The following is a 72,089-nucleotide window of genomic DNA, read 5'->3' as shown; positions in this document are numbered from 1 at the left end:
ACCACTATGAATTTCCCCCAAGGCTTATTTTTGCAAGGTCCAATGAGCACAGAGCCCACTTGGTGAGAAAGCCAGAGTATCTGACATGTTGAGTTTGCATGAGAGGGCTGGATAGTCAATGGGCCTCATAGGAAGAGGGCCTTCCCAGAAATTGACAGCAATGGCAATATAGGAGAGACAGGCAAGGAAGAATATACTATTGCTTCTCCAGCAAATTCAGCAGTGTTGAGATTTCTGGAGTTTTTGTGTTTAGCCAGTGGTATGCATACTGCAAAGGCCTTGGTGGAGCAGTGGGCTAATGCCTCCTTAAGTAACACCAGCTGCCTGCAATTAGTGCAGGTTCGAGTCCCACCAGGCTCAAGGTTGACTCAGCCTTCCATCCTTCCGAGGTAGGTAAAATGAGGACCCAGATTGTTGGGGGCAATAAGCTGACTTTGTAATAATGCCGCTTGGGGGGGGGGGGAGAAAGCCCTAATAAGCAGGCATATACATAGAATGAAGGCTATTGCTAAGCACATTGATTTGTGCTTTAGATCAGACATGTCAAACACAAGGCCCGGGGGCCGGATCCGGCCCGTGAAGTGGTTTCATGTGGCCCGCGAAGCCATCCTGGAAACAGTGAGGGAACGGCCCCCACTGCCTTGGCCCTGGCCCAGAGACCCTCAGATCTGTCCGACTTCTGCCCAGGCCCCCATAGGCACCCTTGATGCGAACTATGTAGAGCTGGTCAAGCCCACCCAGTAGGCCATACACACTCTAGCCACGCCCACCCAGTAGGCTATACGCACTCTAGCCACACCCACCCAGTAGGCCATACGCACTCTAGCCATGCCCACCCAGTAGGTCACGCCCACCCAGTAGGCCACGCCCACCCAGCCCCTTGAGGGCAACTGCAATACTGATGGGCCCTCAATGAAATTGAGTTTGACACCCCTGCTTTAGATTGTAAGCTGCCCTGAGTCTTCGGAGAAGGGCGGGATATAAATGGGATTTTAAAAAAAGGGGGGTCTACTTGCCTCAAATCCACTCCCCAGCATTGCAAGCCGCTCTTACTGCCAAAATCATTACCTATTTCTATACTAGAAGAAAAAGTTCTCTATTCTATTTAAACTAGAACTTCGGCCATGCAAATAAAGCCAGGAATTTTAAAAGGATAGGCAAAGATAGAAGAGGAGGGGCAAACAGCATGAAAATGTTTCCAATATATTCCATTTCATGAACAGAGGTTAAAATTTTTATTTGCTGAGGACTGATTTAAGTGCATATACTAAAATCTTACTCTTTTCAGCCTAGTCAGTAAATTATTTAATCGCTGAGATTCTGAGAGCCCAAGCAACTGACAAAGTCTTCTTCTGGGTAACTGCAGTGTTATGATCTCCTTCCCTGGAATCAGACTTTATCTGTGGCCATTTGTGATGCAAAAAGGTACAAACACTTCACAACTGGGAAATGTCAATTTATTGTTTTACAAGTCAGTTTCAGTTCTCAATTTGATTTTCCTCTGGAGGATCTGCAACTTGATGGTTCAGCATGTCTGCCACGGTCCACTTTGTGTGGCTGGTGGCTTGATGCACGCCACTCTGTTGATAGGCATTGATAAAATGGAGTCAGCATAATTTAACTCAGTCTACACTGGGGGGGACACACCTCATTCAAGCACATTTGGAAGTTGCTATGTCAGTATACGGAGTGCTCAACTTACAACCTTGACTGGGACCAGAATTTCCTTTGCTAAGCAAAGCGGTTGTCAGGGAGTCACGCCAGATTTCATAACGGTTGCCCCAATTGTTAAACAAATCACTGCAGTTCTTAAGTGAATCAGAGGATCGTTAAGTGAATCTAGCTTCCAAAAGCTGGCTTGTCAAAAGGACACAAATGGCAAGGACACAAATAGCAATTGCACGACCCCAATTTGTTGCAACCATTGTAAATATTTGCTGGTTTCCAAGTTGATCATGTGACTACGGTGTTGCTGCAACGGTGCTAAATATGAGGATTGGTCTTATGTCATATTTTTTTCAGTGCCATTGTAACTTTGAACAGTTGCTAAATGAATGGTTGTAAGCTGAGGACTACCTGTATGGAATGTGCCATTCCTCTTGCTGATCGCAATCCTCTTACTTTTCATGGTTTAAGCCAGGGGTCTCCAACCGTGGCAACTTTAAGACATGTGGACTTCAATTCCCAGAATTCCCCAACCAGACATGCTGGCTGTGGAATTCTGAGAGCTGAAGTCCACAAGCCTTAAAGTTGCCAAGGTTGGAGAGTGCTGGTTTAAGCCACTGCATTCACATGACTTCCCTCCAAGGCTTTCATGCACTCTGAGATGGAAAGCTAACAGATGAAAGATGAAAGGCTAGTAGATCTGATATGCAAAAATCCAACCAACCATTTGGGGACTCCAAAAAGTCTGCATATTTATTGCTTTCACCTAATGGACTTCTGGATTTTCCACACTGGATCTGACAGCACTTTGGATAGTGCTGGTATAAATTAGAAAACACTGTTTTTAATAGCCATACAAGTAGGGATGGCTTACATGTCATGGACAAGATGAAGACAGTAGAAAAAATATATATCTTTCCAGGGTATGTTTATGCTGAAAAAAGCTCTTTGTGGTTGTTGGATGCATTGCAGATAGTCCTCAACTTATGACTAGTTGCTTACTGACATTTGAAGTTACAATGGACCTCCCCAAGGGCACTGATGATCTGACTCCAAAGATATGATGGCCATACATCTGCCACTGCCTGTTGAGTGCTCAGCAACCATCCCTCATTTATGGCTACATGTCCACATTTTGCAACACTTTTGCTTCAAAACTGGCATTTATTTATTTATTTAATGCCACCCATCTCTCCTATAAAGTCACCCTGGACATCTTACAGATTATATTTACTTCTGATTTTTGACAAAACCAGCCCATGTCAATTGAATAATTGATTTGCTTAATCACCAGGGCATGTGCTTAACAAAAAAAGGTCATAAATGCAGGTCAGTCACATGAGTAACCCATTTTACAACCATTGTGACTTACAACCAGTGCTGGGATTCAGCCGGTTCGCACCGGTTCGGAAGGAACCGGTAGCTAAATTTTGCTGAGTTCAGAGAGCTGGCTGAATGCTCACTGCTTCCAGAAATCTGTTCTAGACCTCAGAGGCCTGGAGGAGGCCTCCCAGGCATTGAACGGCCTGCCAGAAGTGCATGGATACCACTTCCAGAAGTTTGTTCTAGGCCTCGGAAGCCCAGACCTGCATCCAATAAGAGAACCAGTTGTTCAGGTATTTGAATCCCACCACTGCTCACAACCATAATAGGAGTCTCCATTACAGTCCTAAATTGAGGACTACCTGTATCCCTGTCCACCAGAGGAGCTGGGGAGAAAGCCTGTGGTTTAGGCTAATTGGAGAATGTGATTTATGACAGCTTATTGTGGGTGGGAATTGCACTTTGTTCCTTTGTATCCGGGGGGAAGAGAATTTAGTTTTTGGGTTCAACTATGTAGTGTCAATACTTTGTTTCCTGAATAAACTGTTCTTTAGGGAAGAATTTTTGCCTTCAAGTTCTTTTGATGGGTTTCATCTATCGGAACCATGACAATTTCATTCATGAAGTAGAAGAGAGGAGGGATCACCTTAGTGTCCTATTTTCCATCTCTATTCTGCTACGGTTGTGTACATAAAAGAATTAGGGCTGGGATAACCAAAAGGAATAACCCTCTTGAGATTGTCCATGCTAATAACCCGTTTCCAGTGGCTCTGCAACATTCTGTACATTTTTATATAGTTAAATATAGATCATGTAAATTCTTGCCTGTTTTTCATGTCTCTGCCTGATTTTTCTTGCCTTTGGTCTCACTTTTGCCAGTTAGGTGTTTTTGATCTTGGTTGATGTTTAATAAATAAACATCAAGCTATGTTTTTTATGGCTAGTTGAACTAAGTGGCATATGTCTTGTGCTGATCAGGATACAGGGATTGGCTAGAAATATGCTGGGTACAAATTAATCTGGAAACTACCCACAGTAATTTTCCAGCGATAGTCACAGATTTTGCATTTGGAAAATCACTGAATAAAGTTTTGCCCAAATTTCTAATATTTACTCTCTTATTTTATTACGTTACATTTATGTTATGAATCCTTATGAAATCAAATCAATATAATCAAGCCACAGATCTGCAGTCCATATTTATTTATTTGGCAAATAGGTAGCCAGTTTCCAAACTTGACCATAATGAAGGAAAGCATCATGGACAGGATAGTAATCAATGGACTGAACATTCTCAGAAGCAGTATTCTTTTTCTTTCTTTTTCTTTTTTTCTTTTTTCTTTTTCTTTTTTTTTGGCAGAAGGTAGACCCAGCATAGGACCTACTGGAGATTTACAATTGATTAACTATTATTTCTGATTCACAATTACTTAAACCACAGCAGCACTAAAATGGTTTTCTCTCCCCATCCATAATTATATTTAAGCTTAAGATACTCAAGTGTAGGCTTTTGTGAGTCAAAGAAGTTTAAAATCCTTTCCAATATTCAAAAAATAGTAGTAGTAGTAGTAGTAGTAGTAGTAGTAGTAGTAGTAGTAGTGTTTACCAGGGCAATTACAGGTAGCCCTTGATTTATGACCATAACTGAGCTCAAAATTTCCATCGCTAAGCAAGTCAGTTGTTAAGTGAGTTTTGACCCATTTTATGACCTTTCTTGCGACAGTTGTTGAGGCACTGCCTCTATTTGCATCTGGGTCTCCTTGGTGGATTCCAAGGCTCAAGTAAAAAGCTAACTAGGTCCCATAAGCTTGAAATCTACGAGGAACCATGGGGCTTCATGGCACCAGCAACATTGTTAGATGTGCTCTGTTTGTTTAAATTTTACCAACGTTCCCAGCTATTATGTAAAGACAAAAAGTGGGGGAGGGGGGGGAAGAAGTTTGAAGGTTTAGTGTTTGTACCTTGTACCTATGGCACCCAAGGTAACATCCCTGCATCAGTAACTTTGTACTATATAGTGAGCCATTAATCTACCTGAAATACCTATGGTGAAGTGAGGCATTTTAGAATAGGTAACAGAGACTCCCACCTTTGAAACTTAAACCAGCTACTATGAAGAGCACATTTCTTGCTGACACATATCTCCTTCAGTGCCTGTTTAGTTTGCTTCTCATCACAAAGGACTTGACAGGTAATAAAGTCAGCAGTGTGCAGTGGAGCTGGAAAAGATAACTCACCTGACAATTAAATGCAGTGTTTTTACATTGACTCTCGGGGCTTGTGAAACCAGTGGGAGCTCAGGGAATGTCACAGAAGATATTAATAGAACACTAAACTAGTGGCCCAGGAATGAGACCGGAGGAATGCTTCTACGGTTTATAAAGGCGCTCCCTGCACATCCTGATATACCTGGGACCTCACTGTTGTACTTGCCATGATGCATGAACTCAGCTAAAGATCTCAGTAAACCATGGCTCAAGAAATTATACGAGTTATAAAAAAAATGTATGACCATTTTGAGTGGCTATAAATTTCCTGCAGCATTCGAAGATCCCTGCAGGTCTTAAGTAGCATATATAAATGACACTTTCATTTTGCACATCATGATTTAACACTTTTGGTTCATATGTTTTCGTTTTGTTTCTGAGTAAACCTTTGTATGTGGTCTTCATCTCTTGCTGGAAACTTCTTGTAATCAAAATCACTAGTCTTTGATTACTAGTCTTCCATTCACATTCCTTCATCTACCAAAGTCACCTACAAGCCACAATCACGTTTCTTTCTTTACTTACTTACTTACTTACTTACCTACTTGGCCTACAGGGCAGTCTAATCGTTACATATCTACAAGTAAAAAGTAAGATTAAGCCAAGGTGCAATTATTTTATTTCATTTTGTGTACCTTCAAGCCGATCTTCATTCTTGACATCTGCCTGGCCAAATCCTGCATTTTTTTTATTTATTTATTTATTTATTTATTTATTTATTTATTTATTTATTTATTTATTTATTTATTTATTTTTGAAGAAGTGGCTTGCCCTTGCCTCGTTTTTAGGGCTGAGAGGGAGTGACTGGCCCAAAGTCGCCCAGCTGACTTTGTGCCTAACACAGAAATGGAACTCACAGTCTTCTGGTTTCTAGTCTGTTGCTTTAGCACCTGGCTCTCAATAAACAACAAATCTGTATAAATTTCCCAATATTGAGAAATAACCCAGACATATAAGACATTACTTTCAGTTGTTGCTCACCTAAGACAAATTACACATTTCCCTATTGATTTTTGTGGTGTAACTGGAAAACAATAAGCAATTCACAGAGAATGAGAAAAAGGAAAAACCTTGAGGAACAGGACATACTGTTGCAAGCAAGGCCATGGTCAGATAAACAAAATTCAAATCCAGAAACACCATTTGAGAAAAACATCTCAGATAGGACCGTCCCTAGCTTTTTAAAACATAAAGACACAGGGCAGGAATATTCACACTTGCAAGATTCTGTTACTGGAACCAGTAATAAAAGTAGTATCAGCATTCATAATATTCCACAATAACAGAGATAAAAGGGACTTTGGAAGATTTCTAATCCAACTCACTGCTCAAGGAGGAGACCCTATACCATTCCAGACAAATGGCTGATGGAGAATCCAGAACTTTTGAAGGCAAGCTGTTCCACTGATTAATTGTTCTCACTATTAGGAAATTTATCCTTAATTCTAGGTGGGATCTCCCTTTGATAATCTTCTAATTTTTTTAAAATTATTTCTTGTCCTCCCTCAGCTGCTTTGGAGAATTAGATTGACCCCCTCTTCTCTGTGACAACCCCTTAAATATTGGAAGACCTCTCATCTTCCTCTTTGCTAGACTACAGATTGCCAGTTCTCACTACTGTTCATCGTACAGTGTAGCCTTCAGACCCCTAATCTTGTTTGTGGCTCTTCTGATTTTTCAGATTTTTTCAGACATTTCTTAGTCTGGTCTACTGTGAAGGGTTGACACAAAGCCAATGAAATACCTTAAGCGTCACACTAGACTCTCCCTTTACCCCAGTCATTATTCAGCTCTTATCAAATGTATACCTTATAATATGAAGGCACCTCCAGGGCCTTAAAAATGTGCCTTCTATCTTTCCTTTACTATAGAGCAGTGCTTTTCAACTTTAGCAAGTTTAAGAGGGGTAGACTTCAACTCCCAGAATTCCCCAGCTAGCTGCGTAGGAGCTGCACAACATGACAATTGTGCAGAGGGTTTGCAAGAGCCAGAAAAGGGAGAAGCCTCATCAGCAAGGCAAATCTGGATTTCCCTCCCCAGTTTTCAAACCAGCATTTCTACACTGCCACTCTTAGCTCGCTCTTCCTCTATTAAGCAATCAGAGATTTCCCAGATGTGGCCAAGAGAAAGACTCGGCAAAGCTACCGTCAAATTATTACCTTGAAAGCCACTATTCTTGCATCTTCCTGGGTTACAAAGTGCTCTGCAGCCTCCTTGGCCACCTGGGTTTGATTCAGGAAGACACATATTCCATTGGATAATTATTAGGAAGCGTAAGTATCTAGAATGACTGCAGACTGCAAACCAGCTTAATACCGGTAAAGGTAACCCAACAAGATGTTGCAATGGTGTGAATTTGAGAAGATCTAAAATGACAATGAATGACATAGCAAAACAGAAGCCATTCCTGTAGAGGAAGACAAATTTCAGGAAACTGAAAAACAGATTTCAGCACAAAATTAAGTAGAAGTGAAACCTGTCTCTGATCTACTTCTCTACCTTCCTGAATTGCAGTTTGGAAAGGCTGGGTTTGCAATCTCCTTTTTCACCTCATTAAACTTTTTTTAAAAAAATAAAATAAAATAAAATGAAAAAACCTCGCCATACTTCAACCTTCTACTTCATCTTCTACCGTTAATTATCTGTTCTCCCTACTTTTCATCGTTTGCCGTTCAGATTCTGTTTTCAATAAAGTTTTACATGCAAGGGTTGATTAGATATGTATGGAGTTGCACAAATACACTCACAGCACGACACGTGCTGAGAGGACAATCTTCTCAGTTATATTTTACTAACTTCTGAAGGATGTAAATGTTGTAAAGGCTGGCATTTCTCGCGGAACCTTTTCTTCAGTTTGTCTGTTTCAATCTGTTAAGAATCCTCAGACAGGCAGGGCCCTAAGAGACATTTCAACAAATAGCTTCAATGTCTGTATCAGAATCTGCCTTTGCTTGGAACTCTGAAACAGCAACAAATATGAGAAGCTGCCTTTTTCACGTTCATTATGGAAAAAGTTTCTGACAGTCTGAATGATCCCCGTAACTCAGAAAGAGGGACAAAAACCTTGGCTGAAAGCAATTTCTGAATTTGGGGGAAATGAAGACTTTACAGTATTGCTCTTCACATCCCAGTTATCCTTGATCACCTCTGTTATCCCAATTACCATCACCCATTATATTTTAAATGTGAGGCACCATTTTAATGAGGTTTGGCTAAAAAGATACTTGAAAACATGGAAATATTTGAAATGGCACCTTTTATACTAAAACTACCTGGAATGCATATATGATAAACTTGAAAAATGAATTATGATATTCATCCAACTATGACAATGAGAGAAGATATAAACAGACTAACAGAAATGGAAGGGACCTTGGAGGTCTTCTAGCCCAACCCCCTGTATCATTTCAGACAAGTGGCTGGCCAGTCTCTTCTTAAAACCTTCCAGCACTGAAGCATTCACAATATTCTAGTATACATTATTCAGTGAACTTCAGTGGCCTTATGTTGTGCTATTTTATTTCCCCAGGGGCATTAGCATTAAAAACATAAATATTATGCAGATTTGTAGGTACATCTCTCTGTTTCATGTTTGATTTCTGGCAGATAAAGTTGTACAAATTGAATTCCTTAAAAAAAAATCCCTGGGTTTGATTTTTGGAAGTGCTACCTACAATAACACTTTATTTTATTTACTTATTCAAAAGGCTAATATGCTTGTCTAGTCTGACAGGACTCTGAGTGGTATATATTCCCCTCTTACAATGAGGAGGGATTAAAAAAAATCAAAATAAAATACCTAACAAGATTTAGTTAAAAGAACTTCAGGGTCTGATGAACAATCAAATATCATACAAAATACCATGAAGAGAGCTGACTATTTATAGCAGATCCACTTGCAGGATTCTTTAAAAGGTCAGGTTGTAACAGATTTCCTACAACTTACCAGGATGGGAGCTAATCTAACCTTGGGAAATACAGTTCCCAAAAATGAAGGGCTGCAAATAAGAAGGAACAATTCCCTCAGCTCAGAAGATAACAGTCCCTATAATTATTGTAGGGACCCACAAAGAAGCAGCCCTTCTCAATCTTAGTGGATGGGCAGAAAACACTAGAAAATTATTGTTTATTGTTTATTTATTAAATTTATATGCAGCTCGTCTCACTGTCAAGTGACTCTGAGCAGCTTACAACATTATAAAACATTAAAACGAACAAATTTTTAACAGTTAAAAACCAGAATACCAATAGGGTTACTGGATCTTCATCCACTAACTATGTTGGAAAACAATCATCCCAATCGGAAGGAGGGCTGAAGTGAGTCTGGATTCATTACATAAACACAAGAGGTCAAGATCACACACCCTGCCCCTCCAAGAATGCATTTGAGCCTTATCTAGTCTTCCTCAGGTAAAAGCTGACAGTTTGGGGAGATTCCTGTGAAATAGGCATAGAGCAATAAAGTAGCTAGTTTGAACTCTACGAGTGTGTGTCTGCTTGTTCCAGGGTTCTGTATCACCATGGGTTCCCCAGACTCACTGGCAAAACCATGTCTTCAAGGCCTTTGGAAAGATATCAAGGTGGGGACCAATCTCACCTCAGTGGGTATGCTGTTCCACAAGGTGGGAGCCACAACAGAGAAGGACCTTCTTCTTGCTCTCACTGGATGGACTTCCTTAAGACAGGGAACACATAATATACCCTGCCTCCCCACTCTGGTGGGTCAGATAGATATAACTAGAAAAATAATCTGGTCCCTTATTGATGTTTCACCATTCATATCACTGTGGTATAGATGTCAAGCTGAGTGTTTACCTATGTCAGTATGATTCACCCTTTGTCTTTCACTAACATCCCTCTAAGTATCTCTTCTGCCTCTTCATTTCCTGGAGATTTTCAGTAACCAAAGAGTTTGCTTTGATTGGCAGACAGGGAAAGATCATGCAGACGCAACTACATCCCTGGTTCCCATTGCCCTAACCTTTCAGCTGATGACTGGACCTCAGTAAAACTGTCCAACAGAGTTTTGGGGATCTCCCCAGCACCCTCTGGAAGTAAGTGGTTCCTTAGATGCTTGGGATGGGCCAACTGAGCACCTCTATCTTCTGCAGAGATGGCATCAGCCAATTTACTAGCAGAGAAGATTTGCATTGTTATATAGATAGATTTTGCTAAGCCATTTATTTACTAAGGATTACCAATTCTTAGTAGCATATTTGAGGGAGCATGGGTGACAAACGGAGGGAGGGAGAATCCTATCGAACTCTGATCCTTTTTCATTGGACTGGTATAATTCAAAATCCAACAAAAACATGGTGGTCAGAAATAAAATCTTCTGCTGCCATGGTCCTCCATGCTTGTACTGACAAATATGGATTTTGAATGTCTACATAAAAAAAGAATTAAGGATTTTAGGAAACTCATACTCATGACTAGCTCTTTGAAAAACAGTTGGATCTTGTTAATTTTTCAATGAACTATGAAGACCTGACTGTTTCCCCTCACGTTGGCTATTAGATAAGCCCATTTTGCAAATAAGGGTTTGTCTGTCTGTTTACCTACCTACCTACCTACCTATCTATCTATCTATCTATCTATCTATCTATCTATCTATCTATCTATCTATCTATCTATCATATTTGCCACCCATCTAACAGTTCAAGGCAACTTATCCCCTACCTTGGGTATGTGTTTATTTTGATTTGTTACATTGATCTATTTTATTTATTATTGATTTTTTTATGTATACAATTTTTGAGTTTGGTGCCTTTAATTTATTTGATCTTTAAATCAAATAAATTTAATCATAATCTCTAGGCAGACCTGCCAAGCAGAAGAGTGTGAAAAAAGAAGAGGATCTTAAATCTGAAAAATTTGTTCAGGTTTTAAGTTCAGGAAGTTCATCTGGAATTAGACATCAAAATCAGTTACGAATGGGCAAGTTTAAGTTATCAGTACTGGGGATGTTTCTGTTCAGATTTGTGGAAGCAGTTATTTTTAAGTGTGCTGTGGCTACTGTAGTGATGGCTTGTTTGAGATGAAGTGTGATTATCACATGAATGCTACAAAATTGCTACCACTCTAATAGGGCGTAATTGGCAGGCAGTCTGGAATGTCCCTTAATAGTCCAAAGCACAATAGAGAAATTGTTTTATGTAGAAGCCCAAGTGAACTTTGTCTTTTCCAGATTCAAAAGAATGTTTGAGCCATTTATGGCTATAAATCAGAATTATTTTTAACAGTGATCTTTGTGATTTAGGGAAAATGGCTTCCACCTCAGAAGAAACTAATGGGAACAAGCCTTTGGCATCTGTACTCTAAACAACCTTTATATACTTCAGTGGCAATTAGAGAACAGATTACAGAAATCAAGATTCATGTGTATTTTTCTTGCTTTCTTTCAATGGATTCTCCATTCAATTCATTGTAAAACATTGATAATATGCACTGAAAAGTCCTAGTATCTGGTCTGTAGACAAACCGAGAAAGAAGTTTATTCTTGTTAGTTTGATTTGTGGATGGATTTAACACATTTATGTCCCTTCCTTTCTCCAAAAGCTCAAGACAACATAACTGGTTCTCAGTTCCCCTGTTTTATCTATACATACAATTACATTAGGGCATTAATTAGAAAACTGACTCAAGAAAAACAACATGAACATTACAATGCTTGGAAATGAGTCCAAATTTACATTAAGCTTGTTTTAGGTCTACAGTGAAAGAGTGTATGAATGAAGAATTATATTGCTAATTGTGGTTATACCATGAAATATTCCAATGCAATTCATTATTCATTATTCCTATTCTTATCTTTTTTAATATGGTGGTCACAATCCAACCCCATCATGCTTTTCCACATCAAATCATGTTGAATCCTTTGGCTTTAAACACATCCAACACATTGCATAATTTGCTGTTAGGAGAGGGAAAGTATGCACAAATGTGGTAGCACTGGAGTAACATGGATTTATGGATAAAATTAATTATCTACATTAAGTGTTATTTGTCTTTGGGACTGAGACAGCTCCCTAGGGCAAATTACTCTGCCAAGTGTTGCTTATTTTTTTTTATTCTCAGCAGTTCTTGACATTGGTCTTGATATTCCTCTTGACCATCTGGTCGGGATGAACTTAGAAAATGTTATTTCACAATGGTTTCTTAAGGATCAGATGCTGGAGAACTTTTATTCAACTCCTCGGTCACAGATCTATGGTGTTCCACAGAGTTTGACCTAGGGTCCCAGAATAATTACTAACTATAAAACTATGGCAAGAAATTATCCAGGGATTGTGAAATAGTATGTTGTTGTTGGGTGGCATTCAGCTCTATGACATCTTTTCACCCATTACCAGGAACATTGTTGATGTTCTGAACTGTTCTCTAGAGAGACTAAAAGAACCAGTTGAGAGAGATCTAAGCTAGTCCTGTTTAGATGGGATTGCTACCCTCTCCATTCAAACACACAAACATTGAACAATCAGCTGCATAGTTGGGTGGTGCTTCTAGACTAGGCATTGGACCTGAATGGTCAGATGATAGCTTTGACTAAAGATGTTCAGATTAGGTTGATACGAAAACTGCATATGTTACTGACATACCTAGGCTTGGTCAAGGTGATGCCCTGTCTTATTTATATCCATATTATTATGTTGAACTCTATATAGACCTTCTTTAGAAACTGCAAGTGATTTAGAATGCAGCAGTGAAAATATTCATGTGCAATTGTTTTTTATGTCTGTCCTCTAAGAGCCAGACAGGATACTAGTTCATTTCTGAGTGTAATTCAAAGTTCTAATCATGAATAAAGCTCCAGGATACTACACAATGACTTTTTCTATTCTAACATGACCATGTGCTAAGATCTGGTAATAAGCCCTTCTCTGTTTTCCTATTGTGTGAGAGACATGACTGATGGGAAGAAGGCAAAGGATCTTCTAGGTTACCATAGCCACAACTACCCTCTCTTTCCTTTATGAGATGGCAAAAAGCCCTCTTGTTTTGATTAGTATTTCTTTTATTAGATAGATTTCATTGGATAATTTTGTCTTACCTGCTACATATATTGCCTGTTGCACTCATTTTATTGTGTCCTGTTGTTCTTCCCAGCTTCTGAGTGGCACGTAATACACAATTTGATATCAATATACAAAGTCTACTACTCATGTGGTCTTCCTGACATATGCTAAGAAACATCCAACATCACATCAGTTTCAATGGCACACCTGGCCTTAAGTTTGAGTAATAGTTATTAGATATATAGCAAAGCCACAAGAAATTGTGCAATTATTTTTCTGAAGAACTATTTTGTTATTATTTATAAACACACTATCTGTTGCTGTAAAACAACCCTGAGACATATGCAGGCAGATAAAACACCAAATGTTGAATGTACTCATTATTATTGTAGCAGCCTTTACATTTATGTATTTCCATTTCCTTTTGTGATCCAACCCTGGATTCTCATTTGACCAATATGGTTCCTATCTCACATTAGTTCTTAAATGCTGTCTATAACTTATTGATAGTATCTTTACACTACTGAGGTATTTAACTTAGATTCCCTTGAAACTACACCTAAAGAATCATCACTAAGCTATGATGGCATGGTGATTAGAATGCAGTATTGCAGGCTGACTCTGTTCACTGCCAGGAGTTCGATCCTGACTGGCTCAAGATTGACTCAGCCTTCCCTTCTTCCGAGGTCAGTAATATAAGGACCCAAATTGTTGGGGGCAATGTGCTAACTCTGTAGGGCTGTAAAGGGGTGAGAGGGCTGTAAAGCACAGTGAAGTGATGGTAGTAATAGTAATAGTAACAACAACAACAACAACAACAACAACAATAACAATAACAATAACAATAATAATAATAATAATAATAATAATAATAATAATAATAAAGTTGGAAGGGACCTTGAATGTCTTCTAGTCCAACCCCCTGCTCAGGCAGGAAACCCTATAGCAATTCAGACAAATGGCTGTCCAGTCTCTTCTTAAAAACTTCCAGTGTTGGAGCACCCACAGCTTCTGGAGGCAGGTTGTTCCACTGATTAATTGTTCTAGCTGTCAAGATGTTTCTCCTCTAGGTTGCTTCTCTTCTTGATTAGTTTCCATCCGTTGCTTCTTGTTCTGCCTTCAGGTGCTTTGGAGAATAGCTTGACTCCCTCTTCCTTGTGGCAACCCCTGAGATATTGCTACTATGTCACCCCTAGTCCTTCTCTTCATTAAACTAGACATCCCCAATTTCAACAACCATTCTTTATATGTTTTAGCCTCCAGTCCTCTAATATATAAGTCTAAGTGCTAAATGCTATTGCTATATGGATTAGCCTCACTTACCTCTCCTTCACAGCAAAGAGCCAGGGTGGCACAGTGGTTAGAATGCAGTATTGCAGGATAACTCTGCTCAAGTTGCCAGGAGTTCAATTCCTTCGATCCTGACCAGTTCAAAGTTGACTCAACTTTCTGTCCTTCTGAGGTCATTAAAATGAGTACCTAGATTGTTGGGAGCAATATACTGACACAATAAACCATTTAGAGAGGGCTGTAAAGCACTGTGGATCAGTATATAAGTCTAAGTGCTATTGTTATTGCTATGGCTATCAAAGCATTCTTTCCTCTATATTTGTCAACCAAAAGTTATATTCAGATGAGCCTAGCCTATAGACATTTAAGCTGGTTTAATCAGCCATGCTGTTTTCCCCATTCTTTCATTCCCATGGTTATTTCTAAAATTTGTCTGCGCATGATTTGTGTGTCTTTACATTATAAGAATAATGTATCTGAATTATTTAAAAATGCTGAAGACAATCCCAAATGGTGTGTTCAGGATAAAATTTGTTCCTTTTTTTTTCTTTTGGCCGCTGTGCAGCACATCGAAAAGAAAGAAAATTTATTGTATCAAATTTAATGACATAATAAATTCTCCCCCTACAGACCACATAGAGGCTCCATTCACTTCTGCACTTTGAGCTTTTGCCTTTAGCATCAGATGGGTCATTAGCCTGTAATCCAGAAGTTAGCCTCTTTGGAATCTAAACTAAATCAGCAAGTACCATATCAGTAGTTTCTGAAATATGACTGACAGGTCAAGTGTCCTGAAAAGGACTGCCTGGGGCAATCAGGGTATGACTAGAACAGAAATAGCCATGAATGTGCAAAGCACAGATTCACGAAAGACTTCATTCATTCTAACTCACTAAACAGCAGCTCTTTAAATGATTTGACTTCTATTTTGTGTTGTTTTTAGCCAATAGGTCATGCAGGAAAATTGTCCTGCTTGTGCCAATAAGCTTAATATACAGATCAGTAGTTTGTGGGCTTCAAGCGAACGATGGTGTGAGTGTGCGTAGCAGTGTGTGAATGCAATTGTTCATGTTCCACCCCACCCACTGCTGCTAGCTTTTCTCTGCCAGAGCTTAAACAGAGAAGTTTTATCATTACAAATTTCCATGGAAGACTTCTGCTTATTTTTTGCAGGATGATCAAATGACTCAAGTGCTTCTGAAAAATTACTTTTCTCAGTTTACAGTCCAACTTCGGAATTACATTGCTTTTTGATGTGTTTTGTCTCCAGGGACAAACAGAGCCCTTCCTCACCATTTTAGCTGTCTCACAATCCTACAAGGAGGGACAAGCTATCAGACAGTCACCAACCTAAAGTCATCCGATTGTGTTTTATTGATGAGATACAATTTGAGCCAAGCCTCTATGTACTGTGATTCAAACACCATTTTATTCTTTTCGGGGAACCCACAAACACCAGTCCAATAGAAGATTACAAAGATGCTCTCTATGCACAAGAATTAGCCTTTCTCCTAAATACAGAGTAACGAATGTGTAGAAAACGTTTTCTACCAACAGTTCTATCCGTAGAATGGAATAAAAGACCAGTTCTCAGGCAAAGCACATTGCACTGGGCTCAATTAATATTGATGTATGGGAAACATGAAAAAGGGAATAAATTTAATCAAAACAGATCCAGTTGTGCACAAAGTTGAATTAATGGCCAGGCTTATTGAAGAAACACCTGAACCCAGAACCCAGTCAATTAATCAATTTTGCATATCTATCCTTTCCCCTCAACTAAAAAAAAAAAAGCTTGAGATGTTCTCCAGTATCTAATTTACTGCCAAGGTGGGCAGCAAGAAAGCAAACTTTGCTCTGGGCCCATACCCCATCACTTTTGCGACCTTCCTACCAATAAAGAATTATGAATATTTGATAATGATAAGCATTCTGTGCTCACAGGGTCTTTATAAAGAGAGCAATACAATCTGGTGGATTCTCAGTGAAATATAAATCCTGCAGGGGTCAGTGGTGTGTGTGTGTGTGTGTGTGTGTGTGTGTGCGCACGCACACAGGCAGGCACATGTGTGCATGAACCTGCAAGATGCATACTTGTATATGCAAGAGTTGGTCAATGGTGGCCTTCCAGACAATGGTGAACTACAACTCCCTCAACACTGATGACAGGTTTGCTGGGACATTTGGAGGAATATAAAGTGTCTATAACTGAGCTCAGAGAGGAGATTTCTGTTGGATCATACATTCTGGTAGCTGCTCAAATTGCGATCCTCCGAAAGAACAAAGTTAATAAAGTTCATATATCCAATGGTGATCAGGGACGATGGGAAGGAAATGAACTTTCGTTGCACAATAACCCTTATTCAGATTGCATCAGAAAACCTAAAATAAGTAAAAGTACACAAATCAGCTCTTACTGGAAAAGAAAAACCAAAGCAAACCAAAACCAACTTCCTTCAACAATGGAGCTGTGATTAAGCTAGTCTTTTCAGAAGGAATACTGGATTTTTAAAACACAATAAGGCATTAATTCTTTTGTTCTCTCTGCATTTAGGTTCTCACTCTCTGGCTATCAGTAGGAAGTTGTGGCCATACCAGACTTGCTGGATTAAGAATCCCAGTAGCTCAAGGGTGTCCAACCTTGGCAACTTTAAGATTTGTGGACTTCAACTTCCAGAATTCATGGCTGCTGGGGAATTTTGGGAGTTGAAGTCCAAAGTATTAGAGTTGCCAACGTTGGGTACCCCTGCAGTATCCCCATCCAGAATGACCAGTGTGTTTCAGGGGGGAAAAATAAATAAACAAGGTTGCAATTACACAATAAAGCCCTGCCCCTTTCTCCTTCTGACTAATACTAAGGAATGTACGGTTTCTTCATCTCTGACTTTGTAATTGTTAAACTGTGTATTTGTTATAGCAACAGAACTGCTTTAGAAAGCAAAATCAAAAGGGAGATTTTTTTTTCAAAAAATAATAATAATAATTAATCCCCGGGGAGGGGAAAAAAGAACCACCATCACAGAACCAGCAAATAACAATTGGCTTCTTCAGTAATACCATCCAACAGATTTTCTACTCACCTTCATTTGATAAGAAAGAAGGGATTTTAAAATCCAGCAGATGTTTCAGGAACTTGGCTGTTGAAATATGTTTGCTTTATATAATCAGACAGCCAACTCAGGTGTTCATTTTTCAACCATATTGCTATGTTTTCCCTTTTGTAAGGAAAAAGGAAATCCTATCCATAAGAGTAGATACTTTAGCTGATGTAAATCGGTATTGTCTGGCCATATGCCTTGCAAGATCTATGTATCAACACTCCATCTAAGATACATAAACAAATAGCCTCCCCCCATGTGTATACATACAAATACACAGGTGATAAAAGCTAATTTAAAAATGAAACAGTCAAAATTCTGTTTAAAGTTTTATTAAACTATCATAGGTGCACTGTTGCTGAGGATTTCTCCCTTGGTGTGTTTACTTATTTTCTGAATTTAGAACTGTTAATCTGGGATTTATATTATAAGTGGTGTATACTGAGAGAGGGTTATTTAAAAAAAACAGAAAATAAAACTTTTATTTATGTAGTAAATTAAAATATACCTTTTTTGCCTTTTTCTATTTCAGTAAATACATTCAGATAAATTTAAAAGATTAGCTTTAAGAGCTAAGAAAACTAGCATATTTACAGAAAAAAATACGTTATTTGAACTTTTTAAGACAAATCTCTTCCTTTTTTATGAATAATATTTTTGACCTTTTCATTACATTATATAACACAAGACTGATACTAATAAGATGAGAACCTAACTCTCCATAATAAAATATGTTAGGATTCCTATGATCTGTACTGAACATTCAAGTTTTCTGACAAAAGTACCTATTGGGATCTCCATCGCAGAGCCTAAATTTATTAGATGTTACATACCAAATAGCTAGTTTTCCATTTCTACAATGTTTGAGTATTTCAGTTAGTAATTACTAGGAACACCAAAGACTTGAGCAACCTGTAAAGATTTTTAAAGTTTTTAAGAAGAGACTGGACAGCCATTTGCCTGAAATGGTATAGGGTTTCCTGCCTGAGCAGGGGGTTGGACTAGATGACCTCCCTTCCAAATTATTATTATTATTATTATTATTATTATTATTATTATTATTATTATTATTATTATTATTATTATTGAAATAGGAACATTGTCTTGAGATTGTTTGCATGAAAAAATGTAACAAATAATAAAGTTCAGTAGAAACCTATAAGGTTAGATCATAGCCTTTGCATAAAACATTCATGTTACTTCTACCTTTGCTACCCGCTTTTGATAATGCATCCAAACGCCCCACCTGCGTTTTCTTTGTGAGTCCAAAAAGGGATAGAAAGATAGTACCAGTTTTATGTGTGTTGGGGAAAATGGGGGGGGGGGAGAGATACTCAAATCCCCTCTCACCCATGCCTCATACTAGATCAGGGGCAGGCAACCTTGGCTCTTTTATGACTCGTGGACTTCAACTCCCAGAATTCCTGAGCCAGCATGGCTGGCTCAGGAATTCTGGAAGTTGAAGTCCACGAGTCATAAAAGAGCCAAGGTTGCCTACCCCTGTACTAGATGGTATCTCTCTCAGCCTATTTTAGATTTAGTGTCTCTTTAATTTACCTCACAAAGTTGTTCTCAGGATAAAATAGGAAATGGAGGTGAAAAAGAGTATTTTATTCTGAATTTCTGTGAAAAACAGTGATAAAATATAATTGAAAACTAGTTAAATATAAAATTAATTGTACATTGCAGAGCTGGGGAAAAAAACATTTAAGAAACCAAGTTCAATCCTTCTTGCTTAGAACAGCAGTCTAAATTAAAGTACCCTTCACAGATGATTACTTAGCTTCATCTTGATCATATATTAACTAAGGAAGAGCCAAAAAAAAATAAAATAAACCAGTTTTGCTATTCAAAATGGAAAGATTGCTTCCGGTGATGTAGAAACCATACTTATTACAAATAACATTACCAAAACAACTTTATTTTCACCTCTGTACATAACAATCTTTCACTCTTATTTCCTGAATCTATTCTTTTTATTTCTACCTGCTAGTGTATTATTTATCCCACCCAATTTTCTGAAATCATTCTTCTCATCTAAGTTATTTAAGAGTTTAGGGCCCGAGAATTATGGCACCCTACTTTCCATCTCTCTAAAGTTTGATGAAGATGAGTAGTTTTTGATAGGGTTTTCAGCTATATTTCCATTAGGTTATGCTATCTATAGTGCCTATAGTTACTACCTTGCTAATTAGGACACCACGGGGCATGCTGTTAATGTTTTGCTGAAATCAAACCACACACATAAATAGCATTCTCGTAATCTATTAAGGAAGTTGCCAGATCAGAAAATTAGATTCAGTCAGTGTGACAAGATTTGCTTTTGATAGATCCCTGTTTATTTCGGGGCACGTCACTGGAACCACCATCTAGGACAGAGACATTCATTAATTTCAAATACTGGTGGAGCTCACTCATGGAAAAGGTCTACAAATGAAAAACACAGCACCCTGCCTTCAGAGAGGAACACAACTGGCACATGCTTTTTCTAACATAGGCAGAAAATCAGGGGAATCCATCCATGATCCCAGGGCCAGAATTTTTGATAAAGCTGAAGAATGGACTAAAATCTGGGCAACAATTTATTAAATCACTTCCCTTCCAATCTGGTTCAGTGTAGGAAACAAGCGAATTAAACCTACTGTGTTAGGAATGCTTTTTGCACAGAGGTGGTCAGTGGTGATGCTGGGGAACCCTGAAAGAGAATGACTGGATAAATGAATGTTGTGTCCTCTTAATGTGAGGTTAGTAGATTTTCCAATCAGCTGAGAGAAAGTGCCAAGGTAATGTTATCCTTAGTGATCAAGAAACCTGTAGATTCAAAGGAACATGGTAGCGCTTTGCCCGCAGAATCTACTTGGTCTAGAATGCAGGATTTTATGCAAATTACTTTTCTTTTAGTCTCACCTGATTTTTTTTCCTATGAAATGGGGTTCTGCTGGACTAGCAAAGGAATGTGCTCGGATTTTAGGGTACATATCTGATCTTTTTCTTGCATTTAGTTACTTCCCAGTCACCTTCATTGGTAGGCTATTTTGAGAAGTCAACATTTTATGACTGATTTTGCTTATCCTGAAATAAGAAGATAAGAAGAGACTGGACAGCCATTTGTCTGAAATTTGTCTGGTATAGGGCATGGGTAGGCAACCTTGGCTCTTTTATGACTCGTGGACTTCAACTCCCAGAATTCCTGGCTCAGGAATTCTGGGAGTTGAAGTCCATAAGTCATAAAAGAGCCAAGGTTGGCTACCCCTGGTATAGGGTTTGCTGCCTGAGCAGGGGGTTGGACTAGATAACCTCCAAGGTCCCTTCTAACTCTATTATTATTATTATTATTATTATTATTATTATTATTATTATTATTATTATTATTATTATTATTATTATTTGTTATTTTATGAAAAGGGTTTCCTCACAAGCACCATTTTTAATGATTCCCATAACACTCCAAAAATGTCCAGACCCCACTAGCAAACAACCCCAACTGGCTATGATAGTCAAGAAGATGTAAGGTACTAGTAATGGTGTTTAAAGCCCTACATGGCAGGGGTCTGGAGTACCTTAGGGAACACCTGCTGTCGGCATCAACTTCCCTCCGCCCTGTGCGTTCCCACAGAGAGGGCCTCCTCAGGGTGCCACCGATCAGAGAATGTCGATTGGTGGCCCCCAGGGGGAGATCCTTCTCTGTGGGTGCCCCGGAGCTATGGAATCAGCTGCCGGTTGAGCTCCGGATGGCACCCGATCTTCGCTCCTTTCACCGCGATCTAAAAACATACTTGTTCGAACAAGCCGGCCTGGCCTGATGGGGGATTGGTGGGGTTTTTATTTTTTATTTTTTTTATTGAAAAGTTTTAAAATACAGTTTTCCTTTAAAAAGCTCCCCTTCCCCCTCCCTCCTCCCCCCTACCTCCCCCCTACCTCCCCCCCTCCCCCCCTCCCTCCTCCCCCCCTCCCTCCCCCCCTCCCCCCCTCCCCCCCGACTTCCCAGAGCTAAATACAAGGTATATATATATAAAAAAGCAATCATAAACAACCATATACTAACAACTATAAATTCTAAAATCCATCACTCTCTAGCTTATATAGGATAAAACATACCTTAGCAATATTAAATATATATAAAAAACTAAGATAGAAAAAGAAAAAAACGAAATAAGACTTATTCGAATGCTACATAAAACTTCTTAACCCTATACTTGTTCTGGATAAACTCAATCCATTTTCTCCATTCCATAATATAACGTTCTTGCGAATGATCTTTCAAATAGGCCGAAATCTTCACCATCTCTGCCAGGTCGGAAACCTTTAAAGTCCACTCTTCTATAGTCGGCAGTTCCTCTTTCTTCCAATATTGACCTATCAAAAGTCTTGCTGCCGTAACTAAGTTCAACATCAACTTGGAGTCCACAACTGTAGCGTCGACAATTATTCCCAACAAAAAAAATTGCGGACAAAACTTTATCCTCCGTTTAAAAATCTTCTGCATATTCCACCAGACTTTTATCCAAAAAACCTTAACCTTCTTACATGTCCACCATATGTGAAAATATGTTGCATCTTCATCGCCACACCTCCAACATTTAGGCTGGTAATTCGGATACATACTTGCAAGCTTTTTAGGATCTAAATGCCATCTATAAAACATTTTGTAAAAGTTCTCTCTTAGATTTTGAGCTTGAGTAAATTTTACATTCCTCACCCAAATCTTTTCCCACGTGTCCATTGTAATAACTTCCTGAATGTTTTGGGCCCATTTTATCATACAGTCCTTAACAAGCTCTGTTTCTGAATCAATCTCTATCAGTGCAAGATATATCCGTTTGATATGTGCTGGTCCCTGATTTCTAATTTGCTTTATCAAATTTTCATCAGTCATTGCAAATCCATTTTTCTGGTCTTCTTTCCACCTGGCCCGTAACTGAATATATTGAAACCAAGTTTGAACAACCTTCTCTTCTCGCAAGAGGCTATATGATTTCAAACACCAAACATTCCTTTCCAAGCTTAAAATTTCCTTGTACATAGTCACATCATGTTTGAAACCAGCATGTATATTTTCTATTGCGTGTTTTGGAATTGCCCACAATGGTATCTTGCTGCTTAACTTATGTCTATACTTCTTCCAAACTCTCAGCAATGCCTGCCTTAAAATATGCATCCTAAACACAGTATCTACCTTCTTATCATACAACAAATATGCATGCCAGCCAAACAACAAGTCATGGCCCTCAAGATTTAATAACCTCGGTTGTGTCAAGGGGATTGGTGGGGTTTTTATTGTATTTTATTGGGGTTTTACTATGTATTAATTGTTTTTTTAGTGGGCATGTATTTAATCATTTTTTAACTTTTGTAATTCTGTGTTTTTTATTCTTGCCCTATTCACCGCCCTGAGTCCTTCGGGAGAAGGGCGGTATAGAAATATTAATAAATTAAATTAAAATTAAATAAGGACCCAGATTGTTGGGGGCAATAGGCTGACTCTGTAAACCACTTAGAGGGGGCTGTAAAACAATATGAAGTGGTATATAAGTCTAAGTGCTATTGATAAGGGCTACAACAGGGATGCTACTTTAAGGCAGGAAAAGTTAAGGCAATCAGTTGGATTCCCTCAAGTTTGTGTGACCTCACCAACCTAAGGTGAGGGTAGAGTTGGATGAGTGTTGGCACTCATCCAGTTGCCTTTTGTCTCACAGGTGCAAACTCTGTGGCTTTGCCCTGCCTGCCAGGCTATTTCTAAACTAGCTCAGAACTAGGCCAGGAGGATACAGGAGGAAGTACAAGCAAGGTCCATTCCAGACTAGAGCTGCAAGGAACTGGCCATGTTGGCAACCTGCCAGTAGCCCATAGACAGCCATGGAGCTGGAATGTTGTAGGCAAAACAGAAACAGTAAAAAGCACAGCCATGCAAACCCACTTGTGGGTGTATGCAGTGGAAACCCGTAAGCTGCTCACCAGTGAAAGAATGAGAAGCCAGTTTTCTTCAGCAGTTTAAATCGGCTTTCTGTGCAATAATGGGACTAGTGTTCTCTCAAGAGACCTTCCATCATCACCAAAGTGTGCTTATTGTCTGGGGAGAAGAGGGTGGGGGGAACTACTTTAAAACTGGAACAGCTGAAACAAATTGAAATTGTCTCAGCTGTGGAATGAGCAATGAGAAGAAGGTAATGGCATGAGGACATAAAGTTAAAAAGAAAAATGTCATTAAAGAATGTTTTTGCTACAATTAGTGGGAGGTGCCCTGAGCCCTCTATGTCATGGGAGACAAGTTATCTTTATGTTCCAAGCCAGGTGTCTCCAAATTTGGCAACTTTAGGCTGCTGGCTGGGGAATTCTGGGAGTTGAAGTCTCCAAGTGTTAAAGTCGGAAAGTTTGGAGATCCCTGTTCTCAGCCGTGCTAAAACTACTTATGGCTGGAGCATCTTGGTGTACGGGAGTATTCCACAGAGGATCACCAAACTGAGATTACCAATCTCAGTTGGGACAGACTGGTTCTGGTGACAAAGTGTCAAACATTTAAATTTTCTTCTAGTGCTAAAAATAACAGGTAGCAATAAAACCTCAGTCCTTTTTCCAAAGCAAATGTTTAGTCTTGTTGACTAAAATAATGGTTCTCCATCTCCACTTTGGGCCTAACCTTTACCATTAAAAAGAGGCTTTATTTATGTGATGCTCTAAAAATGTCACATTTGCACCTAAGCATTGGGTTAAGCCTTTATTTTTATTTTGTTATGATGGCTTTTCATTTTTAACATGCCTTGAATAACAGGTACATTTGCTTAGGTTGATGTTCTTATCTGGAGGTATCTAAATTACCAATATCTTGGTTGTTTTGAAACTGACGGATTTATCCACCTGTTATCTTCAAGTGTTTAAACTTATTTCAGTAATAGTTTGGAATTTTGGAATGCCTTCATCTCACCATTTATCTTTTACTAAATTTCTTGTAATTCGATTGTTATGAGCTGCCCAGAGTGTTGAAAGTTTGGTGGCATACAAGTGTACTTGTTGTTGTTTTGTGTTTTCACTTCCCAAACAAGTGGAATTGGTCTGTGGGTAATCTGTAATTATTGTCCCTTCTGCCACTTTGAAATGCTGAGAACAAGGAGCAAAAATCTCTGTCACTGCCTGAAGTGGTGCAGGTCCTACACTAATAAAAGCTTCTTTCTGCTAGCTTCCTACAAAAAGAAGAAAAGAGGAGACAGAAGACAAATTAGTTACCTGACATCTTGTGCCAAAAGGGAAACTGAGAAAAATAATTATCAGTTTCATATCTGCTCCTTTTTATGGGCTGTGAAGGACACTTCTATTTCCCGTACAAGAGCTGAAGCTCAGCCACCAGGAGAAGGTGAGACAATGGTTCCATCCAAGAAGGATACAGAGGTCCATCACCTTATCTTCCACTCTCTGTGAAACCAATTTGCAGCAGTTACAGCATAAATACACTGTAGCTCAAGCCACATCCGTTCTCCAGTACTGCTTGTGTGATGAGGACCTGGACGCCCAGTACAGAGAATTTTTTGGACCAGTACAGATTCCTTGTGTGGAAGAACGCTTAGACCAGCTTTTACCAATGTTTTGTGCTTTGCTTGTGTTACACTACGCATCCTTTGCTACCGAAAGCCAATGGAAGAAGTGATTCCAGTAGACTCTCAGATTGGACAGGGTGAGGTTGATAATTCTGTATCAGGCTGACCAGTTATCTGATTTAGTATAAAACAGTCTTCTGTTCTCCTCCTTCTCTTCACACTTCTAGACTATGATAAGGCCAAAATCCATCTCTATTTACATAGCTCATAATCTGACACTCTACACATCTGTTCCCTTTTCCACCAATGTAAAGCCACCATGAGTATCTCGCCTTTTGGAAGAGCTGGTGTGTGGGGGTCTTTTCTTTTCTTTTCTTTTTCTTTCTTTCTTTCTTTCTTTCTTTCTTTCTTTCTTTCTTTCTTTCTTTCTTTCTTTTTGCAGTTTTGAACTAATTGTGAGAGAGAAAGGCAGGGGAAAAAAGAGAGAGAGAAAACACAGTAAAATCCTGGATGATGACACTCATATTGCAAGTGCCGGTAATAACACCGACAATCCCCTGCCTCAGCACTGAGGAAGAAATAGGGAAGGAAGCAGTCCATTCTACAAAATGCTTACTGAGTAACTTAAATATTTTTCCCCCTTGATTGGATCTTGTGGTGCTCCAGCTACAGCCTGCAAGCCATACCCTGCACCAGTCCCTTCCTCATTTATCTTGCTGCTTCTAGTCTTGCCTTTGAGATCATGATACAAACAACAGAGGAAAAACTTTCTTCCTTTTTTTTCCCCCTAGCTAATGAGAATTTTAGCTCAGCCATATTTTCTCACAGATCATCTGCAGCTTCAGTCTTTGCAGAGGAGGGACTCTACAATCTGTTATACTTTTCTTTCCTTTTCCTCCATCCTTCTCCGGCTAATTTGAACACTTTTTTTTTTCTAAAACCACACAGTTTCTCGGGCATTTCATAATCTCCTGTCTGCTATCATTTGATTTATTTACCATTTAAAACTGCCTCTGATCATACAGTCGCATACTACATCGCTGTAATTTGTAAAGGCCGAGGAACTGCCCAAACGATATTTGCCCAAACAAAACAGGGCACAAATCTCTCTTTTCCACCGAGACGGATGTCATTGGGACAACCACTTCTTGCTTCAGTCCCTTTTGCAAGTGGAAATATTATGGTGGGTCAGTTCTCCAAAGACTTTTCTTCTGTTCTCTAGTTCTAACTGATGCCAGTCACATAAAAGCTGGTCTTAAAGCCTGATCCACAGAAAAAGTTCAGAGGCTGGGACTTCCATTTCAAGTGATGGCAAAATTGTAAATGAGGCAAAGAGAGCATCTTTGAAAGTAGTTCTTGGATCTGCCCAAGCACCCATACCGGATCCTTTGAAAAAGGGTGGAAAACCTTTTCCATCAAGCAGTGGTTTGTTGTCTCCCTGAGAGACGCTTAGCTGATCTCTGATCTCTACAGCCCCAACTGAAAAAGTGATGATTTCCCCAGAGCCTTTACATCTGCTTTAACTTGTTCTAAGCCTGGCTTAGCTAATAGGTTTATTCTCAGCTTCTGGGGTTCTCTTTGTCAACAATTACTTTTTATTTTGGCCGTCACCGAAATGAAGACGCAACATAATTTGCCTCCAGAATTTTAGCAGTGGGAAAAAGCTTCTACACAGGGAGACAAATAAATCTCTTCTAGCTGTTGGATCTGTGAAGGAAGTAGCTAGAGAAGACAAAATGAAGCAACCCTCACTTTTAAAAGCTGAGAGGGAGAGAGGGAGAGAGAGACAGAGAGACAGACAGAGAGAGACAGACAGAAACAGAGACAGACACAGAGAGAGAGAGAGAGAGAGACAGAAACAGAGAGAGAAAGAGACTGACAGAGAGACAGAGACAGAAGCAGAGACAGAGAGAGAGAGTCAGAGAGTCAGAGAGAGACAGACAGAGGCTGAGGCAGAGAGAGACAGCAAGACAGAGACAGAGAGACAGTGACAGAGAGAGACAGAGAGAGACAGACAGACAGACACAGAGAGAAAGAGGGAGAAATAGATATAGATGATAGATAGATAGATAGATAGATAGATAGATAGATAGATAGATAGATAGATAGATAGATAGATAGATAGATAGATAGATATGGAAATGTAGATGGGAAAATTGCTACACGTATCCAGAGCAAATTTACCTGGATTACAGAATTATCTGCAAGTCTCCTGAGAAAAATGTTGACTCCTAAAGGTATATAATATACTTTTGTTCCTTTCTAGTATCTTCTGATATTAGACTACAAAGAGGTTTTCTATGAAGTAAACATTTATTTATTTGGAAAACCTATATGACCATCCATCTTTCATACCATAACTTTGGCTGCTCACAGCTACATCAATTTAAAAAAAAAATCCCAAAAGGAACAGTGCCTGGCACTATTAAGTAACATTCTTAAGTAACAATTGTTTTATTCTTGTTTTTAACTTTTTTATTATATTTATATATAACCTTTATGTTTTTATATCTATTTGTACACTGCCCAGATGCGCTCTATGAGGGAGATAGACAGTTTCTAAATATAATATATAAATAAATAAAAATAAACACCCTGGTTGCTATTTCTGTGTGTGATGTTTTTATGTTTTCTTTTAACATTGTTTGCGGCCCAGAATCATGGATTTGAGATGGGTGGTCATTTAAATTGAAATAATGAACAATAAACATTCCCCAATAACAACCAGTGAGCTGAACAGCCTCACCCCATCCCAATGCTTAGGGGAAGTGTCAGTTTTTTAAGGTCTTCTCAAAGGCTATAAAGGGGGAGGCCTGTCAGGTGCCAGTGGTAGGATTTTCCACAAGGCAAGGACTGCTACTGAGAAGGGAGATTTCCTAAATTCTGCTACATGACAGACTTTAAGGGAAGGGACATGGAGCAATCCCATTCTATCTAACCAGGTGGAATGGACAGAAACCCTCGGGAAATCATATTCCTCTTCCCTAACACAGTGTAGCATAAGGAGAGGCAGAGCATGGGGGATGGAGTCAAGGGAGGAATCAGCCTAGAGTCGTTAAGTTCCCACAAGCAACCCAACTTTAATCCTCCTCTCTCAAATTACATTGACCCTTATACTGCCAGTTTAGTGCTGACCATTAGTTGACTAGGTTCATGTTTATACATTTGAATAATAAATCTTTTTTATCTGGAATGTAACGTTTGCTCCTCATTCAGAATTCCACTGTGAAAACTTCCAAAATTCTCTTACTCCTATTTTCTGCTAACAATTAATTTAAAATAAGTTATGATATGATATCACAGGGCAACAGTTTTTGAATCAAGGAACCTTAAATGGATTAACTACAGATCCAAAATTTGAGATCTCCTGTGGGATTGAAATTTCAAGGAGCTCCAGACCACTTGTGGTGGCAAAGTTGTGGTCACTCCAGCAGTGCCATATTGCCCTACAGTGCTGCCACTGCAGTCATGGGGTCACAATTTCCAATGTTCCCAGCCAGCTACTCACAAGCAAAGTCAATGGGGGAAGCTGGTAGGAAGTTGGAAATCGCTCCTACTCCTACTGCTTTTTTGCCTGCCCGTGATTCTGTTTATCTGTGGCAGGTCTTTTTAAAAAATTCCTGTTATCTAGTATATATACAGTATATATATATATATATATATATATATATATATATATATATATATATATATATATATATATATATATATATATATTTAAAAGATTTGCCACAAATTTACTCACAGGCAATAGGAGCAGCAAAATACTATCCTAGAAGATGTTGGAGAAGACTCTCAAGAGTCCCTTGGACTGCAAGGAGATCAAATCAGTCGATCCCAAAGGAAATCAACCCCGACTGTTATTTGGAAGGACAGAAACTGAAGCTGAAGCTCAAATACCTTGCCCAAAATGAGAAGAGAGGACTCCTTGGAAAAGACCCTGATGTTGGGAAAGATTGAAGGCAGAAGGAGCCATTGGTTAGACAGTTTCACTGATGCAATGAACACAAATTCGGGGAGACTCAGAATACAATGGAGGACGGGGGTCCTGGTGTGCTATGGTCCATAGGATCACAAAGAGTCAGACATGACTTACTGACTGAACAACAACCAAAAAAAAACCACAATCCTAGAAGAAGAAAACAATATTTTGTGGCTTGGTATTCATATCTCATGGGAATCCTTTGATTTTGCATGGTTATCCCCACTGCACATCCAAGTGTTTTTGCTTTTTTAACCATCATGGCCCTACAAGGTTTCAAAAACATCTTTGACAGTTATATAGTGTGGTTTCCCAACACTCCTGGATCAGTGATCATGACTTCTGTTTTCTTTTCTACCAAGAAACCCACCACCCAACTCTGACTGCACCTTGCTGTCAAGCCCTCAAACCGTCTAGTTTTTCATGTGGTCAAATGTCAGTCATTATTTATTATTATTATTATTATTATTATTATTATTATTATTATTATTATTATTGTTGTTGTTGTTGTTGTTGTTGTTGTTGTTGTTGTTGTTGTTATTATTATTATTATTATTATTATTTATGAGGCTTTAATTCTTTCACTGCATGTTGCCTTATCAAAACCAGATATTTAGCTTTCAATGGAATATAGTTGTTAGGACACAGCTCTTCTTGAAATGCTGTCAACACCTGAGCCCATTCACATGCTTTGCCCCAATAAAGCTTTATGCATAGTAGTTTTGTCTCATAGACCAGCCTGCATTTATTTATTTTATCGAAAGTAGAGTGTCCAGGGCTTTTTTTCTCATAGAACGCTCAGAACGGAGTTCCAGCACCTTTTTTGGATGGAACCTTGTAGGGTAGGCAAGGCGGGTTGTATGACACGTGTGAGTTCCGGCACCTTTTTCTTTTACAAAAAAAAGCACTGAGAGTGTCTAAGCAGAATTTTCTTTCTCTCGTGCAGAATTCAAGGCACTACGCACGTTCCTTGTTGATCAACTAAGAACAATGTAAGATTTTGATGTCATGCCTTAGAAATTCTTATCCTGCTGAAGCCCCTAACATAAACTCATGAAGCATTTCTTTTTAAATAAGGAAAGAACCCTGGTGCCTACTTTATTACAGGAAATTCATGTTGGACAAAAATAAACGAAACTTCTTCCAGTATACTACCCCTCAGCTAAGGAAAAAGTCAGTAGCTTCCCCCTGTCATGAATTATCCTTTGTTCTTGTGCTGAATAGCTTTGCATCAGATATTTACCCATTTTAAATTGGGAGGTGAAAGTAAATTTTAGAAGGCAAATGATGTCTGGGATCACCCCCTCCCCCAATGATTAAAACTACTAACTTCCTTTTTTCCCCAGCCTGCTCCTGTTGCCATTCAGTGCCATTCTTTTCATTTGCTAAGGTGTTATTTCCCAACTTGAATTTATCCCAGCCAATCAGAGATCAGATAGAACCGTGTTTCTCAACCTTGGTATCTTTAAGAGGTCTGAACTTCAACTCCCAGAATTGCGGGAGTTGGCTGGAGAATTTTGGGAGTTGACATATTAAAGTTGCTAAAGTTGAGAAATACTAAGGTAGAGTATGCAAGACGCACATAAATGATTGATATGTACTGATATCACTATAGGAAATTAATTTCAGTTACAATAAGAACAGTGTGACTTACACTGATCAGATTGCTGAGGCAATAAAAAAAAAAGTGTTGATGTCCCTGGAGGAAAATCAAAGCCTAATCAGGACAATATTTGGAGAACAGATGAAGATGTTAATACCTTCCTTCAGAGATGTTTGAAAAAAGTATCAAATTGGAAGAAACATGATGCCAATTAAAAATCCTATTTGCTATCCCATCCCAGGTTTTTTAAATTTTATTATATTTTAATAGATTAGCCTCAGGAACAATTTCTCTAAGTAATACTATTTCAGGTTGATTTTCACACATTGTCCCACACTCTGCTCATCAAAGCAATGAGGATCTGTTTGGCTCAGGACTATATTGACAGGCTTGGATCCTAATTTAAATTATCTCAATGAAGTTTATGGAAGAAAAATTCCCTGTCCTTTCACCTTCCACCTGTTCCCCTACTACTCCTAAATTATTATCCCCAGCATCAATTAGTCCTGAGCTAATGTAAGATAGAGTATAAAGGACTGAGATGGGGAAAAATTTTCCTTCACATAAATTGCTTTAAAATCCTTAAACTTTTTGCCTCTCTCCTCATTTCACCCATAGGAATCCAAGGAAATACACTGCTACTTCAGGGTATTTCTCCATCTCATTTATACTGCTTGATATATAAATTGTTGACAGGGCATCCTTTGGTGTTATAGGTCAGACACCTCTGCTGGAGCTAGCAGAATTATCTACAATTTTTCCATCTCTGATTCTATAACGTATTGTATTCATTCATTGTCCTATCAACTAACTTTAGTCCTGTGGAAAGCAAGTCAGAATAGCACTATAAGACACATGCACTTAAAAAAGACCAGTTTTCAAGGAGGAGGAGGAGGAGTGGGGGGAGGAGGAAGGAGAGAGGGGGAGGAGGAGGAGGAGGAGGAGGAGGAGGAGGAGGAGGAGGAGGAGAAGAAGAAGAAGAAGAAGAAGAAGAAGAAGAAGAAGAAGAAGAAGAAGAAGAAGAAGAAGAAGAAGAAGAAGAAGAAGAAAAAGAAGCTGTTCATGGCTTTTTTCTCTTCACCTCTCGGTATAGGTAGGAGAAATCTTATCTACAGACTGGCCAACAATCTGGATCCATTGAACATGCTTGTGTATTTTTTTATTGTCTTTGTTTTGCTCTTTCATTCTCCATCATTCCTTAGACCCCCCCCTTCAGGCTTACGTAGTACTGGTCTCCTGGTCTATCACTATTTCCTTCCCCAGTTTGTTCCTCATGACTTTTGCAAGCATTCATATTTTCTTTTGCCCAGAAGCAAACAGTCCTGCACATATATCTCACATAACAAGTAGGCAACCATCCAAACTAAATAAATAAATGATTGGTTGGTGATTAATAATTTCCTATACTTTTCATGCTTTAATCTCATCAACCCATTTGGAAAATCAACAAATAACACAACTCAAAAAAAAAAAATCAGTCACCTTAGGCTAGGAAAAGGTTAGCAGTTTTATCTTAACATGCTGTCTAGGTACCTTCTGATATAGTCTTAGTGTCAACCAGTTTATTTATTTCCTTGCTAAAGTTCAACGTTTAATATCTGATACAGGTTACTTGCGGCCATAAAAGAGTGTAACATTTAAAATGACAAGTTGAAAGATACAATTTCTAGAGCCATGAATTAGTAGCCACATATATCATGGATTTAGAAAAGTGACAACTTTTTGGATATTTATAGATGCATTACTGAACTGTTAAAAAATGAACTGACAAAAGAGAAGTTAGAACTACGTATAATTAATCAAATATACTTAAGAAGTCACATTCAGACACCTTAGTGCACATTTCTTTTACTAGCTGGCAGATTTGGCTTTAGAAAAAAAAATGTGTTACTGTCAGGATATGCTACAAATTACCTTCCCCCCTCCCTCCCCCCTTCCTTGTGAGGAGGGGGGAAAATGCCTGGTCAGCTGTATTGTTTTAAGTGATTGTCAGCCCTATATTACTCAGAAAGTAAGAGGAAGTCCATGAAATACCTCACAAGATTCTTCAAACCATTTTTCTCAACTATGAATTCAATAGAAAATGCTTGCTCCTTGACCAAGCATGAAGTGGGGTTTTTCCATTTTATTATCCCTTAATATGCAATATTTAATGAGACATGTACACTTTTGAATCACTTCTCCCTTTTTTGTCTGCTTTCCAATGGCAATTCCTTTCACAAATACACTGATCATGGATATACTGTATATGTATGTGTGTGTGTGTGTGTGTGTGTGTATTCCTATAGTTGAATATTTGCTGCATCTCCACAAACCAAGATGAAACAGTACTTTATTTATTTATTTATTTATTTTGTCAAGGTGTTATATGGTAATCAGTTATTGCAATCTGGCAATGTATCTTTCACGCGAGGGTGGGACTGCCTTTTCTTGAAAAAGAATATGGTGTTAGGGTTCAAATTTACATGTGTACAGCTGTAATTCAGGCTAAATTTGTACCCTCCCTTCCTTTCAGATTGCCGGGGTCTGCTTTTCCATTTCAGAAAATTGTGATTTATCACAGTACTTTTTGTTCTTCTCTGATGAATTGACCTACAGCTGGAGGGAGAAGGTGCCCTACTATGCACATACATATTGAAAGTTAATGTGGTGTTGTTTTTTTTTCAAAATAAAATAAAATAAATGTAGAATGTTAAGTTATGCCATTGCTTTGAAGTGAAAAAACTACTGGAATGCTCATTAAAAGGAAAATTGTTATAAGGTCTGCTAAAAGAAGTATGAAGCTTTTAGAAAGCTCAAGAGAGAGTGATGCTATATACATTTCTATCAGCCTTCAAAATGACGCTGAAAATGAACACAGTTATCCATCTGCATTGCAGCCCAGAGCCCTCTACTTCTCTAAAGCTAGCTACTGTTATGGAGTAAGCTAAGCTTTAGCTGCCATTAGGATGTCCTAAAGCAGGGGTGTCAAACTTGCAACGTCACGGGACGTGTCGCAACGTATTGCGACTTTTTCCCCATTGCCGGCAATGGGGTGGGTGTGGTTTCACCATGACACATCTGGCCTGTGGGCCAGAACACCCCTGTCCTAAAGTAACTCAAAATGAATTAAACTTCCATAAAAGCCTTGGAAACTCATTAGGTAGAGAAGTACAGCCTAGAAGTTTGTCTCGTAAAAATTATGACCTCTTCTTTCAAAGCTCTTCATAACAGCAGGAGGAGAAGAGGGGAAGAGGGCAACATTGTGGCCCAAAGCTGTAGCTTTTCATCAGGGAATAATTACCAGGACTCTTTATTTCAGAAATCTCTGGAGAAGGAATTGATCAGCAATGATCAACTGAGCAGAAAATTAAAACAAAGTGTCAAGACTGATTTTAATTCAACCAAATGCTCTAACCCTTGCACCCACTCCCCTCAAACTGTATAGGCTACTTGCTTTGGGCATATTTACATTACTGGCTATTCTTGTTGAAACTAGTATCTCCAAAATATGGGAGAGAAAGAGAGAGAGAGAGAGGGAAGGAGAGGGAGGGAGAGAGAGAGAGAGAGAGACAGACAGAGAGAGAGAGAGATTCTTCCCAACAGACCCTTTAAAACCTTTGCACAATTTCTCACAAAATAATAGAGAGAGAAGCAATATTTATTTTCAAAATTCCGTTCATTGAAAATAATGTACTAATAGGCAGCAGCTGTACATGAAAAATTCCTCTGAATCTACCTGTCCCCCACAAAAAAAAATCCAAAAAAGACAAAAAAAGGTGACGGCATCTTTTTTTTTAAAGACAGTTTTTAAGGTGCCAATTACAAAAACTCCTGCACCTGTTTAGCTGAAGTGGTTGGGTTTCATCTGTTCAAAAAAGACTTCTATGCCTTGCAGAATAGTTGGAAAGGATCTTGGAGGTCTTCTAGTCCAACCCTCAGCTAAAGAAGGAGACCCTATACCATTTCAGACAAATGGTTATCCAATCTCTTCTTAAAAACTTCCAGTGTTGGAGTATTCACAACTTCTGGAGGCAGATTAATTGTTAATTAATTGTTCTGTCAGGAAATTTCTTCTTAATTCCATGTTGTTTCTCTCCTTGCTTAGTTTCCATCCATTGCTTCTTGTCCTACCTTCAGGTGCCTACAAATTTCATCCAGTTCTAGCAAAAAAACACTTTGAACTTGACACAAAATGGATTGTGTTTGAGGTAGCTGAGGAAATTTCAGGCCGTTTCCTAATACGTATAAGCAAAATCTGAATGGAGTTTTTTTACTTGTTGCGCATCTCTGATTTATAACAGGACTTAACTGCAACTTGCTCTGTGTTACTTTAGCTTTTTTTAGAGATGAAGCTATAGAAACAGTATGCTAGAGATTGCCACCATCTTTAGCAGACCAATAAAAGAAAGAATGTGTAAAGAGAAAGGTGGCTCAAAATAATCCCTAACATGTTTTGAAATTGTATCCACACCATCCAGAAATGTTTTACAGTGGCACATACCTTGTCAGAGCTGGAAGTTAGCAAAGCATCACAAATTATGAATTTTGCACATGAAGTAATGTCTGTGTGATAGCGTGTACTTCCCCAGAGGCTCTTTTTATTATTATTATTTGTTCAATTTCTTGTCAGCCTAGATGTCTTGGCAAGCCCTCCCATCACCATCACCACACTGTGATATTGGAAGAGAAATTTGATTAACAACCATTATTTTTACATGATTCAACACATCGCTTTTTTTTTGTTTCTGATGTTTCATGTGTGATAATATGAGCTTCCTCAGAGGTATGTTTTCATTTAATCAGAAGTCCCTACACATCAAGAGACTGTATCCCATGTGGTCTAACAACCCAAAAGAGAGAAAACATGGTGCTTCATTAAAAACTGTGGAATTAACCTACTGCATGTTAAATCTTAGGTTACAACAAAAGCCCTCGAAAAGGTGAAAATTAAAAGATGCCACCTCAAGAGCTCAGCAAAACCTGAAATAATTTAAATTTTTCTCAAAGGCTTTTTACAACAGGATGAAGATCAGTTAGAAGACAGCGGTGTCTGTCCAAAATTATCAGACCAAAGAAGAAAAACAAAACCTGCTAAGCTTCATTCGTGAATTGCATTTCCTCCCTGTCACTTAGGTTTTTAACTACATGAAACAGGGAATGTGGTGACTCGGCACAATATATAATTTCTTTGATATTTCAATATATGTTTGCTTTAAAAGGAAAAAAAACTTGAAAGAAGGGAGGTCTGGGATATAGCTACACTGTAAATTTATTTTTGTCTTATATCATGGTAACTGTAATTGCTTCCAGCCAAAAATCCAGTGAACTGGAGTTTGGTCAAACATAGGAAGCAGTCTCATTTTGAGTTAAAACATTGGTTCATTTAGCTCAATGTTCCTTACAGAGTGGTAGGGTTTGGGGTAGAACTTGAGTAATTTCTAGAAGTACTTAGAGATAGATCAACTTGAGATTTTATTATTATTATTATTATTTACTTGCAGCACATAGCTCTTTTCTATCCAGAGATGACAATTTCTGCTCTCTAAAATTCTAATACATCATAGTTAGCTCACCATAGGTTTCCAGTGAATTGCCCTACTATCAAAGTATCTACCATTGGTTATTATCATTTTTCCCCCAAATTATTGGGCCACAATTTTCTATTAATACAGGATACTGTATTACTCAAGCCGATGTTCCATCATCTGGCTTTTTTTTTCCTACCAATTTGTAATGATTTCTTGATTATTATTATTTTTACCTTTTACCAAACTACTTAGTTTGGCTCTAATAAAAAGTTCCTCAGTTTGTTCCTGCAAGGTATTTATGAAATTATTGTACTATGTTCCTATTTTCCCAAATGAAGACTGAGTTCTATGCCTTCTCAAAGGTAGTATTTTTGATTGTATTCTAACATAAAGCCTATTCACCTTTTATTTTATCTGAAAGAATTGACCAAGCAGAAAGCCTTCTTAAATAGTTTTATCAGCCAAAATGGCTGGCGTGATAGTGGTGTAGAATGCCAACTAGGATGTTAAGGATGTTGCCATAATATAATTAGAATACATATATTGGGAAAGTCAAAGTACAGGTAGTCCTCGCCTTATGACCACAACTGAGCCTAAAATTTCTGTTGCTAAGTGAAATATTTATTAAGTGGTTTTTGCCCCATTCTACAACCTTTCTGGCCACGATTGTTAAATGGATCTGGCTCCCCCACTAACTTTGCTTGTACGAATTTTGATCACATGACCATGGGGATGCTGCAAACATCATCAGAGTGAAAAACAGTCATAAGTAAATTTTCTCAGCGCCCCTGTATCTTTGAGCGGTCACTAAATGAACTGTTGTACGTCAAGGACTACCCGTATGTACATTATACAAGAAGAAATATCATCTAGTCAATGTGTGCAGTGGGATGTCTGCAAAATTGTTTGTCTCAAACTATTGCCAAAATATAGTTTGGTTGACCCATTCTGGAAAAGCCACAATCTAACTGAACTGAAACCTGGAACTATCAGCCCACCTGTTTTCTCATTACAGGTGTACAGGGATCCACCAGCTTATTGATTCTACCAGGCTTTTCCAAAGGAAAGGTGAAATATCTCAACCACTGGTGCAACGGGATCACTCCTCCCTACTATCCATCCAGGGCCCTTCCATACTGCAATTGCCTTTGACCTTCTCCATCAGCTTCACAATGTCGTGTGGCTCCTCTCATTCTGAACAATGCCCTTCCCTATTGCCAACCTGTTTACCACCAACTAGCCAAAAGGGACGCGGTGGCTCAGTGGGTTAGGATGCTGAGCCTGTCGATCAGAAGGTCGGCAGTTTGGCGGGTCGAATCCCGAGTGCTGCGTAAAAGAGTGAGCGCCTATTACTTGTCCCAGCTTCTGCCAACCTAGCAGTTCGAAAGCACATAAGTTATTACCCCCCGTAGATAGGGCCCACAACTTGGGAGTCCTCCTAGACTCACAGCTTTCTTTTGAAGATCATTTAGCAACTGTGACTAGGGGGGCTTTTGCCCAGGTTCGCCTGGTGTGCCAGTTGTGGCCCTATCTAGACCGGGATGCCTTGCGTACGGTCACTCATGCACTTGTGACCTCTCGGTTAGACTACTGCAACGCTCTCTACATGGGGCTGCCCTTGAGGACCACTCGGAGGCTCCAACTGGTGCAGAATGCAGCCACGAGAGTTGTGTTGGGAGTCTCCCGATACTCCCATGTTACACCTTTGCTCCGTGAGCTGCATTGGCTTCCAGTTGTCTTCTGGGTGAGATTCAAGGTGCTGGTAATGACCTTTAAAGCCCTACATGGCATGGGTCCGGAGTACCTTAGGGAGCACCTGCGGCCGGCATCAACTTCCCTCCGACCAGTGTGCTCCCACAGAGAGGGCCTCCTCAGGGTGCCACTGGTCAGAGAATGCCATCTGGTGGCCCCCAGGGGGAGGGCCTTCTCTGTGGGTGCGACGGATTTGTGGAACCGTTTACCGGTTGAGCTCCGGATGGCGTCCGACCTTCACTCCTTCCAGCGTGATCTAAAGACCTACTTGTTTGAACAAGCCGGCCTGGTCTGATGGGTTTGGGTTTTATTATTGCTTTTAATGTATTGTATTTATTGTTGTATTGTATTGGGCATTCTGTTTAATCTTTTCTTAATTTTTGTTTCTTTGTATTTTAGTATTTATTGCCCTGTTCACCGCCCTGAGTCCTTCGGGAGAAGGGCAGTATACAAATAAAATTATTATTATTATTATTATTATTATTATTATTATTATTATTATTATTATTATTATTATTATTATTATTATTATTATTATAAAAATGCAAGTAGAAAAATAGGGACCACTACGGTGGGAAGGTAACAGCGTTCCGTGCGCCTTTGGTGTCTAGTCATGCCGGCCACATGACCACGGAGACGTCCTCGGACAAGCGCTGGCTCTTCAGCTTTGAAATGGAGATGAGCACCGGCCCCTAGAGTTGGAAATGACTAGCACGCATGTGCAGGGGAACCTTTACCTTTACCTTTAGCCAATGGGAAGGCCTTAAAAGAAAACCCCACCAACCATCCTCAATCTTTCCTCGATGAAATTCCCACACTGAGCAAATGGCCATGTAAAATACTGAGTAGACACAATCCAGAGCCGTAATGGAAAGGAAGATGGGATGATGCAAGGCACAGGAGCAACTTGCCACCAACTGAGAAGAGGGACAAGCTGCGATGCAGAATGAGACTGGAGGTTCTGCTAGTAGGAAATATTCAATGGAAACATTGTCTGTACATCATTTTTGTGGGGTGGGTCAAGCTTTAATCAAGTCCCATGACCATGTGCAGATGCAATAGAGATGTGCTATCAACACAATCACCCTATACTGAATAGGCTTTGTTTGCCTCAGCTCTGTTACAAATATATAGCACTAGATTTTGCCACAGAGCCAGATTAGGGTGCCATAAAAGACCCTGTCATTTTTGGATTTTGGTATAGGGACTCTAAGGTATGTGCAAAACCTTAAGGACAAAGTCTTTCTCTTGTCTTATTTCTCATGTGTATAAGAATCTTATTGACTCAAATGTCATGGGTGGAGTAGCCCCTTTTCTAAAAGAAAGCCGGCTTTTAGCATAGTCTCTCAGAAAACAATCAGAGGGATGGGTAGATTTCAGTAGGAAGCCACTTCCAAAAATGTTTGGGAAATTCTACATTCACATCTAGAATAGGTTGCCTCGTAGGGGAGGGTTGTTAGGCGAGTTATTTTTCTCTATGAACAGAGTTCTAATTAAATGAAGTTACCTTAAATTGTGCAATATCCAGCGGTTCATAATGAAACTTGACTTTCCTCTGTCCTAATCTGCCTCATGAGACTCAAAATGGCAGCCTTCTGTCAAATTATTACATTTTAAAAATCACATATAGCAAATTCCCCCTGTAATTGGATGCAGTGGTTAGAACAGCTTTCATAATTATAGCACAGTTTTCCTTTAAGACACACATATGAAAATTCTTTCTGTTCAAGCCCTTGGCACAGTCAAGAGTTACTGTTCCCACTCACAGCTGTCACTACCGTGCAAACTTAATAAATTCCATCTATGCATGACTTACTTAGCTAACCTCCATCCACCAGAGATATTCACATCCTGCTCAGAAGGGGCGGCTGTGGGGGGGGGGAGGGAGGGAGAGAGGGAGGGAAGAAAACAGAAAAAGAAAGGACAATAACAGGAGGCCTTCTAAACAATGGCTCTTGAATTATAGTGTCACATAGGAGAGTCAAAGCTTTGCCAATCCACTTAATGAGCATCAGCCCAGCAAAAAGTAGCTTTTCTTAATAACTCACCTGTTGACACCTTTATCTTATTCAGTTCAAGCAAGACAAGGAATGGAGAGAATCGCCCTTTTAAAAAGTACAGCCTTTCGGAAGAAAGATAAGAAAATGTTTTTGCAAGTGTTGAGTTTAGACTCGAATCTTCAGGGCAAATAGCCAGGTTAACAAATGCTGTTCCCAGCAGGAGAAAGAGAGAGAGGACAGAGATCTCAGGGGCTTCGTGGAAATGGATTCTCCAGCTTGCCTTCAGCTCAACAGGTGGCCTTGGGCACCTCACTCAGTTCTCCCACCTGCGGGAGGTTAAAACAAACATACCATTGTAGCTGGAAACGTGGTAACTAAATACTGTATACCGAAGAGTTTGAAAAACTATCTCTGATCATCCCTATTGCCATCATCATTCTTTCTTCTTCCTCACATTAAAAATTTGTAACAATGCCCTAGCTGGCAGGGATTTTTTCCATGATTAGGTATGGTTCTGTCTTTGAGCTAAGAGACCCAGTTTGGTCTAGTGGTGAAGTCAACAGGCTAACAACTGGGAGACTGTGAGTTCTTGTCCTGCCTAAGATACAAAACCAGCTGAGCGACTTTGGGCCGGTCACTCTCTCAGTACTAGGAAGTAGGCAAGTGCAAAGTATTTCAGAAGTCTTGCCAAGAACCCTGCAGGGACTGCTCCAGAAAGCAAGATAGCAGGCAAACAATTTAATCAATCAATAAATAACTTAGTGGAAAAACAGATTTGAAGGGACAGAGAGAGAGAGAGAGAGAGAGAGAGAGAGAGAGATGAAAGAAAGAAAGAAAGAAAGAAAGAAAGAAAGAAAGAAAGAAAGAAAGAAAGAAAGAAAGAAAGAAAGGAAGGAAGGAAGGAAGGAAGGAAGGAAGGAAGGAAGGAAGGAAGGAAGGAAGGAAGGAAGGAAGGAAGATAGATAGTAATAAAAGAGAGAAAGAACCCGTGGCTCAGGGAGTTAAAACACTGCCTGATATATAATCAGCCCAGGTTCGAATCTCAGATAAAGGGTATGACTAACTGATGAGAACATAAAAGAGTTCGAAATGATCATCTTAGCCTCCCAAATTCTTTATTAGCAATTTGAATAATTTGCATAGATAGATAGATAGATAGATAGATAGATAGATAGATAGATAGATAGATAGATAGATAGATTAGATAGATAGATAGATAGATAGATAGATAGATAGATAGATAGATAGATAGATAGATAGATAGATAGATGATAGATAGATAGATAGATAGATAGATAGATAGATAGATGATAGATAGATAGATAGATAGATAGATACCTTTAAATTAAGAATACAACATTTGAAGCTCCAGCTACGTATACAGCTCTCTAAAGTTGAGCAAGGTATGGCAAGAAGTCAGGGACAAGTACCACCACCAACACTGTTGCAATTTGGAAGTGTAATAAAAACTTTGCACTATTTATTGCCTGAGCATCATATTTTGATTCCTGGGGCAAAAATCAAGATAGGACTTCTGATCTTCACAGTTGGCTACAGCTGGCTACATTGAGTGCCACTGGCCTTTTTTGCAGTGAAATCTCCTCTTTGGCATTTAGGAATATAGGTGGCTAACAAAATTATACTATCTCTCTGAGGACTATTAAGATGTGGCAACATCTGCCATTTTAGAAGCATACCTTGTTGAGTCCAATGGCAGGGCCAGCTCAGCCCTATTTTAGGTAATCAAAACTCCTCAGAATCTCAGTGTGATTGCGTGGCTTTCCTATTAGGACATACAGCATGCTGTAAAACCAACAGAATATCATCATCATCTTCACGTTGACTAGCAAAATGCACTGAGGGCTCTTCTGTCATATGCAGAAAGTCCATACGTGTCCTAAAGTGTTGTGGTTTTGTCAAATGTAGAGGGCATTTGTAAATATGCTGACCATTCACCTTTGGCATCTTGCAGGATTTGGAAAGCCTGCCCATCCTTGAGTAAACACTCCTGACTGCCAGGTGAAATGTACATCATCTGGCATCAGCTGTCCTCAGAAGGCATCTGGAGGCAGAAAAGCAAAGTAGACTTCACTTTGTATTAGCAAACAGACTGAAGTCCACACTACAAGTCACACTGCAAAATACAGGATGCATCCATTTCCTGGATACTTGCCCGGATCTAGTTCCTGCCCTGTGAAGCTGGTATCGTCAGTCTAAGCTTCTTTGTCTTTACCACCCAGGAGGACAGAAAAATTGGGCTACTGTACAGGAAATGGGGATTTGTTTCCAGGGGAGATATGTTGCAAACTGCCTATCTCTCTCCCAGGGTTTCTGAGCTGCCTGGAGAAGGTGAAGAGGGTTTTGGAGAGATTTATTTGGAGAGGTCAGGAGGTCTCATATGCTCAATTTGACCTCCTGAGCTGGATCTACCCCTGACAGCATTGGAGCTCCATTGATTTACGCTCCCCAAAAGATGGGGCCCATTATGTTTTAATGCCTTGTCATTGCCTGCAGCCGTCTTCTGGCTCTTTCCCTTTCTTTTTCTTTTTCCCTGTGTGGAGAAAAGGGGTAATAATATAAAGCCCTGGTTTTTGACCTCTCCAAAGGGGACCACATTTAAAGTATCAGATGGATGGAGGTCAAAGCAACTTTTGCACTGCTGCTGATTTCGGTATGAACACTGAAAGGAAATCCACCATTAGCAGAGATGCTGATGCTCCTAGACATCATAGGAAAGCTGTATTCATCGACAATAGTCCAAAACCAGAAGTCTGGTAACACTTCCACATGCCCCTATTTCTGAGGGACTGAGCTGTAGCCCACAAAAGCCTATGCCTTTTAATTTAAAAAAAATATATACCAGACTTCTGACTTTTTGATATTCTTAATGCCTCCAAGAGAATTTATCTTTTCTTTCATCTGCCTAAGCCAGAGGCCCCCAACCTTTGGGGCACCAGGGACCAGTTCCATGGAGAGAGGTTTCTTCCGTGAACCAGAAGGGGTGTGGTTTTGTGTGCTGCCTGCATCCCACAGATGGGGCTTTGCTTGTTTATGAGGCCTGGTTGCTGGCATGCTGTGGCCCTGTACCGGTCCACAGACCAGGGATTGGGGACCCCTGGCCTAAGCTCTGCCTAAAGGCAGAAGTAATATTCCAGTGGATCAATGCATATCATTACCTAATAATATATGAAATATAATATAGGGCGTAAGACAAATCTGCATAAAACATCCATCACTTATTTTTCCCCACTTACAAGTTTAGTTATTATTATTATTAGCCAAAAGCAAAAAAAATGGCAAGGAAGAAAGAAAAGTTGCTATGTGGAATTCTTTTCTTATTAGCCAGTCATGCTCTGATTGTGGACCTTTTGTTCCTAGGATCTTCTCTTTTCTCCATTCTTGCTTCCTAAAATCTCCAGGATTCTGCAACCCAAATCAATTCATCCATGGTTCCGTATCAGTGGTGGGATTCAAATATGTGAACAACCAGTTCTCTGTGTGGATGCCACTTCCAGAAGTCCATTTTGGGCCTGGGCAACAAAAAATTAGCTACCGGTTCTGCCCAAAGTGGTGTGAACTGGCTAAATCCCACCACTGTTCTGTATTATAATGTGTGTACTGCAAACCTTAAAAGTTCCTCCAAGTTATAATATATACTCAAATTTACTTGTAAGTGTGCCATTATGACACACAGAGGTGGCTTTTCTTTTCTTTTTATGAATATATATGATGACAGCACACAAAATTAATGTGTAATTTTTTTTCAAAAGGCCCCTTTCATATAAACACCTGGGATTAATAAATGAAACATATTTCCACCGCTTCATAATTCAATTAACTATTTGTACACATCTTCGAGAGCCAACAACAATGTTGTCCTCCATTCCTCAGGTTGGGATGAAAGGCAAAATTCTCAATTTCAAACCATTACACACAATATTTAAAGGCCATGTTACAACTATGTAAGTACATCAAAAGTCACTGTGGTCCAGAGGCCTAATAAATAGTCACTGCTCAAACTACTGACCTATTTAAATAGAATACTTTTAAAAATGTATTCTGTCTTTCTTGGTAAAGAAAAAAATATATAATTGACCAGCAGCAAGTGCAATGAAGGTATATTTTATAACTGATCTCTTCTTAAGTTGCCATTTACGATTGCATATTAATAACATTAAATTCCATTATGTTCTCAATTTCCATTTGGAAAATGGATGTCATATGAACATCTATAAATAATTCACATCTTTATTAAATGAAGGGCCATCAAAAACTTGGCATGTGCAATCTACGACTTTTGACACAATTGACAATGTAACTAATATTTTTAATACTCTAGTAACTTCTTCATTAGGGCTTGTGATGTTTTACAACATTTATTCTAAGTCTGAAATGAAAATTTAGCCTGATGAATAACTCGGGGCCAACCCCTTTTCACTTAGGTGTTTTTTCAATGATTTCACGGCAGTGATAAGATCAAAGACTTGGCACTTTCCAAACCTTAATTCATCCAAATCCTAATTCTAAGAAATGTCAAGTTGCAGTCTCGTAATTTTATATCCAAGATGTGAGCAAAAGGTAAACTGGAATTGATTGTCTTCCTGAGTCTGCTGTTTTAAAACTTTGCCAAAAGAAAAAGAAAAAGAAAGGCTTTTGGCTTCTACTTCTGCTGAGACAAAGGAAGTTTGAGCAAAAACCAGAAGTAGATTTCTTACATCAAAGAATGTGAACATCCTGAACAAAAATAGAGGATGGGATGAGCATGTTCCTACTTTTAAATGGATGTGATTGTGAATCTAAAACAGCCCACTGACTGACTGAAGCTAGCTTTGAAAGGACTCCATATGAATATCCAAGGAGAAGACAATCCTTGACTAAGAATGTATATCCCCACTGGAAGAAGGTTCCATGCTGAGCTGAGTGGTCTCCTTCCTCCAATTGAATCAGAAAATTTTCCCCCTTAGAGATACTTTATTGGATTAGTCCTTGAACCCACAAGGCATCTGTTGCTGCCACAAGTTGAAAACTGATCTGAATGATCCTGGAGCAAATTAAAGGAGCCCACATTCTAATTGGGCAGGGAATTGCTAACCCAATTGGAGGAATATTCAGAGAGGTGTAGCAGCTCAGAAATTTTATGATCGGTCCAACAAAACCAGTCTGCTTACCGCAATTAAAGGAAAGGACTATCCTTCAATTCAATTTCAATTTATTGTAGTCAAAGATCATAAACAAAACATAGCTTAAGACCCAGGTAAAAAAAATACATTTAAAAAAAAACAATTTAACTAGCATCTATAAGTGAGATCCAGAATGCAGCCTATATTAAGTTAGAAAAAAGGCTATATTTTTAGATTGGATTTCTCTCTTTCCCCCCACCCCCACCCCCAGTCTGTCTTATTACTCTAGCCAGAGTTTGGATTAATTTGACATTTCCAGCCACTGGAAAAGTCTCAAATTCATAAAACTTTCCCCTTCTTTTTCCTTTTAATTCAGTCACTCCTCACCACCACCACCACCACCCAGTCAAAGTTGAAGCACTTCTTGGTCTGAAAATATAGCAATTATCCCTCCTGAGGCTTTGACACGGTTACCACAGGGAAGTGGCTGGCCGGAGTGCATCAGCAGTCCAAATATCTAAGCCCATTAACAAGCTCCTTTTACTTTGCACAGAGCAGGAGAAGAAAGGGGACCATATGACCCCAGAGAACTGTTAAAATCAAGGCGCAAGAAAGACTTCTGGTGTTAGTTAAGGAATAATGCCACCATTGCAGGATGATCAAGGTAGATCTGAACCATTGGCAGATGCCCACAGATATTTGACAGGGGCAAGCGAGGAGAGGAGATAGAAAGGGAGTGTGTGAGAATGTGTGTTTGTGTGTGTGTGTGTGTGTGTGTGTGTGTGTGTGTGTGTGTGTGTGTACCCAGGTTTTTCAGTTCAGATCTGCTTTCTCTTCTTTGCTAATGAATGGCTGCAGTCCACCAAGATGCGTACCAAGCTCCACCTAACACAATAGGCTGGACTTGGCAGTCTCAGGATGGTGGCCAGGAGGGGAGAGGGGGAGAATCGTAGTTTGTTTTGTTTGCTTGGAAATTTTCCTCGCTTGCCCCAATTTTTTTCCCCTCAGCTGTGTTTTATTATTATTTTTCCCCAAAGGCCCCCACATGTACCATACAAAAGACATCTAAACTCATTAAGTAAATTCCCAAAGAACCATTAACAAATCATTTTGTGGCAGCCAGAGGTATCAGATTTAATTAGGTGATCGGTGTTGATGAGGTGCAAAACAAAAGCCATCTCCTATCTGAAAATGGCCAGGTCTGATATAGAGGTTTCATTATTCCTCATGCAGCATAGACAATAATTGAACTTTATTAAGGATGTGTGTGTGTGTGTGTGTGTGTGTGTGTGTGTGTGTGTGTGTGTGTGTAAGAGAGAGAGAGAGAGAGAGAGAGAGAGAGAGAGAGAGGGAGAGAGGGAGAGAGGGAGAGAGGGAGAGAGGGAGAGAGGGAGAGAGAGAGAGAGAGAGAGAGAGAGAGAGAGAGAGAGAGAGAGAGAGAGAGAGAGAGAGAGAAGGGATAGCCAGATTTGAGACAAAAGCATTTGACAATTTATTTCTCTTTCTCACCAGGTATCTTTGAAGGACAGTGAAAGAGTTCCTTATTCACCCAAGTTAGAAAGGAGGAAGCTATAACCTACATTGGGAACAGAATATAAAGCAGTTCTAACAAGCATAATTTTTTGCAAGCAATTAATCAAAATGTATTTAGCCAGTCATTTCCAATGATAATCAACAGACCTGCTTAAAACAATAACCATTTGGCAATGACAACACTGTTCGTTCTGATGTAAGTGGGCTTTGAAGCTTGAAATAAAACACAGTGCTTCCAAGTGACTGAAGTTTTTAACATGATGAATTATCTGACCAAGAAAATGCCATTACATGGCTCCAGGATTAAATATATCACCTTCAGTTCTTATATACCAGAATACATTCAAGAATCACAGGACTGCAGAGCGTTCTTAGCTTCCTCTTCTCTAGAAAATATTCTATATACCTTATCTTCAACCACTGTGCCTTTCAACATGATTTCTCCAGAGTAGAAATCATTAACTAGACACTCAGGAGCTGATTACTATGAGATGTGATGTTTTGTTGTTGTTGTTTTTACTCTCTCCGAAGAAATTCCACACACAAATGTATGATTGCCATACTCAGTGGGGAAAAATAAGTTATAACATCTCTAAACTGGGAAGCTAATGATGGCTTCACTAGTATGCCTTTAAGTACTGGACAAAGCCTGTGTAAAATTGCATTAACATGGAATTAAAAAAAAAAGATTTAAGCTGAGGAAGAACACCATCATATTCAGCAAGACTCGTTTCTGAGTAAATATGCATCAGACTGATCCCTATGCATTTGTCCTCTTCCTGTTTCTGCATTATAATTAGTTTATTTTTTAAATGTTCCTTTCCTTCTTTATCTCTGATTGCCTTTCTCAGCCCACTAACTGGCACTGAACAGCAATGTATATATTAAAAAGGGCAAAACAAAATGGAATGCCTTGCCTTCTTTTCTGAATGCAATGGCTTTATATCAATTTTTTAACTAAGTCAAGTTTTCCAAAGTAAGATGCGGAAGTATTTTGTACAATAATTGTAGAGAAGAATCACTCTAATTCCGCTATAAATGTTGGAACCAATACAGCATCCTAAAGCTGCCTTTGATGCTATCAGAATTTACACCCAGCAAAACTGATGCAATTGTTATCAATTGTAAATGTACAGCTGGTCCCTGACTTACAACAGTTCATTTAGCGACCATTCAAAATGACAACAGCACTGAAAAATGTAACTTACAACCGTTTTTCATAGTTACAGCCTTTGCAGCATCCCCAAATTCACGTGATCAAAATTCTCTGATGCTTATGACCTTTGCTACGACACGGGGTAACTTGATCCCCTTTTGTGACCTTCTGACAAGCAAAGCCAATGAGGAAAATCAGATTCACTTAACAACCAGGTTACTAACCTATCAATTGCAGTGATTCGTTTAACAATTGTGACAAGAAAAGTCGTAAAATGGGGCAAAAACTCACAACCAAGGTCTCACTTAACAACAGAAATTTTTGGCTCAGTTGTGGTGGTAAGTCGAGGACTACTTGTATTGCCTTGCTTTTTTCTTTGAGGAAAAAGGTGCAGATGTGATATTCTAGCACCAAGCACACTGCTTGGACCTGCAGATATACTACTCTGATACATTAGAACACCTTGGCTCTTGGGAAGGACTTGATGCCTCTGAAGGCCGACACCAGCTAAAGAACTGGCAGCTGTGGCAGCTGTGCACATTGTTATGTAAATAATAATAATAATAATAATAATAATAATAATAATAAGAAGAAGAAGAAGAAGAAGAAGAACAACAACAACAATAATAACAATAACAATAACAATAACAAATAATAATAATAATAATAATAATAATAATAATAATAATAATAATAATAATTAATAATAATAATAATAATATAGTGTGCCTTTTTCCTGGCAGTTAATTTGATATGACAGGTTGCAACAGTAGAAAACAGATGTGTTAAGGGGGCCAGGACAACATACAGTTAAGGTCAAAGCAAACAGAGCGGGGCTGGGATATAGGAGGAAGAAAGATTTGTCCAGCAACAGGTTGCTTCCTAGACCTGATTTTTTTTTTTTTAAATTTTTAATTTTTTATTAAATTTATTATTTAAAAACATTGGACACAGTACCAGCGAGCTGACAAACCTTTTTGTCTACAATGTTTAAATATATATATATACATGTATATATGTACATCAAAAATACACTTAAATACACTTAGATTACAAATCGGTGAAATACCACAATATTTAAAACAGTAAGCTAGTCTGTAAAACCTAATAGAGACCTTTCTTTTTATCCATCCAAAGATACAATTTGTTCCAAATTCTATAATAGTCTGATTATAGGCACATACTTCCATACGTGGTGGTCTTGCAGTAAAACACAAAAATTTTGGAGAATGATTTGGATTTGGCTGAAAGAAATATTGAAACAAGATCTGGAGTTTAGTCCAGAACTTTTCTTGTTGGGAATCACGAAAGAGAAATATCCTAAAGATGTGCTATACTTAACGATCCATATTATCACAGCAGCTAGAATATCATTTGCACAAAAATGGAAAAAGAATGAGATCCCAGGACAAAAAGAGGTTATTAGGAAAATTTGGGATTGCGCTGAAATGGACAAATTAACTTTGGAATTAAAGAATAAAGATCAATCAGACCTGATTTTTTTTTAATAACTCTGCCCCTGTTATCTGCAGGGTTTACAATGGAATACTGTCTGCCATCGTGCAATACCTCTCAGCACTAGTAATTTAAGACTTTCTTCTCTGTAATACACTAAACCATCATAACCTGTCTCTTCCTATTTAGTTTAACCTACAAGCACCACATACTGATTTGGCTGTGTGTGGCTTTCTCTATTGCCATTTATTACTCTGCTCGACTCCTGAAATTCTGTTTGCAATTTAAGGCCACAAATTAGAAGCGCAAGTCATCTGTTTCCTATAATCCTCCTGTCAGGGCTGGAATCACATTTGGAGCTCAGCACCATGGCTAGTCCTGGGCCCTTAAAGCCTCTCTGATTGGTTAAGCTGGCCAGGAGCTGAATGTTGAATAAATAAAATACAGTTCACTGAAGTGAAGAGAAAGAAAGAAAGAAAGAAAGAAAGAAAGAAAGAAAGAAAGAAAGAAAGAAAGAAAGAAAGAAAGAAAGAAAGAAGGAGAGGGAGGGAGGGAGGGAGGGAGGGAGGGAGGGAGGAAGGAAGGAAGGAAGGAAGGAAGGAAGGAAGGAAGGAAGGAAGGAAGGAAGGAAGGAAGGAAGGAAGGGCATCACATACTTAAAAGCTAACCAGCTACGATGGTTGCGTTCTTTATGAAATATTGTAGAAAAGTTCTTGCTCATTCTCTTTCCAATTCAGTATAAAGCACTTTAATATTTCTTTATTTGCTGATCTAATTCACTCTTTCTTTGTCTTAATAACCCTAAAAAACTTACATGATGTACACCTACAAATTTACTTCTAATGAATTTCCACTTTACTTCTTTCTGGGAATAGAGGTTATTTTCCAATAGTCTTTTCTCTCCCTCCCTAATCAAATAACAATGTAGTCCTCTGCGTATCTACTCACAATTAAGACTTAACTGAGTTCACAGAGAGTTCTCCCCATATAAGTATGCTCAGAACTGCAGTCTTAATTCAATAAAGGTATACCTTTCTGGCAAATAGTTGGGATTATTATGGCTGTATAAAATGTTATTTACCTGGTTGCTTAAAACTGTATTAAAAGCACAGGGGACCAACTTTGCTTTCAGACTTTTTCATCTCGTAAAGCTGCACTGCAGAAGAAAATAATCATTACCATATTACTTTATGTGACAAAATGTTACCTCGCAGTGCATAAAGAGCAAGGTTAAACAGCTATTTGAATAGAAACAGAGTCACGACGTGGGAAGGAAATATGTCCTCTCTCAGCAGTCTCAAGAAGTCCTGTTCAACCGAAGCAATTAAATTACATGTGAAGCAAAATAACCAGCATTTTTACCACTAAATCTTAGCCGCTAGCTGGAAATTAAAGAAATTGATGGAGTATCTCTAAATACAATATTTATGCAGATCCAACAATAAACTATTACAGTATGCGAAAGGTACAAAAATTATTGGGAAAAATAAAGAGAAAGAGCATTCTATTATTCTTTATGCTTCTGGAATATCAAACTTGGCTACACTTTTAAAGCAAATCTGGCAGGCTATTGCTTTTAAATGTTCACCAAGATTTCTTGGAAAAGAAAAGAAGAAGAAAAATAGAATTGCCCAAGATGTGATAGTGCAAAGGCATCTGCTTTGTGTGATCCACACTTTGATTTTTCTTAACTGTGCTTTCTACGGTGCAGAGATGAATGAGCATTATGAGCCCTTTCTACATAAATTTAAAAGTTGTGTCGATATTCATCAACAGTGCTCATTCCTGAGCAAAGGTTAGCAAGTGCTCATGCTTATAAATAATCACGCAACAGGAATCATTCATCAAAGACACCAAAAACTTTCCATATGCTCCCAAGTCAGGTTACCAGAGCTGATGCTACTAAAAGGACTTGATGTTGATAATGCAATTGGAGCCTTGCCATATAAATGAGGAATACACTGAAACTCAGAGGCTTCATCCTTGGAAGCAGCGGAATTGCCGACTAAATCCTAGAGGAGTTTCTCGTACAATAAAGGGAATTATCTCTCAGAATATGGATCCATAAAAAATTGCTAAAAGTACAGAGAGCAGCTGAAACTGTAGTCTGTTGGACACTAACAGGATAAATTTAGCTTCTAGTAAGTTCAGAGTACTAAGTTGAAATATACTTTGATTACGCAATCTACTCATTACTCCCTATGTGCAGCAGGTATCCCTTTTGTTGGGGTGGAAAAAGGCCTTTGCAGATAGAAGAAATGGACGGGGGTGAATAGAAGGATTGGTGTGGTTCCATCAACAGCAAAGCAGCATTCATCTAGATTTAGACGTTTCTTATAATTATAGTTCAGAAAAGTGGTCCACATTGCAACAATTAAGCACTGTTCTTAGTAGCATTGGAACCTAGAAGCATTTACTTGAGATTAAATACAGCTTTCTTCCAAATGTTATATATCACTATGTGAGCTAACCCAACAAATTGAAAAAGTATATTAAAAAAATATGTGGCTTTCTCTTTGGATGGTTTAACAACTGGGTCAAACCATGCTTTGCCGGCAGTTAGATTATTCAGTTTACAGCAATGTTATTAATACAAGGAGATGGCTATGTTGACTCTTAAAAGGCCAAAGTCTCCCAAAGAAAATACTCCTAAGTAGATAGCCTCATGATTGCAGCCCAATGTCCTGATTGTACTGAATTTCAGGTCTGTACTTCAGAAGTTTAGGGCTTCTTCAAAGCCTTAGAATCTGGATTCTGTGGGTCTGTACTGAGGAAGAGAAAAAAAAAACAAATATTTTCCTTTCTGATTTTTACACAGGTGTATCATTTATTGTATTAGATTGTTATACTTCATTCACAGTCAGGTAACATTCAATAAATATGAATGACAACTGAATGGAAGCAAGAATTAAATTCCCCATCCCATGGTAGAGGCTAAGAAAATGAGAAGAGGGTTGACTGAAACAAGAAAAATGTCTGAGGGCTTCAAATATTGGCTGCCGGTTGCCCTCCGGGTGAGGTTCAAGGTGCTGGTAATGACCTATAAAGCCCTACATGGCATGGGTCCGGATTACCTATGGCAGCACCTGCGGCCGGCGTCAACTTCCCTCCGTCCAGTGCGCTCCCACAGAGAGGGCCTCCTCAGGGTGCCTCCGATCAGAGAATGTCGACTGGTGGCCCCTAGGGGGAGGGCGTTCTTTGTGGGCGTGCCAGACCTGTGGAACCGCTTGCCGGTCGAGCTCCGGATGGCCCCCGACCTTCGCTCCTTCCGGCGGGATCTAAAAACTTATTTATTTGAGCAATCCTGGCCTGGTTTGATGGGTTAAGGGTTGGGGTCTTAACATGGTTTTTTAATTACTGTTTATATTGGGCATAATATTTAATTGTTTTTTTAACTTTTGTACTTCGTTTTTAATATTTATTGCCCTGTACACCGCCCTGAGTCCTTCGGGAGAAGGGCGGTATAAAAATTTAGTAAATATAAATATAAATATCTCCAACCTGGGGACAAACATTCACAAACCATATTCTGCAGTAGAAAAAGCTGTTGCCACTTTCTTATCTGAGATGACTCAAAGCCTTGGAAACTGGCTTCACAGTGCAAGCAGACCATTATGGCAACAGAAAGTGATGGACCTCATTTCACCAGGAGTTTGTCAGGAATTGCTGCTTTGAGTCCTTGCAAACTTAGGCTTGCCTTATCTGTGGTAGCATCTATTCATCTCGTCATCTTGTCTTTGACTGGCCTCTTTTGTAATCACTTCCATATTTACTATCAGTTACAGGTAGTCCTGGACTTACGACCAAAAATTGAGGCCAGAATTTATGTTGCTAAGTGAGAAATTCATTAAGTGAGGTTTGCCCCATTTTACTGTGACTTTTCTTGCCACAGTTGTTAAGTGAATCAATGCAGTTGTTAAGTTAGTAACTCGGTTGTTAAGTGAATCTGGCTTCCCCATTGACATTGCTTGTCAGAAGGTCGCAAAAGGTGATCACGTGACCCCTGGACACTGCAACCGTCATAAATATGAACCAGTTGTCAAGCATCTGAATGTAAATCCCATGACCATGGGGATGTTACAACGGTCATAAGAGTGAAAAATGGTCATAAGTTACTACTTCAGTACTGTTGTAACTTCATACAGTCACTAAATGAACTGTTGTAAGTTGAGGACTACCTGTATTTAGTTTTTCATTGGATTATATCCCACCTTTCATTCAAAAGTTTAAGACAGCATCCTCACAACTACCTCCTCCTATTTCACCCCCCCAACAAAACCCTCTGAAAAAAGTTGGACTGAGAGAAAGAGAAGCTAGCCCCAAATCACCCAGGGAGCTCCTGTGGCTGAGGGTGAACTTGAACCTAGATCTGCCCACTTCTAGGTCAACATCTTGAGAGGTAAAAGTTTTGGAAACAGTAGGACAGCAGTCATAAGATATGGTCAGGGCTCCTAGGTCCATTCTATACTCCCATTCATATCTCCATGGATCATAAAGAGCAGGGGTCTTCAAACTTGACCCATTTATGATTTGTAGACTTTAGCTCCCAGAATTCCTCAGCCAGGCATGCTGGCTGAGGAATTCTGGGAGCTGAAGTCCAGAAGTCATAAAAGGGCTAGGTTTGAAGACCCCTGATATAGAGCAATGCACTATGCTAATCCGCCTTGCACATTATAGGTGAAACATCCTTGTGACCAACCAGGCTTTTTTATCCTGGCTCCTAAAACAAAGTGAGATGAGTTAATCACAGACCAAATACATAAGCAAAGTTACCAGTTAGTCCCCCGATACTTCAAAAACCAGCCGCCATCATCAAGGGTCGGAAAAATGCACGTGCAAATCTGTTACAGGAATCATTTACAAGCTTTCTTAATTCGTTATGATATCAAATATTTCATACGAGGCAATGTAAAACACACACACACCCCAGGAAGTAATCATTTCAATTCATTTTAAAAGGCAGGGTGAAATTTAGAGCATATTGTGCGCTTCCTTTGTTTTGATTTTTTTTTTTACAGGAGGATGCCTGCAATCCCTGCTCTGTTTCTCTACACCGGGTAGATGCCTGACTCATGGCAAATCCTTGTAAAGAGCACTGCTGTTTATCTGAGCTTCTGATTATTCCAATGGTCCTCCGGGCTGTTTGTATAAATGATGCGCTACAGTAATCACTGTACCATCTCTGTGATAGAGGAATGTAGTCATGCTTGGCATTTTAAAGGGTGGAAGAACTGAATCACCGATTCTGGTTCCATTCCTGTGCAGGAGAATCTGCATTCAATGAAAAGAGTATTCAGCAAGGTTAACTGCACCTCAAGGCTAACCCCTAACTCTGTGGTTTTACCAAGAAAAGCAGCCAGTTGTTCCAGCGCCCATTCCAACTTAGCAGGTTACCTTAGGCTAATTGGAATGAGAAATTGGAGCTATATGCCAGAGAGGAAGGAAGAATATCAGAATTAAGTATACCATACTCTGCATCAAGAATCACATTCTAACTGAATTTATTTATTTATTTTTCCTGCTGATTATGCTTCGATTAAATCAAGGCGAATGCAAATCAAGAGAACTGGTGGAAGCTAAAACTTTCTTTGACTCCATTAGAAAATGGGCTTGGCAAACCCAGGCTGTCTGCCAAATAAAATTGGGGGAATTAGTTCATTTTTAACCGAGCACTCCACATTCAGAACCCATAAAGTCTGGAGGATTATTATTAGAAGTCAGATGTCCACAGTCATTCTTCAGAAAACCTCTTTCCCATAGGTCTTAAACCCAACCCATTCCTATTTCCCCAAATGTTCACATCAACAAGTGCAAGCAATCCACAGGTGAAGATCTCACTTGTTGGAAAGGTCACCTTTTATTCTGATACCAGCACATTCCCACTCCATACATGAGGAATGACAGAATAACAGAGTTGGAAGGGACCTTGTCTTCTAGTCCAACCCTCTGCTCAATCAGGAAATGCTATACCATTTCCAACAAATAGTTGTCCAATCTCTTCTTAAAAACCTCCAGTTTTGGAGCACCCACAACTTCTAAAGACAAGCTGTTCCACTGGTTAATTGTCCTTACTGTTAGGAAACTTCTCCTTAATTCCAGGTTGCTTCTCTCCCTGATTAGCTTCCATCCATTACTTCTTGTCCTAACTTCAGATGTTTGGAGAATAGGTTGAACACTGTTATCATGTCACCCCTAGTCCTTCTCTTCATTAAACTAGACATACCCAATTCCTGTAACCATACTTCATATGTTTATCCTTCAGTCCACTTATCATCTTTATTAGTCTTTCAGGACTCTTTCTAGAATCTCAATGACTTTTTTTCATATTAAAGTAAAGGTAAAGGTTCCCCCGCACATGCGTGCTAGTCGTTTCCGACTCTAGGGGCCGGTGCTCATCTCCGTTTCAAAGCCAAAGAGCCAGCGCTTGTCCGAGGACGTCTCCGTGGTCATGTGGCCGGCATGACTAGACGCCAAAGGCGCACGGAACGCTGTTACCTTTCCACCGGAGTGGTCCCTATTTTTCTACTTGCATTTTTACGTGCTTTCGAACTGCTAGGTTGGCAGAAGCTGGGACGAGTAACAGGTGCTCACTCTGTTATGCGGCACTCGGGATTCGACCCGCCAAACTGCCGACCTTCAGATCGACAAGCTCAGCGTCCTAACCCACTGAGCCACCACGTCCCTTTTTTTTTCATATTATGGTAACTAAAACTGGATGCAATTTTCCAAGTGTAGTCTTAGTAAGGCATTATAAAGTGATATTAACACTTTATGTGATCTAGGAAGCCTAGAAATTTCATTTTTCAGAATACCTGCATCTGTGGTATCAATGTCAAGTATCTTGACAACATGCTTTCAGAGCCAATTCATCAAAATTAAACATCTAAGGTATGGGAATCTTTGGGCACATTAGGAAGACCACACATTAGGTTGTGTGGATAGAAGTTTTTTGATGCAACAGACTTCATTTTACATTTTCCACCTCTGCACTCTCCTTCACTTTCCCCACTCCCAAATTTTGAAAGCAGGTTAATCTTTTGGAAGTTGAGGTGTAACCTTGCCTCCATCAGTAACATTAGACAAAAACTGGGCTCCAGATGGTATTCTTTTAACTCCCGGTTTCCTTCGCTAATAGTTTTTCTGAGCCTAATGGGAATTGTAATTTAGCAAAATTTGGAGGGCCAAAGCTTCCCTCCTCCTAAAAGAGAAAAACAACTAGAGGTGGAAGCTGACTGAGGTATAAAACTTTAAGATAAGCAGCATCTGAAAGATTTATTAGATGAATTTCATAATGAGAGTGCATTTTAGTACTTCCTGGACAAAAATGCTCACATGGAAGGCTTAGGCAGTTCATCTATGGCAGCCTTTCTCAAATGAGCATTAAAATTATTATATCTACAGCTCATGGTACATTTGTATGATCAGTAAGCTAAGTTGTGGTGCATAAACATTCTCACCAGTGAGAGTACTAGCATGGCACCGTGCACAAAGTCCACAAAATAATGCTTACTTTTTTCAGTTATGATGTTACAGAATCCCTGGTGATCTCTTGCAGAACTCCAGTTGACAAAGGCTGATCTATGGTCATATACAGATATTGGTTGAAACTGGGATGTCAACATTGCAGGACAGCAGATAAACCAGGGTGATATAAGCACTGCTCTTTTTGTATGTGATCTACAAAGTTAGCATGGCAGTCTTCCATCTGCCATCTTACCAGCTCCATCCCTAAACCCATGATCACTGTTGGTCATACAAACTCATGGTTCATCCAGTCATAACTGATTGAATTAACATAATTGCCAGGGTTTACACCAGACCATGACCCCAGACTAGCCAGCTACCTTATAGCAATGTTATGAGCCAAGACTATGATGTTTAGGAGCCACCTCATTATCTTAGTCTTAAAGTAAGAACTAGGATTGTGCAATTTTAAATTGGATTATTCTGGTAAATTTTATATGGCATATAGATTCATAGATTTATTCATTTGCAGCCTTGGATCAAATTGCACATCCAATATTGGGGGCTTCATAGCATTCCAACAGCTGCTTCGTGAGCTGCACTCGCCATGGCCAACTCACTGTGGCCAATTCACCACAGCCAACTTGCTGTGGGACAACTTGCCATGGCCAGCTCACCATGGGGCAAGAGTTACACTAATATTGAAAAGATAGTGGAATAGCATCATTTAAGAAAGGATGCCAAAGGAGGGACAGTGTCATTTGGTGGGTCCTAAGAAGCATGTTTTTTTTTCTGTCACAGTGCCTGCCATATGGAACAGCCACCTCCTGAGATATGAAAGCCCTGATCCTGAGAACATACATCCTTCAAATGCACCCATCCATACAAACAATGAGACATTACACCACCACCCCCAATGCCGAATGCAATATGTGGTTTATTCTTCTGCACTTTCACTGCTGATTTAATAACTTATAATAGCTGTTGTTTTTTTCATATTTTACCATCTGCCAGGTAGGAGAGCCTCTGAAAAGGATTAAATCCTTATTTTGTATCCAGATGAACTTCATCCATGTATCTTGTTCTATTTGTCAAGTTGGCCCAAAATTCCAGCCATACCTCTAATTTTTTCCCCCTTTTTACTATCCCCAGTGAAGGATTAGCAAATATCAGTGGATAAGATCCATGGCTATCCCCAGTGAAGGATTAGCAAATATCAGTGGATAAGATCCATGGCTCTGAACAGTTGACGTCACTCAAGGCTGCCCTGGTATGCATTGTCCCACAAGGCCACCCGCCCACATACCTAGCCTTTCTCCCTTCCCATATTACACACATTCATACAGAGCCTAATTGTTCATTCCCCAGATATATTTATTATGCAGCTGTGTTCTAAGCATGTCATGAATAAAATGTGGTAATCGCACTGAGCCAACATTTCTAGCCTCATTAGAGACAAATTCTAGGTAGCGGAGGATTCATTATCATGTATACTGTTACCATTTCTCCTTCTCTTCTTAAAATACCCAATAGTCTTTTAATTGTTCTTTTTAGGATGGCATGACTGTGTGCACATGTATGGAGAACACATGAAACTTTTGTGAAGAAAACTCTACCTTGGTTGATACATAGCCAATGAAGCAAGGCATTTAGAAGGTGCTGTAACCATATTCCAGTTTAGATATTTGGCTGTGGAATGGATTGTGCTGAGCCAAAAGTTCAGCTATGTGAATGTGAGGTAAAAGGATAGTTATCAAGGAAAAGAAAGTGTCAGTGAGTTTCAGAGAGTGGGACCAATATAAGCTTTGGTCAGGTGGGGTACAGGATCCAGCAGAAAGAGAAAAAGTTGCAAGGGGTAATTTGAAATAATGAACAGAGAGAAGAGCTGCAATCTCTGCCCACAGTCAGGAGTTCGATCCTGGTTGGCTCAAGGTTGACTCAGACTTCCATCATACAAAGATCAGTAAAATGAGGACCCAGAATATTGGGGGCAATATGCTGACAATGTAAACTGCTCAGAGAGTGCTGTAAAGCATTATGGAGCGCCATATAAGTCACTATTGCTATTACCACATACCAGGTCTACCAAGGTGAGGAAAGCTGGAAGCCACATGTATGGTTTTGAAATTATAAACCATCTTCTGGACATGATAATGCTACCTTGGTGAGCTGCAAAAATCTGGATGATGCCTAGATAATAGGAGGGATATCATTCTTCTCTGCATTTCTTTACCACTGCAAAATTTGTCACCTGGACTTTTGCAGCCATATCTAGTAGCCCTAAAATTGGGAGTTGACAGTGTGACTCATATCTCAATAAGAGAACACAGCCTTGGCCATAGATTCAACCTCTTAAAAAAAGAGTTTTAGTATATTTGGCCAGGAAAATCTACCTTCCATATCCACAGCAATTCAGCTCTAGTCATTGTTGGTGCGCAAAGATCCACCTTGTAGTTCTAAACTCACATGTGGCCCACAGACTAAATGAAAACGGCTGTGATCTCGTGGAAGAGAAATCACTCTTTTCCCATGGCCTACAGCCCTGGAAGAGGAGAAAGAATAAGAGAAGAGGATTTCAGAAAGTAAAATGGAACAAAAGGATGTCCAAATGAAAGAGAACAGATCACACTATTACTTCTGACTGTGGCCCTGTGTATCGCTTACTTCAGTCCCTCACGCCAATTGTCATTTGGCTCCCCAAGAGAGAGAATAAAACCCTCCATAGGAAAAAAAAAGATTCATCTGAGATAGTGTCTGACTTACCATACAGAAGTAAATGGCCATTTTTTTCTTTGCTTTCTCTCTGATATATATAGGTAGTCCTCAATGTATGACCACAATTAAGCCCAAAATTTCTGTTGCTAAACAAGAAAGTTGTTAAGTGACTTTTGCCTCATTCTACGACCTTTCTTGCCACAGCTGTTAAGTGAATCGCTGCAGTTGTTAGTAAAATGGTTGCCAAGTGGATCTGGCTTCCCCCATTGACTTTGCTTGTCAGAAGGTCGCAAAAGGGGATCACACGAAACCCGCCCCCCCAGGATACTGCAACTGTCATAAATAAGAGTCAGTTGCCAAGCATTTGAATTCCGATCATGTGACTATGGGGATGATGCAATGGTCGTAAGTGTGAAAAAGGTCATAAGGCACTTTTTTCAGTGCCATTGTAACTTCAAACAGTCACTAAGTGAACTGTTGTAAGTCAAGGTCTACCTGTATAACTGATGATCTGGTCACCATACCTGGTTCATTTCCCCCAATCTACACAGAACACCAAAAGACAAAACAGGTGCTCATGATTATTTAACTGGTTTGAAAGCAAGCTGCAGGAAGGAAAACAAAAGACTCATTAATAGGAAGGGGACCTAAGCACTTATGAAGAGTGTAAATGCCATTCATCTAAATGGCAAGCCAAACGTTTACCAGATTTTCTATATATATACTGCTCAAAAAAATAAAGGGAACACTTAAACAACACAATGTACTGTATTTAATAGTAGGATGTCTTATTTTGTGTTCCCTTTATTTTTTTGAGCAGTATAAAGGTAAAGGTAAAGGTTCCCCCGCACATGCGTGCTAGTCGTTTCCAACTCTAGGGGCCGGTGCCGTTTCATCTCCGTTTCAAAGCCGAAGAGCCAGCGCTTGTCCGAGGACGTCTCCGTGGTCATGTGGCCGGCATGACTAGACACCAAAGGCGCACAGAACGCTGTTACCTTCCCACCGTAGTGGTCCCTATTTTTCTACTTGCATTTTTACGTGCTTTCGAACTGCTAGGTTGGCAGAAGCTGGGACGAGTAACAGGCGCTCACTCTGTTACGCGGCACTCAGGATTCGACCTGCCAAACTGCCGACCTTCTGATCGACAAGCTCAGCATCCTAATCCACTGAGCCACTGCGTCCTTTTTTTTTTTTGAGCAGTGTGTGCGTGTGTGTGTGTGTGTGTGTGTGTATGTATATATATATATATATATATATATATATATATATATATATATATATATATATATATATATATACATACATACATACATACATACATATATATATATATATATATATATATATATATATATATATATTATATATATATATATATATAACATAAAATGGGGAAACCTGGGGAAACCTCTGCATTTTTTAAATGCCCATGTTGTTTGAAGATTACAAATAGACAAACAATATAGCAGGATTCTTCTATTTTAAATGCAGTATCCTGCTCAGGTAAGTTTTGACGCTTTGTAAATTGCTAACAATATAATTCTAGTTTTATATTTATAGAATTCTTGGCATGACAGCCTATACCTTACTCTCATGAACAGCAACAAAAAAACAGAGCTAAGGAATATATTCCTTGCAGTACCTTGAAACCTCCTTTTGTCACGGTTGCTGGGGGGAAAAACCTGAAGTCACTTTTGAAAGGTTTGCAATATTTACACTGCAATTATTGCTTCTTCCAGAACCAACTAATGTAATCTGTAATGGAACTGAGCAAGAAACAAATCTGGTTTAATTACAGAGTCTGTTTGCAACAGACATCTTTCACTTGTAAAGTAAATTCTACTCGAAACTGGCCTTGTAAACAATCCTCCATGAGACTAACAGCAAACGGGATAACAAAGGTTGGCCATAATAAAAAGCAACATAGCCAAAATAGTTTTCATGACAGCCAGCCAAATGCCTTCAGCTTTTTAATGCTGCTGAGTGATTCTGATAAATAAGAAGATGGGTGACTGACTGCGCAAAGCCACTTAGCTGCAGTTTTGCCACCAGCAAAAAAGACAAAAGGACTAAATTGGACTTTAGGGTACCATGAAATCATGAGCGCTCCTTTAGCTGGTTATAGGACTCTCCATGTCTTTTGGGAGGGAAGAACTTGGAGAAATCCCATCGTATCAGTTGACAGTCCAGTATTTGAATTGTTACTATTGTTTATTTAATAACCCAAGTTCAAGTTACACTTTCTGTCAGTGGTTCTATCTATAAAACATATACAAAGAATTATGAAATACTAGACAACCCCTGCCCCATTGGATCATCATTTCAGAGATATTTCTTTACAGAGAAACAGAATGACCACTAGTAGGCAAAAGAGCAGTAGGAGTGGGAGTGACTTCTGACTTCCTGATGGCTTCCCCATTGAGTTTGCTTGTGGGAAGCTGACAGAAACCGTCAGAAATCTTTCTTTCTTTCTTTCTTTCTTTCTTTCTTTCTTTCTTTCTTTCTTTCTTTCTTTCTTTCTTTCTTTCTTCCTTCCTTCCTTCATTCATTCATTCCTTCCTTTCTTCCCTTTTTTCTTTTTTCTCTTTCCTTCTTCCTTCTTTCCTTCCCACCCTCTTCCCACTTCCTACCTACCTACCTATCTTCCTTCCCTCTCCCTCCTCCTTCCTTCCCTCTCTCCCCCCTTCCTTCCTCCCTCCCTCCTACCCTTCTGTTCTTCCCTCTCTCCCTCTTCCTTCCTTTCATTCTTTCTTTCTTTCTTTCTTTCTTTCTCCCTCTCTCTTCTTTCTTTTCTTCCTCCCTCCCTCCATCTCTTTCTTCCCTCACTTCCCCTTCCTTCCCTCCCTCTCATTCTGTCATTAACTTTTTTTTCTTTCCTTCCCTCCTTAGAATTCCTGCCAGCTTCCCCATTTACTGTGCTTGTGGGAAGCTTGCAGGGACAGAGCCAGTGAAGAAACCAGTAGGAAGTTGGGTTGAGTAGAGCATGTGGGGGACAGTGCATGTCAAGAAGGGTGTGAGGACCATGGGGGTGCACAAGCAGTTCTATGTGGAGGAGAGAAGGTGCAGAGCAGGTGGCCTGGGCCAGGAAGGAGTGTGTAAAAAGTGCTGTGTGGATTAGGGAAGGCATATGTGGAAGATTCCTTCCTCCTTCTCTTCCCCTTTCTCTTCCCTTCCTTTCCAGCAGGCAGGTAAGTGGCTGCTGCTGTGTGGGAGAGGAAGTAAGGAATTGTGAGACTGGCTGGGAAATTGTCACAGAACATTGAAAATGAAGATTATGTGATTGCTGCAGCAGCTCAGCAACTCAGCAGCCAGTAGCACTGAAGCAGCCACAACTTTCCTAAATTTCATTCCCTCAGGAGTCATAGGTTCTGGATTTTGACACATCCTACAAATTATCCCATTTGAGATACCTGGGTTCAAAAATTGTTGCCCTATGATACATTGTTTAGCTCATTAAAGGTCATTAACAACAAGAGTTTTAGTAGTTCTGAGGTCTATTTGCTTGGGCTTTAGGAGTGAAAATGAAATTATCAAATAGGAAATCCTGTTTAGGGAGGAGCAAACTTTCTTCAATTGCTTCATAATTATTTTCTGAGCTCAAAAACTTTCCAAGAAAATTTGGAAACACTGAGATTGAGGGTCCTTCCCTATCTTCCCTTTCTTAAAACCAACAAATCTTATTGTAAAGACAGACAGTAGCAGGATGGGATTGTATGAAGGGATAAAACAGGGAAGATTTTTATTGAAGGACAGAATCTCCATTTAAAGAGACTGGCAAATTTTCCAGTGCCTCCCAGTTCAGGAAATGGCATAATGATGGGGCTTTGATGGCAATAGGAGCTGCTAGAACATACTGTAAGTAGGCTTAGCCAAGAGGAAGACTAAAATTTAGTGCCATTATGTGCTATGAAGGAACTTCACAAAAATTTGAGCTGAACTCAGTATGAATGATTAGGCAAACAGGAAAGACATGGTAAAGGCATTTTTGATTTGTTTTATACCAGTGGTACCTTTTAATATAAAATTAAAACATCAGACCACTTATCATGAACATGACACAAACAAGATTTTTTAAAAATCTGCCATCAGGTCTGATTTATGTGTATATGTGTATATGTATCTATATATATCTATATCTATCTATCTATCTATCTATCTATCTATCTATCTATCTATCTATCTATCTATCTATCTATATATCCCCTAAATTTGGACTTTGATTTGAATATTTGAAGAAGGCAGTCCATAGTCTGATCCAGAATAAGTCTTCATTATGTAGAAACATGAATTAAAAGAGAATAAAAATGGAGATATTAATATATTAATGAAACATTTTATTCTGCTTTATGGCATGTTGTTTGCAAATATTTTTGGTTTTCATACTTTTTTTAAGCTCATCACATTTTTCAGATTTATTAAATAAATATCTACAAGACCAGGTGTTCTAAACTATAACTTTATTTGTCTCATATACCAGCGAAAGAATTGTTTATTTGACCACAAGTCAGCCCCTTTGTAGACTACTTTTTGGGCATTTCACTTACAAATAACAAAGACTGCATTAAACATAAAACTTCCTGGTCTTCGTTATCAAACAACAACGGGGATAAAATTCTAAAGTACAATTCAAGTCATTCAGTTCAACCTGGGAAGTCAAATGTGGCCCAGTCAGATGACTCCAACTCCAGACAGGCGTTACCTTGTGAGTAATGAGTAATGGATAAAAGAATAGATGTCTCATCTTTGTGTTCCCATAGAAATATGAAGGCTTTGCAGTGAACCTCTCTTGTTATCTTCCCTTCAGGAAGTTTAGGAGAGTGTTAAGAAGGTCAAGTGAGAAGAAGAAAAAGAGATGTCTTTTGGGTGAGGAATAGTGCAAAATTGGCAATGGAACTGGCAGAGCCAGTTGTTATACATTTCCAGCATACCATTTCCTTGTGCGTGATGTGGACTAGCCCATTTTGCATCGTTCTGTCACCCGGAGAGAACGGAAAAAAATAAAATACTGTGTGATTCCAATCAGATGTGCTTCCTTCAAGGAACCGTGATTAAACATATGTATGGACCAAACTGTATTGGAGAATCTCCAGATTACTGCCTACCAAAGGGGCAGCAATTTTGGTGACATAAGAATAGTCTGCCTTTGTATGGATACCTGCCACTTCATTTACGTGCTTCTTTAAATCTGTTTGTAAATCTAGTGTCCTTAGAGAAAGAGCTGCTTCCTCGAAGAGAGTGAATTTTCAGCGAGCACAAGGATATTCACAACCCATCATGAAACTGCAGTAGATCAGAAGAAGAAGAAAAAAATAATTGTAATATCTCTTCTGGTTCCCTTTAGCCATCAATGTGCTGCTCATTCATGCCCTGGACCAAATTAATCTATCAGACCTATATTGTACATATAAGCTGGAGGACAATGTTGTTTTGTTATTGTTGTTGTTGTTGTTTAACATTAGGAGATGGGGAGCTTACAGAAACTTCCCAGCAGTCTAAACCTCAAGGATGGTCCATGGTTTGAACTGCTCTGATAACCATTGCATTTTTGGGATTAGCAGTTTCCCACTAGTCGTACAAATCGACTAGGCCTGAGGCCCTGGACAGGTGAATTGGTGAAGCCTTCATGAAGTCTTACTACAAGACAAGAGAGCAGCTATTTATGGTGGATAATTTCCACTTGGATTACAAACTCTATTTCCCTCTGTCTCTTACTACTACCAACCCCACTGTCTTTTCTTTACTCAATAGATTTCAAAGAGCTTGGCCCGTGGAACCTGTCTCTGTGCAGCATCTGATTTTTGAAACGAGGACATTTCTTCTGTGACAGGTGAACCTAACATCCTTAGCTTCCTCTCCGCTTCCGACACAACCTGTCTTTCTTTACCTTCTAGGTCTGTGCTCTCACCTCTCAGACACATCAACATGTCCCTGCAATGTTAACCTGTAGGCTTAAAACATTTCAAATATCATTCCATCCAGAGAAGCATTTTTATAAAATGTGTTTGATAGTTGTGCTTACCTTCCTATCGGCCAGCTGTAGGCAACTTTCCTACACTACGCTCCCTCAATATTTATCACTCATGTCATTTGTTCAGTTAAATCTAAAAGATTGCTAAACAATGCACTGAACTATTTCCTTTTTCAAACTAATGACCAGTGTATGAGAAGAAAGCACACTGCAAAGACATGATGTACCAGAACAGAGAAAACAGCAAAATTAAGCACACTGATTTGTTTTGTTTTGTTTTTTAACTGAAAAATTGCAAAAGTAACAAAAGGCATGGGAGTTCAGTATGAAGGAGGCTTCCTAATGTTTGTAACAGCTTTATGAAAAGAGTGGAGCTGTGAGAGAAAATTACAATCCAATTATATTTTCTATAGGAGATGTTTTCCTTGGAATTTATTAGAGGAGGTGGAAACTGAATGTGAGGCAATGGCTTGCTCTGGGTGCATTTCACAAGGAAAATAAATAATTTGATTTGTAATCACTACCTGTATTAACACATTTCCAAATAGTTGATCTGATGTAATCTCTTGATTCGTGTATGAAAAAAAAGTTGCTTACTATAGCTAAAGCTGTTCAGCTGGGGGAAGATACAAATAGCAGTCCTCACATCTAGGGGACACTAAGTTTATTTATTTATTTATTTATTTTATTATATTTGTATACCGCCCTTCTCCTGAAGCACTCAGGGACTCCCGAAGGACTCAAGGACTCATGAAGTTGGGGATGAGTGATACGAGGCGAGGTTCACCCATCAAACAAAGCTAAATTTGTGATTCAGTAGGTACTAGGAAGAAACCATGGTGGTGCAGTGGTTAGAATGCAGTACTGCAGGCAAACTCTGTCCACAGCCTGGACTTTGATCCTGATGGGTCTCAAGTTGACTCAGCCTTCCATTCTTCTGAGGTTGGTAAAATGAGGAGCCAGATTTGGGGGGGGGGGCAATATGCAAATAATGCTTCCTATAGTAAAGCACCCAGAGAGGGCTGTAAAGCACTATGGGGTGGTATATAAGTGCTATTGCTAAGTGCTATTGCTATGAATCCATTCTTCATAATTTGTAATCCATCATTCGATATGCTGTGTGATCCCTATCAGATGTGCTTTCTTCAAGGAAACATGATTAAACATGATGTGTGGACTAAGCTGTATTGAAGGATCTCCAGATGATTGCCTGCCAGATGGGCAGCGTGTTTGATGGCCTTTGTGTGGAAACCTGTTACTTCACTTATATGCTTCTCCAGATCAATCTATACATCTAGTGTCTTTTTAGAAAGAGCTGCTTTCTTAAAGAGGATGAGTCTCCGGTGGGCACAATGATATTCACAATCTATCATGAAAGTGTAGTAGATCAGAAGAAGAAAATCATTTTGAGGTTTCTTCTGGTTGTAAAGTTATTGAATACAACCCATAAGATTTTTTTTGTAGGTGACTTAATTAAAATCATACTCTCTGTGACATCAAGATTCCACAGAATAGAGGATAAACACCATATACGAATGGCCTCAGTATTGAACACAATCACTATAAAATGGCAAATCCCTATTTAAATGAACGTTTTGTTCCACAATTACCTTCATCAAAATAGAAAGGGAAGTTCAAAAGAAATCAGTGGGATTGTCTTCACACTGATCCTAGCTAAAATATTATCTCCAAAACCAGGTTTGTTTTCTCTGTCAATGAACTGAACGTTACAGTAGGTCCAAAGGAAAGGCAAATTAGCCTACAAGGAAACTGACAGCTTTATAACCCTATCCCTCTGATTGAAATGTCAGGAAGTCTCCTGGCAATTCTCCCAGACATGCAGGTAGAACAGCAGGTTCACTTATTATGTTAACTAAAACAATCTGGCTTTGCACAAATGTACCTCAGGCCCAGCCAAGTGTGAAGGCGTATCAGTGTGCCAAGCCAAGGAAAAAACAAATACCCATTCACCTGAAATGCAAGATTTCCAGGGTTTTGAGAAATACTAACAACAGTGTTCAGAAATGTTCTATAACTGGAAGGTTTGGGTACAGATCATCAGATCACTATGGGGATATCAAAGAAGGAGCAAGGTTATAAAATGAGGGAAGAGCTTAGTTCAATTCTGATTAAGGGAGTCAGCTGATGGCAATGTTATTATAATCCCAAAGTCTTAGTCCATGTGGTCTTCTGCACAAAGCCATCCAAAAAAGCCATATGTTTTTAAGGATTATAGTTAGCCAGTATTTATGGACCACCTTCTCCGGTTTCCATATGAACCTACATCCTCCCTGAAGATGGTAGCTCCAAAATGAGTTGTGGTTTTGTTAACTGCAAAAATGATATTTTCATGATCCAGATGGCATACAAACCCATGGTACAATTCCTGTACACTTCTAGAAGGAATTGTATGGTATCCTTCCTGCCAAAATCAATGGCAATTTCCTGGAATTTAGTCTTCATGGAAAAAACATTGATGACCTAAGGTGTTTAAAAACAAACAATACAAAACATGGCTTCTATATTATCACAATCCTCTTCTCGTGATTCTAAATAATGTATTAAATATATTTCCAAAAAGAAACAACAAAAAAGCCACAGCTAGAATTGTTCTATGTGGGGAAACATTTACAGTACATTAATATGCCTCCAGATCATTGTGTTATCTTCATTTTCCAATAGTTGATGTTACTTCTTTAAGAACATCCAGCTCCTGTAGTATTGAATTAAGAAGTAGGACAAACGGGAGGGGAAAATGTCAGAATTAAATAAAAATGAGGTTCTGTTTTCTATTTGTGAGACATTTATTATATACGGGTAATATCATATATAATAAAGGTATTTTTTTTCTTCTCTTTAATTATCCAGAGTTTCAAAATGTATTCACATAGCAGACACATAGTAGATAGGGGGCTTCTTTTAAAACATATATCCAAGCTTTAAGATAGACAAATGTAACATGAATGGCCCCGATCTATTAATATTAATGGGAAACTTGTCTGGCTTCTAGTAATGTCCTGATTTTGTTCTTTGGTGAATACGTGTAAAGTATTAAAAACAAAATGTTTTGTAAGCTTTAGAGGTTATTACAATATATACCAACTCTGCATTATAACAGCTATTTTTTAAAAAATCTAAATCAAGAATTGCATGTCTTTTAAATAGCACATAAGCATAAGAGTTATCAGTATCTCCCAATGCCTTTAATCAAATTGCCACATTGCGTGCATTTTCCATTCTAATGCATGTTCTTTAGAAAAGAGCATGATGTTACATTATAAAATAATTATGGCAAGTTAAATATGAAGTACCTGCAGTAATGTTCCTCCACATGGGACACCCTTTGTTGGTGGTAGTAGTTAGTCATGCAGTCAGATATCTGGGATTATTGCACTGGCTTGCCAAAAATCACTCCTGTCTATTGAAGCATCCCAAAGAAGACCATTATATCAGTTCCAGTTATAGTATAATATAGAATATAGAATTCTATTTGCTATGAGTCATTCTACTATAGTGAGATTCCAAAATGGACTCAGCAAATAAGGACATATGTGGGTTTTTACTTTCTCTGGATTGCAGGAAATTCTTCAGCCAGCCGTACCAACAGGCTGAAGAACAGCTTCTATCCATGGGCTGTCAGGCTCTTGAACGGGAAATAACTTTATGTATGTTTGGCTTGCAAGGCCGGTGTGTTGTGTGCAATTAGCTCACATGGTGTAATAAGATGGTGGATTTGTTGCCACTGTGAGTTGTGGGGGGAGGGGTGGCACGAAGGGAGGCTCAGCCAATCTCAATGTATACATGGTTGTACTTTGACAATAAAGGTTCATTCATTCAATAGCAGGTTGTGGTGAGAAATTCAGATGAGAGGAAGCTTATAACTCTAAAAGTGAGGTTGCAAGTGTTCGACCTATAAAGCCCATAATAATTAACCCAGCTTGTTATGACTTTTTCAAAATAGCTAATCAGTTCATAGAATCATAAGAGCTGGAAGAGACCCTGGAGGTCCTCTAGTCCAAGCTGAAATCGAATTGTTTTAATGTGAAAAATTAAAAGATGCAACGCTAAAGAAACAATACATAAAGAACTGACACAGATATAGTTCAAACTGTTCAGAAGGAAAAAAAACATCATGAACTTACTAGGGTAGAGACAATTATTTTAAATGAATTCTAAGAACGCATATTTTACATAAAGTGAAGTTTTGCATATTTTCTTCTTTATCTTTTAAAGAAAACAATGCTAATAGTTTTCTTTTTCCTATCCCGGTAACTATTGGCTTTCGTGATATAGACTTTCAAAATACAAACACAGCTTGACAAGTTTTCAAAGCTATTCTTCAAAATAAATTCTTTAGGTTTTGTTTTGGGGTTTTTTTAAATGAAAAGTGTGTCTAGCTAAGGAGAATATGTAATGTACAATGTACCAAAAATCCAGCCCCATACACAATTTATTCTATAATTTCTATTAAATGTATAAATAGATTGCCTTTTTCTTCTAAGTGCTTAATTTCTAGCTTAAAGCCATCTTAGGTGTAGTGCTTAAAGCAGCAGGCTACAAACCAGGAGAGTGTGAGTTCTACTCCTGCTTTAGGATGAGGTCAGTTGGGTGACTTTGAGCCATTCACTCTCAGCCTTGGGAAAAAGGCAAGGGCAAACCACTTTTGAAATTATGCCAAGAAATTTGCAGAGATTAGTCCAGGAAGTCACTAGCAGTGAAAAAATGGCTTGAAAGCACACAGACACACACACACACACAAATTTTAGAGGTAGAATCCATGATTTTTGGCAATGCGTCGCTGAAGAGACGTTCTATTTCCCATTGAGCTTTCAAAAGGTGTAATCCGATGCTGTCGGAAAGATTTCAAGGGAAAAATGGTCAGAGTCTTCAGAAATAGAGTGGCTTCTAAGCAGTGGTGGGATTCAATCAGTTTGCACCACTTTGGCAGAACCAGTAGGTAATTTTTTGTTGCCCAGGCCCAGAATGGACTTCTGGAAGCAGCATCCATGCAGAGAACCAGTTGTACACATATTTGAATTCCACCACTGCTTCTACGCCAAAATGAAAAAGAAAGGGATCAACAAGAGAGCCCAGTTGGCACCATTGTTGCTTTGTTTTGCAAGGAGAGCTATTTTGTATTCCAAAGAGGTTCAACTCCTGAGCAATACATGAGATTAGCTGATGCCATGACTCGATTTTATATAATCTCAGGTGCAGTGGGATTCCGTTGTTTGGTAAGCTTTAAACTGACCAATTCTGCACCATATTCAGATCTGGTTTAGCCCTTACTTACCTGTACCCTAAGAGCGGTGGTGGGATTCAAATACAGTAGTGGCCAAAATTGTGGAAACCTTTTGGGAAAAGTGTACAGTACAAATGCCACCTTTGGTTAAGTTTCCACCAATTTTTCTTATAATTTGTTTATAACTCTAGCCTTAATCACTTAATAATACTATTTTACATCGCTTTCTGGGCAACTGATCAACTCTTTGCACCATTACTTTAATTGTATTACGTTTTACAAGCTTACTAAATGAAGGAACACAAAAAAAAAACCCAACCAATTTGATAGCAATCACATAACACACTGACAAATGTCTTCCTCTCAGCTTCAATACTTGACATCAATAACTGAATCCTACTGTGATCTGATTGGCTCATTGCCAAAACAAGATGACACCTGATTGGCTCTCTAAACACTCATGCTCATTGGCTACAATCAGATGAAGGAAACCTACCTGACATCAACCTAAGCAAGTTGTGCTTCCTTTTTCTGGTTATTTGGCTATAACCTTTCATAGAATACAGTGCAGATAATTGAACAAACTTTGTTGCATTAATTCTTGATTAAATTATCTTTCCATTGATATATAATTTTATAGTACTACTCCAAAAAAAAAGTGGTGTTATTAGCCATCAAACCTCAAAAATACACTTTTCCCAAAAGGTTTCCACAATTTTGGCCACTACTGTATGTGAACAACTGGTTCTCTGTGTGGATGCTGCTTCCAGAAGTCCATTCGCCAAAGTAGTACGAACCAGCTGAATCCCACCACTGCCTAAGAGTTGTTCTAGATATCAGCAGGAAGTATCTACACCCAGACTTGCCTCTTGCCCAAAGCTTCCTATAGTCTGAGTCAAGTGATAATGTGGTTCAGGTCATCAATAACAATGACAGAAGACCTTGAGATTGACAGCACCTTTTTCTTCCTCATCTTGGTATAGTTTCCTGCTCTTCCTGAACCCTGGCAAGACCAAGTGGCTTTGGGTGCACAGAGCTTCAAGATCTGGGATATTGACATCTTTAAGTTCTGGAATGGGGTGGCACTACCCCCAGGCAGACCCACTTCATAACTTGGGGTTTCTCTTGGACTCATGACACCTGCCCATAGAGGAGAGCCTTTGCACAACCTTGCAACATTTCCTCAGTCAGAAATCAGTCATTCAAGCCCAGGTCATCCCATGCTTGCCCCACTACAATGCACTCTACTTGGAACAACCTTGAAGAGTTTTCAGAAGCTTCAACTGATGCAGGGTGCAGCGGTGAGGACAGTCTTTGGGGCCCCTACAGTGGCTTATGTGATACCGCTGTCCCATCAGCGGCACTGGCTGAAGGCCTGCTTCCAGATGCAATTCAAGGTTTT

The sequence above is a fragment of the Vipera ursinii genome (assembly GCF_947247035.1).
Source record: "Vipera ursinii genome assembly, chromosome: 1".
Classification (NCBI taxonomy): Eukaryota; Metazoa; Chordata; class Lepidosauria; order Squamata; family Viperidae; genus Vipera; species Vipera ursinii.
This window is presented reverse-complemented; position numbering follows the sequence as displayed.